The 68,163-nt window shown below is 37.4% G+C and overlaps 1 protein-coding gene across 1 annotated transcript; it reads left to right on the forward strand.

Annotated features, from left to right (window-relative positions):
- Positions 1 to 13,200: 13,200 nt before the first annotated feature.
- Positions 13,201 to 60,659, forward strand: LOC139129218 (uncharacterized). The gene is made up of 8 exons (XM_070694860.1): positions 13,201 to 13,274; positions 41,060 to 41,298; positions 42,052 to 42,360; positions 43,443 to 43,718; positions 44,351 to 44,636; positions 52,354 to 52,656; positions 53,303 to 53,434; positions 57,229 to 60,659. The coding sequence occupies exons 1-5, from the start codon at positions 13,201 to 13,203 to the stop codon at positions 44,569 to 44,571; spliced, it is 1,119 nt and encodes a 372-aa protein (XP_070550961.1). The 3' UTR covers positions 44,572 to 44,636; positions 52,354 to 52,656; positions 53,303 to 53,434; positions 57,229 to 60,659.
- Positions 60,660 to 68,163: the final 7,504 nt, after the last annotated feature.

Here is a 68,163-nt window from a genome sequence, read left to right on the forward strand (position 1 = left end):
CTTCGATGGTTTATTAAACACACATACACACAGCAGTCAATTTTCTCCCCAACCTTTGAATTTCAACCATGTAGTAGACAATTATCGTTCAAGACTTTTAATTTGATGTGCTCAAGCGCTAGGAGCGAATATATAAAAGCGCTACTCAGTAAATTCGATTCGTGTATTCCGCCCACACGTACTTCCTAAGGCTCACTACAAACGGATTTCTATTGCCCACCTTTCACTTTGACTTATGACAAGGAGACAATGTTAAGGAGCTTATGGCTTTGGTGCCAATTGATAGCCTTTGTACATTCAGGCCAAGCAACCAAAAACGACACTCAGTATACAAATGACAGACACACAAGCGACCGCTCGCCCAAGCAACGATTTCGTTCATGTTGATTACAGTTGGAATAACAATATTTTCAATACGTACGGGAGTCAATCATTTTAGACGAACAGTAACCGATGTCTAAGGCATAGAAAAGTTGGAAGAACAAACTACATATTCGTGACATGATAATGTCTACCACCCGATCACCGTTTCCTTACCATGCCTGTGTTCTGTGTTTGCTTCTACTTTCAAATGAAGCTGGTGTCGGTAAGTTTACAATTATAACTATGTGCAAGTTCAATAAGTCCTAAATTCTGTCTTCTCAACACTCTGAACTAAGTTCAACAATGTACTAGTTCAAGAAATCCTGCATGGGAACGGGTTATCTATAGTCATTAAAACTTTATTGTGTTCATGCACATTGTACAGTTGCTGTAATAGAATGTGTGAAGAAAGGTTCCCAAATGAATAGGTATAATCCACGGCAAAAAGGGATTCTGCTCGACTACAAAAAGTTGTTGTAGGATGTCTGAAGTGGGGTGCCAAACGGCAGAAGACATTACAGGACAATAAAATTTGCACGGAGTGAATATGTCTTTCGCATTTCTAGAAATGGCATAATTTGTGAACGGATAATAGAAAACGTGAAGAGCGTACACTGTGTAGCGTTGTAACTTTAGTTCGAAAAAAAAACATTTCTAAGGTATTTACATCGTATGCTCGTACATTTTAATTACTGGTTTGCCTAATCAGTACTTAACTTGTTTTAACAACGGAAACGAAAGTTTTACTTTCCTAGGAGTACCTTACAATGTATCCGAAACCCGAACGTGTTACTATCATTGTATGTACTGTGTACAACTCATTCTATGTACTTTGTACAAATCTGAAATATAATGTGTTAACCTTCTCTGTCGCGAGTATTTTCAGTTTGGTCAGATTTTTGTGCCTCATTTATGGCTATACACGATGAAATTCACAACACAGATATAACACTCGTCAACCGGCACAATATCGTTTAGCAGTTCTGTCATGATCAATCTGATTAAATCAGATGTAGAGTACGGCGACGTCTTCTTATGCGTACGCGGTATTCTCTCGCTGTCGCCTCTCACTACATCTGACCAACTCCCATAGAAGGTCGCGTTCAAATCTCGCGCTCTGGCCAAAACAGCCGACCTATCAGAAGGCGCCTTACAGAGAACAATAGGTATGACTCGCAAGCATGCATATGCACGAAGAATACGCACGAAAATCAAAAGTGTGTAACCGAGCTATCCACCCAGTTGTAAACAAAGGCGCACGGCGAATTTTAAAATCGCTTGTCTGTAATTTTAATGTTGAAACATGCCTTTTATTAATAACTGTGCGAGCGGAAATCATGCGGACAGACTTTGAGACCAGCCCAGCGTACGATGCTGTGTGTTCCCGGCGTAGTATGGCCTCCCATTACAGCCCTGCAGACAGGAATACACGGCGAGTTATCGGTCCTGATTTGGACCGCGCATGAAAAGCTACCTTTTCTAACTACTTTCGGCAGAGTAACTCATTAGATAACGCCATTAGATACGTTCTTGTAAGATATGGCCAGTTCCTGGACACCTGACCACCGTGAATCGCTGGTAAACTATTACAAATGGTTTGGGACGAGAGCAAATTTTTGAATAGAAGAGAAGAAGAGAGGTCGGCCAGTTGCGAGCTCGGCCCCGGTCAGTGGGAGAACTCGGCGAGTTGTGAGCTCGGCCAGCTGGAGAAGTCAGCTAGTAGGCGAACTCGGCCAGTAGGAGTATGATTATATGATGAGACTACAGTGTATATCTATTATCTAGGTCTCGCCAAAGTTATGTGAAAGCGATGTCAATGTCATTCATGAGCGTGATGTTTGCAAACTTCCTACCATCATGAAGCTACCTGTTGCTTCAGCAACGCTACTGCAATATGACATCGGGCCGTACAGTGTGGTAAATCTTTATTTGCTTTCCATTGAAAACCTTTAAACTTAGGATTTACTACCGTCAAAAAATAACATATAAAACGTTATTCATCCAACGATTAAGTCATTTTTACTGCCAATTTGTACCTGTCGATCGTACGCCCGCGCCCTACTCGCGATCTGCAGAAACGCCGAGGCCGACATGTTTTTCAGAGTGGAACGTCTTCTCATTGTTTTCTGAATGTTCAACAAAATAACATCAAATAACTGAAATTTGCATGCGCATAAAAGGATCTGTTGACTCTGAAGAGAAAATGTACGCAAATTATCATGTAATCATGTGTAAGTGGCTGACCACTCCCTCTGATTGGCTGCTTCAGTGCGTGAGATTTGAACGCGACCTTCTATGGGAGTTGGTCAGATGTAGTGAGAGGCGACAGCGAGAGAATACCGCGTACGCATAAGAAGACGTCGCCGTAATCTACATCTGATTTTAATCAGATTGTGTCATGATGTACTGTCGACCAGAACTGTAATCGTCAGCAGCGTAGACAACATAAGAACACCGCATAGGAGCGGCAGTGAATGATAAAGGGTATCAGTCTCCATGCGTACATGTACAACTTTTTAAATGCGTTCGCTTGTTTGTTTGTTTGTTTGTTTATTTTTGGAAAAACTGTATTTGTACCCTAATGCAATGCCAATGAACTAAATGGAAATAAAATTATGACAATAATTATAAATGACTTTTCGGAGTGTCATAAGTCATGTTTAACAAGCTGTTTAATGATGTATATGAATAAACCCGCGAGGGTCACGCGTACGCTTAGCTTTAAGAAGATCCCGTTACAGTGAAAATATAATTCGTATTGCAACAATATTAAAATACAGGCTCACATCAGCTCTCTCTAAAGAATAGGAGAATTGCAATACAGACATAGCATGTATGATAAGTATCTGTAACTAAAAAATATTGCAAATCAAGAATGTTAACAAACATTCGACTAACGTGTAAACTTGGTCACATATTATTGCATAATTTATTCGTTAACTCCGAGCTAGCTTTCCCCCGGGGTATTCTTACAGACAATCATACATTTACAGTGGCACTGCAATTGTATAATGCTTTGTGGTTGACGTTTCGCGTGAGTTGCAGGTGGTTATTTTAAACCCCATTCCAAATAGGCAAAATCTAATTGTAGTATTTTTTCTGCTTCACCTGTTGCCTTGATTTAATATGCACTGTCGGAGAATTTTGATTTCATGATGCTTTCTCGAGAGCTTCATAAAATATTAATCTTATGGATTCATAAAGCATATCGTATTGATAAAATGCATGGTGAAGTGAGTGTTTCGCGACCCTTGAAGGCAATAAAAACCCTAATATTGTACCTATGTTTTGCAGATATATTACATGCATATTGGTAAACAAGCTAGCTGAGTCAGAGAGACTCATTAAAGGGTTTGAGCTTTTGTTGCCTCTGAAACGACATCTTATTCTATTTGTAGTCACAGAAAGGTGTAGAAAATAACAGCCGCTAGGAGCTTGTCTGGTCTATGCTTGTTGATAATCATACATGTGACTCTAAAAATGCATGATGCATGTTGTTAATGCAGGCATCAAAACGAAAATAGAACAATTATATCAATATTACTTATATTGAAAACATATTTTGCAAGTTGTTAGGGCATTATCTAAGAGTACATAATGACTTAATGCAGAAAAGCTTAATATGTCAGAATTCTTTGCATAATAATAGCTGACATATCTCCCCAAGTCAAGTTTGAGGTCGCACTTTACATAGTCATCATAATTTAACTAAAGCGGGAGCAAAAAAATTGCCATAAACAACATTTTCCGTAAGAAGGTTTTCTTTCTTGTTTTCCTATTTCATTTTTGAACCAATCTCTTATTTCCTTAATGACTACGATAATTCGTGCGACATACATCTTCTCAGACGCTTTCTACTTCACTCTGTGACGTTGTGAAAGCATATTTCCTCAGATTTAGCGACTAATATTTCACTTTAAGTATCATATCATAAAGACATAAAGAATTTGTTGTAAATGCGGTGTGTGAACAATAGCTGCATAACATCTTTGTTATTAAAAGTTCATTTACTTGTTTCTTTTTACCCAGGTTGAATATAAAGTGTTTTTGTCGAAAATCATCCATTATGCCAAATATACCATGTTGTTTTGGCAAATAAAAACTAGACCGAAGTGAAATTATTTCTATACTTATTTCCACTTAAAACATAATGACTGACCTGAACAAAAGATATGTGCAGTACACTACTTCGAGCTGAGCAAGACGCAGTGTGTAACAAACATAACGGAAATAAGCAGAAGACTTGTCATAATGCTAATGCTTCAATAAATTCTAAACACAATCCACCATAACAGAAAGCAAGGGAAACCAGACTAGTTTTTTGTAAACAAACTCTTTGTTGGTTCCCGCCTGGAAGATTAAAAATCGTTGACCTTTGTTCAAAATGACCTTTAGGTCGTCGATAAAAAGCTTGTGTATACGAAATCTTCAAGCGTTTTGTGTTTGCCGGAAGGTCGGCTTCTTATTAGCATGATTCAAGAATACGAAATATAGTGTGTGGGCGTGCTTAGTGTAAGCTACAGAACCTCTATTGTATTCTTATTCTGTCGACTGACTTTTTTATTTCAAGCAGTGAAAAGCTGGAGTTGTGTACCGTGTGGGTGGACACTTGTTTTTTGTAAAATGGTGTTATACAACCTACGCAATCGATCAGCAGTGTTGATGCTATGGTCTCTTGAAAAAACACAGCAAAGAGAAATTGTATCTATTTGCTATCGTCGTTAACTTAAATCATTCCTTATTCTAATCGTATCATGCCATGAAGAAATTTATTGCTGGTGTATGACATCCGTATGAGTCATAGGCGAACGCTTTGTATGAAACCCTAAAATGTATTTTGTAAAGGTTCGGATTTGGATGATCGAATATACTGATACCGTTACCTTTGGGATACAAGCCGTACAATTATGCGTGAGCTCACGTCGTTTATGGTTGAAATTATATTGCTATATATAAAAGTGAAATTTCAATAGCAAAAAAGTAGGTGCTCTTAAAGCCCCAGTATTTGGAACTTTTAACCTTTTTTATGTTCGAAATTACATATTATTCTCTTACATCCACCGTGAAATGTTGTTCAGTAAAGAAATAAGCCAAATTTGTGCTCTTGTAGTGACATACAAACGCTAAATATTGCCCGATCGAGTTGGATTGCCGCGCGGTTTGTTGACAACTTGTAGGCTGTGCACGTGATAGAGAAACGCCGATACTGATGACATCATCGAGCCTGCAACATTCCTGGGGCCTTGCCATGCCACGCCACACTGCCTGGGTAATCGCCCATGGTCGAAGGCTGAATGACCTGCGAATGGTTTTATTTCGTTCTTCTCCGTTCTAATACGCACTGCTACTGTGTTTCAGAGGATACAGAACTTTGGCAGAGGAGGTTGACATTCTATTCTGGTACAGTGTGCGTTATAGCGGATTATTCAAACTGCAGTCGGCAGTGCACCGATGCGCACCCTGCAGTTGGTCACTCAGAACTCCGGTTCCGATGTAAAATCAAGACGACACTATTAGTCTGGTGCCGAAACCCTGATTTTTGGTCGAACCCAAAAATTTCGCCCCGCAATGGTTCTCGGTGGTTTCTGTATCTTCAAAGCCTACTGAATCAGGATCTGCATGATGTCACCCTGGCACCCTTGGCATCTTAATATATTCAAGATGGCCGCCAAGATGGCCGCCAAATATGTAAATGGTGATATCTCAGCTCTGAGAAATGTTATCAAAATGATTTTAGTGTCGTATGCCAGGTAAACTGGGCCAAGGAATTCATTTCTTACATTGCTGAACATGTGCAACCCTTAATTTGCATAAAAATCCAAGATGGCTGCCAAAATGACCTCAAAAACAGGTAAAATGCCATATCTCAGCTCCATGAGAGGCTGTTGAAGTCATTGTGGTCTCCTTTGCCAGGAAATGGGGCTAAGGAAGTCATATCTTTCATTGCTTTATATGTACAACCCTTAATTTGCATAAAAATAATCCAAGATGGCTGCCAAGACGACCTCAAAAACAGTTAAAATGTCATATCTGAGCTCAATGACTAGCTGTTGAAGTCATTTTGCTCTCCTTTGCAAGGTATATTGGGTCAAGCAATTCATATCTTTCATTAGCTGACATGTGCAACCCTTAATTTGCATAAAAATCCAAGATGTCAGTATGTAACAAGTCATATCTCAATACACTATGCCACTGATTTTGGTGTCTTTCGGCATGTTTTTACGGGGCAAAGAATTTGCTGTAAAATCAAACATGAAAATCTGAAATTAATACTTACAATCCAAGATGGCTGCAAAGCGGGTTTCCACAACAAATATCAAGGTATATCTTAGCTGAAATTACATCCTAGAGACTAATACATTAAGATTTCAAGGCAGAAGAATAAGTTTCTTTCGATATAAATAATGTAAAATATTTCATTCAAAGCCAACATAACCACCCAATATCAACTATGGCCACAAAAATGGATGCCACAAAAACATTGAGTCGTATCTTAACCAACCAAGCATTCTTGAGATATATTTTGTTTTGTTCCACAACAGATATCAAGGTATATCTTAGCTGAAACTGCATCCTAGAGACTAATACATTTCAATATTGGTCGCAGAGTTTTCATTTCTCGTTTTCTTGTTTTCATGTTATCCCTCTAAAGTTGTACCCTTAGCTTTACAATCATCATGCTGCAAACAATTTTATAGTTTCTGCTAGGTGCCCATGCTGTGTCTTGTTATGGTGCAGTGGCCTACATGCTAGCCATGGGAGACGCAACACACTTAAACTGCAAAAATAACGGGCATAACAACTGGCACACACATACATATATACGTAAACAAGAAAAAATGAAAAAAGTAAAATATTGATGAACATGTAATATCCGCATATATAGATATTCATATTTTCTCTTACATCTAAAACTCTTTTGTTGTTGATTTTGCAAAATCTTTATTCTACTTTATTGAACTTTATATATATGTGTGTGTGTATATATATATATATATATATATATATATATATATATATATATATATATTATATTATATATATATATATATATAACGGCATAACAACTGGCACATAATATATATATATATATATATATATATATATATATATATATATATATATATATATAAGGAACGATATTGTGAACAAAGATGGAAGGTCTCAAATGGATTTCTGTGAGTTCGGTTGGCTGAAAGATGAATCAGTCAAATCACTTTGCATTTAACTTTTAGTCAAGGCTAACCAGCTCCCTAGAAGTGCATACATTCATTCCTAATGGATATGCAGGTGACCCTTCATATTCCACAGGAAGTTACAGATGCTCTTTAACTCAACTGGCTGTGACATCTGTATTTTCTGCGAGTATAGTATAACAAGCAACTGTCAATATTAATGGCCCTGCTAATAACAAAAGCGATGAAGGATGATTTTGTGCAAGAATCTTACCGAATTTTACAGTTCTGGTCGAAAAATTGTAAATTAGTATTTTGGTACATTGTTACAGATAAGTATTATAAACGTGCCACCAAATGCCACCAAAATCAATTTCATTAAATACTCAGTCAGCTGAAGTATTACATATTATATGATATGGCAGCTATTCCGGAGATCATATTTTCATTTAATTGATAAATGGTAGGTAAACAGTTCATGTAATGGGAAAAGTGAGTTCCTCGATACCTAGCATGCCGCCAAATATTAAGAATCAATTTCAAAGATGAGCAATGCTAATATAAGTTAAGGCTACATGCCTTTTTTCCAACTCTTTTTAGGGCATCGATGATGTTTTGACTTCACTTTTGATATATAAGTTGCATTGAACAGTATTATATACAATTGACCCTTAAAATGTATCCAAACATGCAAAACTTGGTCTCGCAAGCTACTTAGTAAATAGAGACTGATGTAATGTTTTTGACACTATTATAAGTATTAAAAGATAAACTCCCTGTTTGCAATGTTCTTGAAAGTTTTTTTCAGGTCAGATAACAAGAGATTCAAATTCTGCAACTAATAAAACATGACCATACTCATCAAAATAGGTCTTAAAGAATTCTTGATTGGCAAAGATGCAACTCACACCTCACTAAATCTAACATTGGTGTTTGTAATGCAATTAAACCGCTAAAAGTGCTCTGAATTTGTGCCAAATGCAAGAGGTTGGTATTCCTGCTGCCTATGAATGACACTTAAGCAGAAACTAGACACTAGTTTGCAGCATGACGGTTGCAAAGCTACGGGTACAACGTCTGACGGATGACATGAAACCTGGTTGTCATTGTCAAATCAGAAAACCATACCCGCAATGATAAAGGTATTCATAGAATGACTACCACACCCACTTGCGGTCATATATTTAAAGGGCAGCAATATTAAAGATCCTGCTGAAATTGACCTGAGTGACTAAATTGGTGCAAAGATAAACAAGATAGATGACTCAGGATGGCTCAAAGATGACCAAACAAGACACTTTTCTGCAAGTGCAAAAGCATGCTCAGCAAATTCGCCTCCAATAACTGAAGCTCATTTATTGTGCTTGATTGACAAATGATAAAATGACTCTTCACGTTGTATGGAAAGGCACACTTCATTATAATTTAATTTAAATGGATGGTTTGACAATTTATATGAATGAAAATGTGAATTCAATGACCTCTCAAACGGATCCAAACACATACAACCTTGTGTCGAAGATGCTAGATAAATCTTGTTGTAATGTTTTATGAAACCATTATAGCGGCAATGTTGGATAAAATCCTTCCATTTGAAGTAAGATTTTTCCAGCTCAGAAAACAAGTAATGAAAAACCTGCGAAAAATAAAACCTGACCAAACACAACAAAATATGTCTCAAGATTGCTTGGTTGGTTCAGATACGACTCAATGTTTTTGTGGCATCCATTTGTGTGGCCATAATTGATACTGGGTGGTCATTTTGCTTTTCATTTGTGCATTTGTGCTGAAATATTTTACATTTTATATAACGAAAAAACTTATTCTTCTGCCTTGAACCCTAAATGTATTAGTCTCTAGGAAGCAATTTCAGCTCAGATATAAATTGATATTTGTTGTGGAAAACAGCTTAGCAGCCATCTTGGATTGTAAATATCAATTTTAGATTATCATGGTTGATTTTACAGCAAATATAACAAAATATACCTATTCTTTGTCCCGTAAAACATGCCGAAAGACCACCAAAATAGTGTATTGAGATATGACTTGTTACACACTTAAACAGACATTTGGATTTTTATGCAAATTTATGCAAACTAAGGGTTGCACATGTCAGCTAATGAAAGATATGAATTGCTTGACCCAATATACCTTGCAAAGGAGAGCAAAATGACTCCAACAGCTAGTCATTGAGCTCAGATATGACATTTTAACTGTTTTTGAGGTCGTCTTGGCAGCCATCTTGGATTTTATGCAAATTAAGAGTTGTAAATATAAGGCAATGGAAGATATGAGTTCCTTAGCCCATTTTCCTGGCAAGGAGACCACAATGACTCCAACAGCTTCTAATGGAGCTGAGATATGGCATTTTACCTGTTTTTGAGGTCATTTTGGCAGCCATCTTGGATTTTTATGCAAATTAAGGGTTGCACATGTTCAGCAATGTAAGAAATGAATTCCTTGGCCCAGTTTACCTGCCATACGACACTAAAATCATTTCTCAGAGCTGAGATATCACCATTTACATATTTGGCGGCAATCTTGGCGGCCATCTTGAATATATTAAAATGCCCAAGGGTGCCAGGTAAGCATCATGCAGATCCTGATTCAGTAGGCTTTAAAGATACAGAAACCACCGAGAACCATTGTGGTGCCAAAAAGTTTTGGTGTTGTGCTTCGGCACCAGCTCACTTCTGTTGGCAAATAGCTATCAAAATTGAGTAACTTGAAGTAATAAATTTCAGCTGTTTGTCGCTTTAAGCAGCAAGGTGATTGCGAAATCGAAGCAACATAGTTTTCCTAGCCCATTTTCCTGGCACAGGAGACCACAAAGACTCCAACAGCTTCTAATGGAGCTGAGATATGGCATTTTACTGTTTTTGAGGTCATTTTGGCAGCCATCTTGGATTTTATGCAAATTAAGGGTTGCACATGTTCAGCAATGTAAGAAATGAATTCCTTGGCCCTGTTTACCTGGCATACGACACTAAAATCATTTCTCAGAGCTGAGATATCACCATTTATATATTGGCGGCAATCTTGGCGGCCATCTTGAATATATTAAAATGCCCAAGGGTGCCAGGTAAGCATCATGCAGATCCTGATTCAGTAGGCTTTAAAGATACAGAAACCACCGAGAACCATTGTGGTGCCAAAAAGTTTTGGTGTTGTGCTTCGGCACCAGCTCACTTCTGTTGGCAAATAGCTATCAAAATTGAGTAACTTGAAGTAAATAAATTTCAGCTGTTTGTCGCTTTAGCAGCAAGGTGATTGCGAAATCGAAGCAACATAGTTTGGCAATGTATGGTAGGCTGTCGAATGCAGTGAACACGATGGCCTTTGGCAGCAAGTAAGGGAAACGTCAGTATTTACGACCTGGGGGTCATTCAATAATTGAAAGTTATAAGGGGTGCTCAAAATGTTTTTTCTTTGTCTAACTCTGTCCTTAATGACATAATGAGTAGTTGATTATTCTACTCTGAAAAAGAAAATAAATACTCTAACAGTACAAATAAATATCAACTAGATGAAGCAAGGCAAACAACTAAACGTAGCTGCTACTACTAGCAATACTTTTTTTTCATATTTTTTATTGCAAATAAACAAGACACAAGAAAAACGTACAAAACAGAGAAATTACAAAAACAGGAGACAAAGGGAAGGAAAAACAAAAACACAACAAAGAGGCACTGTCTTTACAAAAAAAAAGTACCAAGGAATTTAAAGAGTCACTTCAAAAAAGGGTAAAAGGATTTGCCATTTCAATCTAAAGCTTTCCATCTTTCCAGTCTTTTTAGCAATACTTCTTTCTGTGAAAAGGACATGTCTTACTTTTTCTAGGAAGATTGGAAAGGATGGCGTTTTGTACAAAAAACGGTTAGAATACAGATAATATTTTGCTATTAACAACAAGTGGTTTAAAAGTTCATTCCCTTTTTGTGGTAGTACTCCAAAAACAACATCTTTACATGTCAAATCTAAAGCATGGTTTGTCTTTTTGTAAAAGAATAACTGGAAAGATGCCCAAAAGTTACTAGCAATACTTATTATGAAAGAGAAGATAGTGACGATGAGAATTATATCGTTGTTAATGTACGCAATGGCACCAGCGACAGTAAAGATGAAGATCAACAGTGGTGATGATGATGTCACACAGTAGTTTTCTGCAGTCGTTACCAGGGTTGGAAGGAGAGGCTTGGTCATGGAGAAATGTTCTCGAAAGATATCACTATAAGTGCACAGGATCTAGGACAAAACTGAACTGTTGTGAATTCATCCTTTATATTATCATAGAAATGTATATTTATTTGACTTGAGTTCAACAACCATTTGGACATTTAACCATACCATAATGACATGCTACCAATCCAAATTTAACAATACTATATGGTCGGAGACTGCTTATTAGGTGAGCTTTTATATCTAGTGGAGAAGGCAGCAACATCATCGGCGAAGTCAAGATCTTCCAGTTGGGAAAAAAGTGTCCACTGGATGCCTCGGGGTCTGTCTGCTGTTGTCCTGTGCATGATCCAGTCGATGACAAGTAAGAAGAGGATGGGTGAGATGATACATCCCTGCCGTACGCCTGACTCCACAGCAAACCATTCTGACAGCTTGCCATCAACGATGACACTGCACTCGAACTGGTGGTAGAAAAGCGCCATGAGTGTAACCATCTTAGGTGGTACGCCATACGATCGAACAATTTTCCATAGGGTGTCTCGGTGCACACTGTCAAAAGCTTTACGAAAGTCAATGAAGTTGATGCACAGTGGGGTGTCCCACTCAATGCACTGCTCTATGATGTTTCGAAGGGCAAAGATCTGATCTATGCATCCTCGTCCCCTCCTGAATCCTGCCTGCTCCTGTCTCATCTTAGAATCAACGGCTTCATCTATCCTGCCAAGAAGAATCCTACAAAAGACCTTTGAAGGGACTGAGAGTAAGGTGATGCCTCGCCAGTTGTCACAGACTTGGAGGTTGCCTTTCTTTGGGACCTTGACGATGAGGCCTTTGCTCCAGTCAGTCACTAAATTCTATCACCTTCAAGAGAAGAAAGACAGGCTGGGCAATTATGCCAAACAAGTAGGCTTGAAAATCAACACTCCAAGACCAAGGTTATGTGCATCAATGCCACACCAGATGCACCCCTCATAGTGGACGGAGCACCACTTGACTTCGTCGAGGAATTTACTTACCTGGGTAGCCTTGTCGCCAAAGACAACGCAGCACAGAAAGACATCAAGGCAAGACTTGGGAAGGCCCGGGGCGCTTTTGCAGCACTCCAACCAGTTTTAAGATCCAACCAGTACAGCATCAGGCTGAAGGTTAGACTTTACAACACCATGGTCAAACCAGTGCTACTGTACGGGGCAGAGTGCTGGCGAGTCACAAAAAGCGATATGAACAAGATCAATGCCTTCCACAATGGGTGCCTGCGACGGATCTGCCGCATCTTCTGGCCAAATAAGATCTCGAACAAGGAACTCTACGAAAGGACAAAGACTGAGAGCCTGGTGATTGAAATCCAGCGCCGCCGGCTTAGATGGCTTGGTCACGTCCTCAGAATGTCTCAAGATCGCGTGCCAAAGACTGCCTTACGATGGACTCCACCTGGGAAGAGGAGCAGGGTCGGCCTAAAACCACCTAGCGCCGCACGGTGATGGCTGAGCTGAAGGAGATGGGTCTGACCTGGGGCGAGGCACAACATGCAGCCAAGGATAGAGAACAGTGGAGGCAACTCGTCATCGCCTTATGTCCCACCCGGGACGAAGAGGACTGAAGTTTTATATCTACATATTGTTACATGGGCTCAGGTAATCCAAACTTTCCGTTAGAGAGGGGGTTACTCAAAGTCATCATGGTTGGCTGGGGTCGTAAATAATGACGGCTCCCTAAACAGCTGTGAACGCCTGAGTCAGGACGATCGGCACCAGTATACGCACTGCTGTATCTTAGCGAAAATTTAGAAAAAAAACGATGGAGCTACTTCTAAGAATTTACAGACTCTTTGCTTTTGATGCATCAGTGTTTGAGCTTTTAAACCGGTAAAAAGGCATTCTGAATACAGCGGTAAAATTCCTCCAAAACGCGAAAAGCGAACACGCGGGCATGCTGCAATGAACGCTGTCAACTTTACATCGCTTACAATTTCGGCCCGGCCCCGCTGCAATTGTACTGCCTTACAGGACTAGTACCCAGCAAAATGCATAAAACAACGCCACAGTGTAAAATCCGTAGGTCAGAACGGTTGATCATAAATTTCGAGACAACTGATGTTTAAAAGCTTTGCATTGATTGCTTAATTTAGGTTTATGTGAATGACTTTCTCATCGAGCTGCGTCTATAATTGTCCAGGGCATTGTCCATGCAAATTTGGGGCCTGCCTTAGCTCCCTCCGATCGTCTGTAGATTACAGCCAAACTCACAGTCCTGAGCAAATTGTACAGTTGTGAAAGTCAGATATATGTATCATGAATTTTATACAAAAATATATAAACAACAGAATCAAACCAAGAGGTTAGTTTGCTGTCGGGCCGGGTGCGCAGGGGACGACTTTGCAGTGAGGCCGGGATCTAACTTGTGTTCGAACTTCTAAGCTTACAATGCCTGGAGCGCCATCGCATCGCAGCTAGCCGATAATTGTACTACTGTAGTCCTTGTGAGGATTAGATACCCGTTACGTTCGATATTATTTGGAAATACTTTTAAATTTAATAAGTAAGACTTTTGTACTGCATTCAAGATATAATTTTTCCTTTCGAGCGTTTTCAATTCCGCCGTACGGCAACGATATGCGAATTTGATAGGCTGTGTTGCCTGCAGCGTAGCCTGGCTGCACACAAAACTTCGTTTGAGTAGACGGAGCAGAATCAGTCCCGTCATTTATTTTCAACGAAATTTTAATTACACTCCATAATGAAAGAAACGACTAGTTCAATGATTACAATGGTGAAGCGTTGAATATTTATTCATATATGTTTTTCTCTCTCAATTCATTCAGCAAACTTGATCTCCGTACCATCGGTCACAACGTGCAGTGCCTTGCATGAAGCTTACAATCGACTGCCTCCGTCGTTAGTCTAGCTGTTCAAGACGTTTGTTTGCACGGTTCATAGTCGGAACAATCTATAAACACTTACATATTTATATCTTTCCGGTATTTCACCCAACTTTCGCGCGTTTTTAGCTGATTCTCCAGTTTCGATGGACCAGACCTTTTAAAAGAGCATATGGTTTCTACGGACGCCACAGTAAAACTTGCGTAGATGTGGTTGAGCATGCGCGATGGTGTGATTACGTTTCGTTTCGTGTGTCAACAAAGCTGACTTCTGGTCCGGACAAGAAGTCATTTTTCACTCCTTTTACTGTTAATCGTGAGGCGGGCTGGGCATGCAAACCATGCGATTCAGTATTAATTATGGTCTACTTTCACATACTGAGGATGTCATTTTAATCAAAAATATGAAAAAAAATTGTTAAAAGTTACAAATACTGGGCTTTAATATAAACTTTTCGAGCTCGACTTCTGGGTGCCACATCAGTTTTCCAACTCAGCGGGAAGCATTTAATATCTGAACATTTTTACTTTTATGCCAGTCCTTTTCCCTCTCTGTTTGTCAGACAGCACTAGTTCAGTACGGCTAATGTAAAGGGAAATCTTAACACATAATAGTTGTATAAAATGAAATGATGACGAGTGTGAAGCAAACATGTTGGTTTCCGTAATCAACGAGACGTATGATAAACTTCCTTGTATTGTCTGACAATGCCTACTGTTATATTGATCGATATGTAAGCATTTTTCCCTCTCTGATTACCTCCCTTTATTCTGTTTGCGTTGTCCAATGATTATCACTTCTGTCATTCGTTAGAGCTGTTTTGGTCGAACGTATTTATAATGTTTCGATACAGCCTTTTGCAAAAAAAAACAAGTTGCGTACTCTCCTTAAAAACTCATGTAAAACGCTAGCTTACATTGTCAACACTGTCATTTTAGCCTGTACGTCAGTCATGTATGTTATGGCCAGAAATTTTGTCAGTCCTATACACAATGTGTATACAACACATATATAGAAGAATGGGAGAGTGTGCGCTTTTCCATAGACAAGACAAACCGAGCTGACATGTATTTTCACATCCCAATTCATTATGATAAATCTGAGACTGTATCCTGTATCTCTAGTCCCCTTTTTCTGCCAATCACCGACGCTGGGGCTTATCGCCCTGACCAAATAACTCGTTAGCAGCTCATAAGGTAATAGGCAGACCTTATGAGCTCCTAACGAGTTATTTGGTCAGGGCGATAAGCCCCCGCGTCCGGTGATCGACAGAACAAATTAATGAAAGGGATTAGCGAGGGCAATTATCAGATCATATTCATACCTTCTACATCAATATTGCTTTGCCAGACACTGTGATTTTACCGGTACGAGATCAATCTTCGATGGTAGATCAAACACACATACACACAGCAGTCAATGTTCTCCCCAACCTTTGAATTTCAACCATGTAGTAGACAATTATCGTTCGAGACGTATAATTTGATGTGCACAAAATATAAAAGCGTACTCAGTAAATTCGGTTCGTGTATTCCGCCCAGACGTACTTCCTAAGGCTCACTGCAAACGGATTTCTATTGCACACCTTTCACCTTTGACCTAAGACACAGAGACAATGTTAAGGAGCTGATTGCTTGGTGCCAATTTATAGCCTTTGTACATGCAGGCCAAGCAACCGCAAACGACACTCAGTATACAAATGATAGACACACAAGCGACCGCTCGCCCAAGCAACGATTTCGTTCATGTTGATATCAGTTGGAATAACGATATTTTCAATACGTAAGGGAGTCAATTATCTTAGACGAACAAGTAACCGATGTCTAAGGCATAGAAAAGTTGGAAGAACAAACTACATATTCGTGACATGATAATGTCTACCACTGGATCACCGTTTCCTTACCATGCCTGTGTTCTGTGTTTGCTTCTACTTTCAAATGAAGCTGTGTCGGTAAGTTTACAATTATAACTATGTGCAAGTTCAATAAGTCCTAAATTCTGTCTTCTCAACACTCTGAACTAAGTTCAACAATGTACTAGTTCAAGAAATTCTGCATGGGATCGGGTTATTTATAGTCGTTAAAACTTTCTTGTGTTCATGCACGTTGTACAGGTGCTGTAAAAGGTGCACAAATGAATAGGTATAATCAACGGCAAAAGAGATTCTGCTCGACTACAAAAAGTTGTTGTAGGATGTCTGAAGTGGGGTGCCAAACGGCAAAATACATTACAGGACAATAAAATTTGCATTGAGTGAATATGTCTTTCACGATTTTAGAAATGGCATAATTTGTGAACTGATAATGAAAACGTGAAGAGAGTACTCTGTGTAGCGTTGTAATCTTCATGTACATTTTACTGCAGTACAAAAAAAAATTTCTAAGGTATTTACATCGTATGCTCGTATATTTTAATTACTGGCTTGCCTAAACAGTACTTAACTTATTTTAACAACGTAAACGAAAGTTTGACTTTCCTAGGAGTATGTTACAGTGCATCCGAAACCCGAACGTGTTATTCTCATTCTATGTACTCTGTACAAATCTGAAATGTAATGTGTTAACCTTCTCTGTCGCAAGTATTTTCAGTTTGGTCAGATTTTGTGCCTCATTGATGGCCATAGACGATACAATTCATATCACAGATACTAAACTCGTCAACCGGAACACTATCGTTTAGAAGTTCTGTCATAATGTACTGTCGACAAGGACTGCAATCTTCAGCAGCGTAGACAACGTAAGAACACGCATAGGAGCGGCAATGAATGATAAAAGGTATCGGTCTCCATGCGTACATGTACAAGTTTTTAAATGCGTTCGCTTGTTTGTTCGTTTGTTTGTTTGTTGTTTTGGAAAAACTGTACTTGTACCCAAATGCAATACCAATGAACTAAATTGAAATAAAATTATGACAATAATTATAAATGACTTTTCGGAGTGTCATAAGTCATGTTCAACAAGCTGTTTAATTATGTGAACATAACCCGGGAGGGTCACGCGTACGCTTAGCTGTCAGAAGTTGCGGTTACAGTGAAAATTAATTCGTATTGCAACATATTAAAATACAGGGTCATATCAGCTCTCTAAAGAATAGGAGAATGGCAATACAGACATAGCATGTATGATAAGTATCTGTAACTAAAAATTATTGCAAATCAAAAATTTTAACAAACATCCGACTAACGTGTAAACTTGGTTACAAATTATGCATAATTAATTCGTTAACTCCGAGCTAGCTTTCCCTCGGGGTATTCTTACAGACAATCATACATTTACAGTGGCACTGCAATTGTATAATGCTTTTGGATGACTTTTCGCATGAGTAGCAGGTGGTTATTTTAAACCCCATTCCAAATGGGCAAAATCTAATTGTAGTAATTTTCTGCTTCACCTGTTGCCCTGATTTAATATGCGCTGTTGGAGATTTTGATTTCATTGATGCTCTCTCGGGGGCGTTCATAAAATATTAATCTTATGGATTCATGAAGCATATCGTATTGATAAAATGCATGGTGAAGTGAGTGTTTCGCGAACCCTTGAAGGCAATAAAAACCCTAATATTGTACCTATTTTTTGCAGATATATTACATGTATATTGGTAAACAAGCTTGCTGAGTCAGAGAGACTCATTAAAGGCTTTTGAGCTTTTATTGCCTAAGAACTACATTTTATTCTATTTGTAGTCACAGAAAGGTGTAGAAAATAACAGCCGCTAGGAGCTTGTCTGGTCTATGCTCGTAGCAAATCATACATGTGTCTCTAAAATGCATGATGCATGTTGTTTATGCAGGTATCAAAACGAAAATAGAACAATTATATCAATATAACTTACAGTGAAAACATATTTTGCAAGTTGTTACGGCAATATCTAAGAGTACATAATGACTTAATGGAGAAAAGCTTAATATGTCACAATTATTTGCATAATAATAGCTGACATATCTTCCCAAAGTCAAGTTTGAGGTCGCACTTTACATAGTCATCATAATTTAAGTAAAGCGGGAGCAAAAAAATGCCATTAACAACATTTCCGTAAGAGGGTTTTCTTTCTTGTTTTCCTATTTCATTTTTGAACCAATCTCGTATTTTCATAATGACTACGATAATTCGTGCGACATACATCTTCTCAGACCCTTTCTACTTCACTCTGTGACGTTGTGAAAGCATATTTCCTCAGATTTAGCGACTAATATTTCACTTTAAGTATCATAAAGACATAAAGAATTTGTTGTAAATGCGGTGTGTGAACAATAGCTGTATACATCTTTGTTATTAAAAGTTCATTTACTTGTTTCTTTTTACCCAGGTTATATATAAAGTGTTTTGTCGAAAATCATCCATTATGCCAAATATACCATGTTGTTTTTGGCAAATAAAAACTAGACCGAAGTGAAATTATTTCTATACTTATTTCCACTTAAAACATAATGACTGACCTGAACAATAGATATGTGTAGTACACTACTTCGAGCTGAGCAAGACGCTGCGTGCAAAAAACATAACGGAAATAAGCAGAAGACTTGTCATAATGCTAACGCTTCAATAAATTCTAAACACAATCCACCATAACAGAAAGCAAGGGAAACCATACTAGTTTTTTGTAAACAAACTCTTTGTTGGTTCACGCCTGGAAGATTAAAAATCGTTGACCTTTGTTCAAAATGACCTTTAGGTCGTCCATAAAAAGCTTGTGTATACGCAATCTCCAAGCTTTTGTGTTTGCCGGAAGGTCGGCTTCTAATTAGCATGATTCAAGAATACGAAATATAGTGTGTGGGCGTGCTAAGTGTAAGCTACAGAACCTCTATTGTATTCTTATTCTGTCGACTGACTTTTTTATTTCAAGCAGTGAAAAGCTGGAGTTGGTACCGCGTGGGTGGACACTTTCTTTGTTGTTATACAACCTACGCAATCGATCAGCAGTGTTGATGCTATGGTCTCCTGAAAAAACACAGCAAAGAGAAATTGTATCTATTTGCTATCGTCGTTAACTTAAATCATTCCTTATTCTAATCGTATCATGCCATGAAGAAATTTATTGCTGGTGTATGACATCCGTATGAGTCATAGGCGAACGCTTGTATGAAACCCTAAAATGTATTTTGTAAAGGTTCGGATTTGGATGATCGAATATACTGATACCGTTACCTTTGGGATACAAGCCGTACAATTATGTGTGAGCTCACGTCGTTTATGGTTGAAATTATATTGCTATATATAAAAGTGAAATTTTAATAGCAAAAAGTAGGTGCTCTTAAAGCCCTAGTATTTGTAACTTTTAACTTTTTTATGTTTAAAATTACATATTATTCTCTTACATCCACCGTGAAATGTTGTTCAGTAAAGAAATAAGCCAAATGTGTGCTCTTGTAGTGACATACAAACGCTAAATATTGCCCGATCGAGTTGGATTGCCGCGCGGGTTTGTTGACAACTTGTAGGCTGTGCACGTGATCGAAAACGCCGATACTGATGACATCATCGAGCCTGCAACATTCCTGGGGCCTTGCCATGCCACGCCACACTGCCTGGGTAATCGCCCATGGTCGCCGGCTGAATGACCTGCGAATGGTTTTATTTTGTTCTTCTCCGTTCTAATACGCACTGCTACTGTGTTTCAGAGGATACAGAACTTTGGCAGAGGAGGCTGACATTCTATTCTGGTACAGTGTGCGTTATATACGGATTATTCAAACTGCAGTCGGCAGTGCACCGATGCGCACCCTGCAGTTGGTCACTCAGAACTCCGGGTACCGATGTAAAATCAAGACGACACTATATACACTTGGCTCACTTCTGTAGGCAAATAGCTATCAAAATTGAGTAACTTGAAGTAATAAATTTCAGCTGATTGTCGCTTAAGCGGCAAGGTGATTGCGAAATCGAAGCAACATAGTTTGGCAATCGATGGTAGGCTGTCGAATACAGTGAACACGATGGCCTTTGGCAGCAAGTAAGGGAACCGTCAGTATTTACGACCTGGGGGTCATTCAAAAATTGAAAGTTATAAGGGGTGCTCAAAATGTTTTTTCTTTGTCTAACTCTGTCCTCAATGACATAATGAGTAATTGATTATATATATTTTACTCTGAAAAAGAAAATAAATACTCTAACAGTACAAATAAATATCAACTAGATGAAGCAAGGCAAACAACTAAACGTAGCTGCTACTACTAGCAATACTTATTATGAAAGAGAAGATAGTGACGATGAGAATGATATCGTTGTTCATGTACGCAATGGCACCAGCGACAGTAAAGATGAAGATCAACAGTGGTGATGATGATGTCACACAGTAGTTTTTTGCAGTCATTACCAGGGTTGGAAGGAGAGGCTTGGTCATGGAGAAATGTTCTCGACAGATATCACTATAAGTGCACAGGATCTAGGACAAACTGAACTGTTGTGGTTCATCCTTTATTTATCATAGAAATGTATATTTTATTTGACTTGAGTTCAGCAACCATTTGGACATATAACCATGCCATAATGACATGCTACCCATCCAATTTAACAATACTATATGGTCGGAGACTGCTTATTAGGTGAGCTTTTATATCTACATATTGTTACATGGGCTCAGGTAAGCCAAACTTTCTGTTAGAGAGGGGGTTACTCAAAGTCATCATGGTTGGCTGGGGTGTGACTCAAAATTTCGGAGTTTCTAATGTAATTCCTCCGACCCCCAGGTCGTAAATAATGACGGCTCCCTAAACAGCTGTGAACGCCTGAGTCAGAACGATCGGCACCAGTATACGCACTGCTGTATCTCAGCGAAAATTTAGAAAAAAACGATGGAGCTACTGCTAAGAAATTTACAGACTCTTTGCTCTTGATGCATCAGTTACTGAGCTTTTATACTGATAAAAAGGCATTCTGAATACAGCGGTAAATTGGACGCTGTCAATTTTACCTTGCTGCAGGCCCCACACCAATCTCGGCCCGGCCCCGCTGCACTTGTACAGTCTTACAGGACTAGTAGCCGGCCAAACACACAAAAAACAACGTCGCAGTGTAAAATCCGTAGGTCAGAACCGTTGATCATAAATTTTCAGAACCAGTGATGTTTAAAAGTTTTGTATTGATCAGTTCATTTAGGTTTATGTGAATGACTTTCTCATCGAGCTGCGTCTATAATTGTCCCGGGCATTGTCCATGCAAATTTGGGGCCTGCCTTAGCTCCCTCCGATCGTCTGTAGACTACGGCCACTACAGCCAAACTCACAGTCCTGAGCAAATTGTACAGTTGTGAAAGTCAGATATATGTATCATGAATTTTATACAAAAATATATAAACAACAGAATCAAACCAAGAGGTTAGTTTGCTGTCGGGCCGAGTGCGCAGGGGACGACTTTGCAGTGAGGCCGGGATCTCTCTTGTGTTCGAACTTCTAAGCTTACAATGCCTGGAGCGCCATCGCATCGCAGCTAGCCGATAAATGTACTACTGTAGTCCTTGTGAGGATTAGATACCCGTTACGTTCGATATTATTTGGAAATACTTTTAAATTTAATAAGTAAGACTTTTGTACTGCATTCAAGATATAATTTTTCCTTTCTGAGCGTTTTCAATTACGCCGTACGGCAACGATATGCGAAGTTGATAGGCTGTGTTGCCTGCAGCGTAGCCTGGCTGTACACAAAACTTCGTTTGAGTAGACGGAGCAGAATCAGTCCCGTCATTTATTTTCAACGAAATTTTCATTACACTCCATAATGAAAGAAACGACTAGTTCAATGATTACAATGGTGAAGCGTTGAATTTTTATTCATATATGTTTTTCTCTCTCAATTCATTCAGCAAACTTGATCTCCGTACCATCGGTCACAACGTGCAGTGCCTTGCATGAAGCTTACAATCGACTGCCTCCGTCGTTAGTCTAGCTGTTCAAGACGTTTGTTTGCACGGCTCATTATAGTCGGAACAATCTATAAACACTTACATATTTATATCTTTCCGGTATTTCACCCAACTTTCGCGCGTTTTTAGCTGAGTCTCCAGTTTCGATGGACCAGACCTTTTCGAAGAGCGTATGGTTCTACGGACGCCACAGTAAAACTTGCGTAGATGTGTTGAGCATGCGCGGTGGTGTGATTACGTTTCGTTTCGTGTGTCAACAAAGCTGACTTCTAGTCTGGACAAGAAGTCATTTTTCACTCCTTTTACTGTTAATCGTGAGGGGGCTGGGCATGCAAACAATGCGATTCAGTATTAATTATGGTCTACTTTCACATACTGAGGATGTCAGTTAATCAAAAATATGAAAAAAATGTTAAAAGTTACAAATACTGAGGCTTTAATATAAACTTTTCGAGCTCGACTTCTGGGTGCCACATCAGTTTTCCAACTCAGTGGGAAGCATTTAATATCTAAACATTTTTACTTGTATGTCAGTCGTTTTCCCTCTCTGTTTGTCAGACAGCACTAGTTCAGTACGGCTAATGAATAGGGAAATCTTAACACAAAATAGTTGTATAAAATGAAATGATGACAAGTGTGAAGCAAACATGTTGGTTTCCGTAATCAACGATACGTATTATAAACTTCCTTATATCATTTGGCAATGGAGACTGTTATATTGATAGATATGTAAGGATTTTTTCCCTCAGTTTAACTGCATTTCTTCTGTCTGTGTAGTCGAATAAGTATCATTTTTCTCATTCGTTAGAGCTGTTTTGGTCGAACGTATTTATAATGTTTCGATACAGCCGTTTGCAAAAAAAAAAACAAGTTGCGTACTCACCTTAAAAACTCATGTAAAACGCTAGCTTACATTGTTAACACTGTCATTTTAGCTTGTACGTCAGTCATGTATGTTATGGCCTGAAATTGTGTCAGTCCTATACACAATGTGTATACAACACATTATATAGAAGAATGGGAGAGTGTGCGCCTATCCATAGACAAGACAAAACCAAGCTGACATGTACGTTGACGTCCCAATTCATTATGATAAATCTGAGACTGTATCCTGTATCTCTAGTCCCCTTTTTTCTGCCAATCACCGACGCTGGGGCTTATCGCCCTGACCAAATAACTCGTTAGCAGCTCATAAGGTAATAGGCAGACCTTATGAGCTCCTAACGAGTTATTTGGTCAGGGCGATAAGCCCGCGCCCGGTGATCGACAGAACAAATTAATGAAAGGATTAGCGAGGGCAATTATCAGATCATATTCATACCTTCTACATCAATATTGTTGCCAGACACTGTGATTTTACCGGTACGAGATCAATCTTCGATGGTAGATCAAACACACATACACACAGCAGTCAATGTTCTCCCAACCTTTGAATTTCAACCATGTAGTAGACAATTATCGTTCGAGACGTATAATTTGATGTGCACAAAATATAAAAGCGGTACTCAGTAAATTCGGTTCGTGTATTCCGCCCAGACGTACTTCCTAAGGCTCACTGCAAACGGATTTCTATTGCACACCTTTCACCTTTGACCTAAGACACAGAGACAATGTTAAGGAGCTGATTGCTTTGGTGTCAATTTATAGCCTTTGTACATGCAGGCCAAGCAACCGCAAACGACACTCAGTATACAAATGATAGACACACAAGCGACCGCTCGCCCAAGCAACGATTTCGTTCATGTTGATATCAGTTGGAATAACGATATTTTCAATACGTAAGGGAGTCAATTATTTTAGACGAACAGTAACCGATGTCTAAGGCATAGAAAGTTGGAAGAACAAGCTACATATTCGTGACATGATAATGTCTACCACTGGATCACCGTTTCCTTACCATGCCTGTGTTCTGTGTTTGCTTCTACTTTCAAATGAAGCTGGTGTCGGTAAGTTTACAATTATAACTATGTGCAAGTTCAATAAGTCATAAATTTTGTCTTCTCAACACTCTGAACTAAGTTCAACAATGTACTAGTTCAAGAAATCCTGCATGGGAACAGGTTATTTATAGTCGTTAAAACTTTCTTGTGTTCATGCACATTGTACAGTTGCTGTAATAGAATGTAAATCAACGGCAAAAAGGGATTCTGCTCAACTACAAAAGTTGTTGTAGAATGTGTGAAGTGGGGTGCCAAACGGGAAAAGACATTACTGTACAGGACAATAAAATTTGCATGGAGTGAATATGTCTTTCACGATTTTAGAAATGGCATATTTGTGAACTGATAATAGAAAACGTGAAGAGAGTACTCTGTGTAGTGTTGTAACTCATTCATGTACATTTTACTGCAGTACAAAAAAAAAACATTTCTAAGGTATTTACATCGTATGCTCGTATATTTTAATTACTGGCTTGCCTAAACAGTACTTACCTTGTTTAACAACGTAACGAAAGTTTGACTTTATTTCCTAGGAGTATCTTACAGTGTATCCGAAACCCGAACGTGTTATTCTCATTGTATGTACTGTGTACATATCATTCTATGTACTGTGTACAAATCTGAAATGTAATGTGTTAACCTTCTCTGTCGCGAGTATTTTCAGTTTGGTCAATTTTTGTGCCTCATTGATGGCTATAGACGATAAAATTCACATCACAGATACTAAACTCGTCAACCGGAACAATATCGTTTAGAAGTTCTGTCATAATGTACTGTCGACCAGGACTGTAATCTTCAGCAGCGTAAACAACGTTAGAACACCGCATAGGAGCGGCAATGAATGATAAAAGGTGTCGGTCTCCGTGCGTACATGTACAAGTTTTTAAATGCATTCGCTTGTTTGTTTGTTTGTTTGTTTGTTTGTTTTTGGAAAAACTGTACTTGTACCCAAATGCAATACCTAAGAACTAAATGGAAATAAAATTATGACCATAATTATAAATGACTTTTCGGAGTGTCATAAGTCTTGTTCAATAAACTGTTTAATTATGTATGTGAACATAACCCGCGAGGGTCACGCGTACGCTTAGCTGTAAGTAGTTCCTGTTACAGTGAAATATAATTCGTATTGCCACATATTAAAATACAGGGTCACAACGAGGTATTCTTACAGACGATCATACATTTACAGTGGCACTGTAATTGTATAATGCTTTGTGGATGACTTTTCGCATGAGTAGCTGGTGGTTATTTTAAACCCCATTCCAAATAGGCAAAATATAATTGTGGTTTTTTTCTGCTTCAGCTGTTGCCTTGATTTAATATGCACTGTCGGAGAATTTGATTTCATTGATGCTTTCTCGGGGGCGTTCAAAAATATTAATCTTATGGATTCATAAAGCATATCGTATTGATAAAATGTATGGTGATGTGAGTGTTTTGCGAACCCTTGAAGGCAATAAAAACCCTAATATTGTACCTATTTTTTGCAGATATATTGCATGCATATTTGTAAACAACTTGCTGAGTCAGAGAGACTCATTAAAGGGTTTTGAGCTTTTATTGCCTATGAAACTACATTTTATTCTATTTGTAGTCACAGAAAGGTATAGAAAATAACAGCCGCTAGGAGCTTCTCCGGTCTATGCTCGTTGCAAATCATACATAGGACTCTAAAAATACATGATGCATGTTGTTTATGCAGGTATCAAAACGAAAATAGAACAATTGTATCAATATACTAATAGTGAAAACATATTTTGCAAGTTGTTAGGGCATTATCTAAGAGTACATAATGACTTAATGGAGAAAAGCTTAATATGTCAGAATTATTTGCATAATAATAGCTGACATATCTTCCCAAAGTCAAGTTTGAGGTCGCACTTTACATTATAGGCTAGTTATCATAATTTAAGTAAAGCGGGAGCAAAATATTGCCATAAACAACATTTTCCGTAAGAGGGTTTTCTTTCTTGTTTTCCTATTTCATTTTTGAACCAATCTCGTATTTTCTTAATGACTTTTTTAATTCGTGCGACATACATCTTCTCAGACCCTTTCTACTTCACTCTGTGACTTTCTGAAAGCATATTTCCTCAGATTAACCGACTAATATTTCACTTTAAATATCATATCATGAAGACGTAAAGAATTTGTTGTAAATGCAGCGTGTGAACAATAGCTGTATACATCTTTGTTATTAAAAGTGCATTTACTTGTTTCTTGTTACCCAGGTTATATATAAAGTGTTTTTGTCGAAAATCATCCATTATGCCAAATATACCATGTTGTTTTTGGCAAATAAAAACTAGATTGAAGTGAAATTATTTCTATACTTATTTCAACTTCAAACATAAAGACTGACCTGAACAATAGATATGTGTAGTACACTACTTCGAGCTGAGCAAGACGCAGTGTGCAGCAAACATAACAGAAATAAGCAGAAGACTTGTCATAATGCTAACGCTTCATTAAATTCTAAACACAATCCACCATAACAGAAAGCAAGGGAAATCAGACTAGTTTTTTGTAAACACGCTCTTTGTTGGTTCACGCCTGGACGATTAAAAATCGTTGACCTTTGTTCAAAATGACCTTTAGGTCGTCGATAAAAAGCTTGTATATACGAAATCTTCAAGCGTTTTGTGTTTGCTGAAAGGTCGGCTGCTAATTAGCATGATTCAAGAATACGAAATATAGTGTGTGGGCGTGCTTAGTGTAAGTTACAGAACCTCTATTGTATTCTTATTCTGTCGACTGACTTTTGTATTTCAAGCAGTGAAAAGCTGGAGTTGTGTACCGTGTGGGTGGACACTTTCTTTTGTAAAATGCTGTAATACAACCTACGCAATTGATGCTATGGTTTCCTGAACAAAACAGCAAAGAGAAATTGAATTTATTAGCTATAGTCGTTAACTTAAATCATTCTTTATTCTAATCATTGACATCATGCCATGAAGAAATTTATTGATGGTGTATGACATCTGTATAAGTCATAGGTGAACGCTTTGTATGAAACCCTAAAATGTATTTTGTAAAGGTTCGGATTTGGATGATCGAATATACTGAATCCATGACCTTTGGAATACTAGCCGTAAAATAATGTGTGAGCTCACGTCGTTTACTGTTGAAATTATATTGCTATATAAAAAAGTGAAATTTCAATCGCAAAAAGTAGGTGCTCTTAATATAAACTTTTCGAGCTCGACTTCTGTGTGCCATATACAGTTTTCCAACTCAGCGGGAAGCATTTAATATCTAAATATTTTTAATTTTTTGTCAGTCGTTTTCCCTCTCTGTTTGTCTGACAGCACTAGTTGAGTACGGCTAATGTAAAGGGAAATCTTATCACATAATAGTTGTATAAAATGACATTATGACAAGTGTGACGCAAACATGTTGGTTTCCGTAATCAACGAGACGTATGATAAACTTCCTTGTATTGTCTGACAATGCCTACTGTTATATTGATCGATATGTAAGCATTTTTCCCTCTCTGATTACCTCCCTTTATTCTGTTTGCGTTGTCGAATGATTATCACTTCTGTCATTCGTTAACTGTTTTTGGTCGCACGTATTTATAATGTTTCGATACAGCCTTTTGCTGTAAAAATCTTTTGACGATTTTAACCTGCTTTTAGGAGCTTTTATGAATGCTCACACGAAATTCTGAATCAACAAATTAGGCATTCTAGTCATATTGATTAACCTAAGTGAAATTTTAGGAAGATGAAATTAATATGTTCTCAAGATTTTGCTCCCTAGGGGCTTCGAAAACTTTAAAAAAGACGCGCAGGGACATGACTGTGCTTCATTGTAAGTTATGTTCTTCTTTAAATTACACATCAAAGGTAACATAGAGAAATTATCAAAATTGACAGATCGGAAATCGTGTTTCTTTTATAATTGTTTATCTACGAGCACTTGCATGGTAGGTGTTAAGTGTATAAGTGAGACAAAAAAAACCATTCGCCATTCACTTCAATTGAGCGCTTCCAGTGTCTTACTTGGAAAGAAAAAACAACTATTTACAAATACGTGTGTATCTGATAAAATATATTTTCGTAATAGGGGACCTGGGCCCATGTTTAATCTACTTAGAACTAAGCAACACCCAGAGTTCAATGTATGACTTGTGCTTGTTTTGTTTGTGTGTCTGATAATTTGTATCATTTATCTTCCATTTTTTATATATGTTCTTTTGGTTACATATATTATTGTTCCGATACTCATTCTGAAATGAGAACTATTCACCATATTTGGATGGCTTATGGCAAATATCAAAATGCCAACTTGCATTATAAGCAATTTTAATCTTTGGTCTGTAAGAATGTAATGTCTTTTACATTTTTGTAAAGGACAGAGTTTATGTCGACTCTGGATCTTAATTATGCAATAATTGACAATGATTGAGCAACATTTTTCAGGGGAAAATGGGAGATTGCATGCTGTTTCTTAAAAATAACACGATTGGACTAACTTGGGATAATAGGATCGAGAAGTAATGCCGATTTAATCTACAAATGTTATCTCATCTGCCTTTCTTTTATAATACACACTTGCTTTAATGAGTAATTTGAAACATTAAAACATTCAGCTACGCTGCACCTAACACTTGAGAAATATGAAAACTATGAAAATCAAATTATCCTAAATTAGTTCCAATCGTGTTAAAATAAAAACAACTTCCAACTATATATCCTTGTTCATCATGCTAATTCTGAGACCATAAACTGTAACCTTTTTTACAGATGCAAATACGACAAGCTTTAGGGAAACCCCATCCGATACAGAAACAGTTAAAGGCAGAGAAGTACAACTGAATTGCAGTTTTGATAATCTGGGAAGTCGCACACCTCAATGGCAGTTCCAAAGCAGTGCTGGTGATCCCCTTGTCGAAATCACCCAAGGCATTCAAGTATTTGATAACAAATATCAACTTACAGGGGATCTATCGAAAGGAGAATATCATTTGTAATTCCAAACGTCACACCAGCATTGTCAGGTACTTACGATTGCTCACTACTCGGTTCGACGGATTACAAAAGTGCTGAGCTTCTTGTACTCGGTAAGTAATCCATAATCAAGGTACATAATACACAACTATCGAGGACACTTCCGTTGTTTGGTAGAAAACACGAAATGAAGGCTTCCGTCAGTAGTTGCTGAAGGAAAACGAACATCGACGTTTTGCTTCAATCCCGACATCTTGCTCTGTTTTCGCCATGCGCGCTATTGTTCTATGTGCTCTTCATTTATAAAGGGACGGACGAGATATATGAAAAAGAAACAAGATGGTGGTGACGCTCATTATCCAAGATAACTTCAACTAAACATCGAAGAAAAAAAACGGCTGAAAATGTTCTAGCTTTTCGAGTTTCTTTAGATAAATGAGTAACAAAAACTAATGTTGTCGGCAACGCTGAATATCAGTGTTTAGTTTTCTAATCTGCCATGCCTTCCAACTATTTTAATCGATTTTGTTTCGAAATTTCGAGCATGCAAAATAAGTCACAATTTTTAAAATGCTATAAACCAAAACTGATGACGTTAACATCACCGTATACAAAAGCCAGACAAATTTGGAGGTCACATTTTACATAGTTATTAAAATTCAAGTAAGACGAGCAAAAAGTTAATATCAATGACCTTTGCTTTAGATTTTTCTTCTTGTTTTCCTAATTCAATTTGAACTAATCTCTTGGCGTTTATTTCCTTACCACGTAAAAGCCTATTATTAAAAAGTCATTTTGTGCAAATATTCATTCAATTGGAGTATTTTGTCAACCGTACATTAAAATATTTGTTGGGTTCGCCTTTTAGCTTGTCAAACAGTCAATGTTGGTTAAAAACAAAATGTAGATTGTGCAAATGTAAGCAAACCACCCGATTTTTTGGCTTCTCCTTTGACCTTGATCTAAAATTTGAAAGAGTCTGCCCGGGTAAAATTTGTATTATATAACTCTGTTTGTCATGATTTAAATAAATTTTCAGAAAACAATCTCTAGTTTTTTACTTCAATCAGTTTAACCCTTGATGCCAAATATGATGTTCCCGAATATGCACCCTTTTACTTTCGAGTAAACTGTTGCTACCGTACTATACCTTAGATTGCCTGCTTTTTGAAAAAATAAATAGAGTGAGGGGACTCCATTGTCCTCTTAAATGATTAATATTCCTACGAAAACAAACATTTGTTGATAGCGTGCAGCATTATCGTAATATCTATGTTAATAAGTGAAACATACATGTACATCAACCCTTTTCACTCTACCCTATGGCTTAGTGAAAACATGCGTCCTCAGAATCACTGCCTGACATTTCACGCTAACTGTCCTATTATATGGCAGAAATTTTAATTTTTCACATCATTTTTATTGGCTTACACTCATTTTTGGAAATATGGAAATATGGCCTTATAAATATTGATTTACATGCATGAGCTGCTTTTTATTATAAATATATCCAGGAAAAAAATTTCAGTGAGTATTGCAACATGACAGAGCATCATAAAAATGCACAATTATGTGGCATCAATGCTAAAATTTAAGTTTGACCTCTACCTCGTACACTACGCCACGCTTGAGGAAACAGTCAACAAACATGACGTAGATCAGACAAAGCCAACGTATATTGAAAGCATAATATTATATAGGGCTCAGCCCTTGGTGTCGCGCCAGGGGTTAAGATTGGCAATGTTATTTGTATTGATTCATGATAAACTGTAATTGTTACTTCATAAACGTTTATATGACAACTATGCCCAGTTTCCCTCTGATGAAAGCAGTTCACGTACTTACACGACGTCAAACCCTGCAGCAGGGCAGGTATAGATTTTCTGTAGCGTGTAAAAATTTTGGACAAAAATTGGCAATTTTTACAATGATAACAGCCTATGGCGTTAAACAAGGGACGTATTATGCAATAATTATCATTGCAATGGTAACTGCACTGCCCACCTTCCACTTGCAAGCTAAAAACTATAGCGTTCCGTCTAAAAACTTGCAATTTTTGAATCTAATTATTGACACAGGGGGCGCTCTTCTATAATTCAATCCCAGCATTCTTTGCGTATGCCCCCGTTCATATGCACGAGTTTTCTCCGTTTATCTATATCAACGATACTTTGTATCAGCGACAAGGTGTATAATAACATTTACTGGCTAATAAAAGAGGTATATTTTATAAAAGGCATGTTATATCATAGTAATTTGTTTCGTATTTGTTTATTTACGAGTACTCAAAAAAAAAATGGCGGCGCCCATCATGAGAAAGAAGGGTACACTTCCGGTTACTCGCTTAGTATATTATGAATAAGCGCATGCGTAGTCAGTAAGCCGCTGGCGCGACTATAAACGCGTACATTCTTTGCGCGTTTACGCGCCTCCCGCACTCTGCCGGTCGGCGTAGAATGCGCCCTGCCGCGGTCAAGTTGAATATAAAGCGTTTATCACTGAAATGACCCATATTGCAAATGTAATATGTTGTTATTAACAAACAAATACAAGACCAAAGTAAATTATTTCCAAAATTCTACACTTCAAACATATCGATTAACCTCAATAGTAAGCATGTTTAATCTACTCAGAACTAAGCAACACTCAGAGTTCAATGAATGAGTTGTGTTTGGTTTGTTTGTGTGTCGGATAATTTGTATCATTTATCTTCCATTTCTTATATATGTTCTTTTGGTTACATATATTATTGTTCCGATACTCATACTGAAATGAGAACTATTCACCATTATTTGGATGGCTTATGGCAAATATCAAAATGCCAACTTGCATTATAAGCAATTTTAATCTTTGGTCTGTAAGAATGTAATGTCTTTTACATTTTTGTAAAGGACAGAGTTTATGTCGACTCTGGATCTTAATTATGCAATAATTGACAATGATTGAGCAACATTTTTCAGGGAGAAATGGGATATTGCATGCTGTTTCCTAAAAATAACACGATTGGATTAACTTGGGATAATAGGATCGAGAAGTAACGCCGATTGAATCATCAAATGTTATCTCATCTGCTTTTATTTTTATAATACACACTTGCTTTTATGAGTAATTTGAAACATTAAACATTCAGCTACGCTGCACCTAACACTTTGAGAAATATGAAAACTATGAAAATCAAATTATCCTAAATTAGTTCCAATCGTGTTAAAATAAAAACAACTTCCAACTATATATCCTTGTTCATCATGCTAATTCTGAGACCATAAACTGTAACCTTTTTTACAGATGCAAATACGACAAGCTTTAGGGAAACCCCATCCGATACAGAAACAGTTAAGGCAGAGAAGTACAACTGAATTGCAGTTTTGATAATCTGGGAAGTCGCACACCTCAATGGCAGTTCCAAAGCAGTGCTGGTGATCCCCTTGTCGAAATCACCCAAGGCATTCAAGTATTTGATAACAAATATCAACTTACAGGGGATCTATCGAAAGGAGAATATCATTTGTTAATTCCAAACGTCACACCAGCTTTGTCAGGTACTTACGATTGCTCACTACTCGGTTCGACGGATTACAAAAGTGCTGAGCTTCTTGTACTCGGTAAGTAATCCATAATCAAGGTACATAATACACAACTATCGAGGACACTTCCGTTGTTTGGTAGAAAACACGAAATGAAGGCTTCCGTCAGTAGTTGCTGGAGGAAAACCAACATCGACTTTTTGCTTTAATCCCGACATCTTGCTCTGTTTTCTCCATGCGCGCTATTGTTCTATGCGCTCTTCATTTATAAAGGGACGGACGAGATATATGAAAAAGAAACAAGATGGTGGTGACGCTCATTATCCAAGATATCTTCAACTAAACATCGAAGAAAAAAAATCAGTCTCAAATGTTCTAGCTTTTCGAGTTTCTTTAGATAAAAGAGGAACAAAAACTAATGTTGTCGGCAAGCTGAATATCAGTGTTTAGTTTTCTAATCTGCCATGCCTTCCAACTATTTTAATCGATTTTGTTTCGAAATTTCGAGCATGCGAAATAAGTCACCATTTTTTGAAATGCTATAAACCAAAACTGATGACGTTAACGTCACCGTATACAAAAGCCAGACAAATTTGGAGGTCACACTTTACATAGTTATTAAAATTTAAGTAAGACGAGCAATAAAGTTAATATCAATGACCTTTGCTTTAGATTTTTCTTCTTGTTTTCCTAATTCATTTTGAACTAATCTCTTGGCGTTTATTTCCTTACCACGTAAAAGCCTTTTTTTAAAAAGTCATTTTGTGCAAATATTCATTCAATTTGGAGTATTTTGTCAACCGTACATTAAAATATTTGTTGGGTTCGCCTTTTAGCTTGTCAAACAGTCAAATGTTGGTTAAAAACAAAATGTAGATTATGCAAATGTAAGCAAACCACCCGATTTCTTGGTTTCTCTTTTGACCTTGATCTAAGATTTGAAAGTGTCTGCCCGGGTAAAATTTGTATTATATAACTCTGTTTGTCAAGATTTTATATTAATTTCAGAAAACAATCTCTAGTTTTTTTACTTCAATCTGTTTTACCCTTGATGCCAAATATGATGTTCCCGAATATGCACCCTTTTACTTTCGAGTAAACTGTTGCTACCGTACTATACCTTAGATTGCCTGCTTTTTGAAAAAATAAATAGAGTGAGGGGACTCCATTGTCCTCTTAAATGATTAATATTCCTACGAAAACAAACATTTGTTGATAGCGTGCAGCATTATCGTAATATCTATGTTAATAAGTGAAACATACATGTACATCAACCCTTTTCACTCTACCCTATGGCTTAGTGAAAACATGCGTCCTCAGAATCACTGCCTGACATTTCACGCTAACTGTCCTATTATATGGCAGAAATTTTAATTTTTTCACATCATTTTTATTGGCTTACACTCATTTTTTGGAAATATGGAAATATGGCCTTATAAATATTGATTTACATGCATGAGCTTCTTTTTATTATAAATATATCCAGGAAAAAAATTCAGTGAGTATTGCAACATGACAGAGCATCATAAAAATGCACAATTATGTGGCATCAATGCTAAAATTTAAGTTGACCTCTACCTCGTACACTACGCCACGCTTGAGGAAACAGTCAACAAAATGACGTAGATCAGACAAAGCCAACGTATATTGAAAGCATATAAACGCGTACATTCTTTGCGCGTTTACGCGCCTCCCGCACTCTGCCGGTCGGCGTAGAATGCGCCCTCCCGCGGTCAGTTTGAATATAAAGCGTTTATCACTAAAATGACCCATATTGCAAATGTAATATGTTGTTATTAACAAACAAATACAAGACCAAAGTAAATTATTTCCAAAATTCTACACTTCAAACATATCGATTAACCTCAATAGTAAGCATGTTTAATCTACTCAGAACTAAGCAACACTCAGAGTTCAATGAATGAGTTGTGTTTGGTTTTGTTTGTGTGTCGGATAATTTGTATCATTTATCTTCCATTTCTTATATATGTTCTTTTGGTTACATATATTATTGTTCCGATACTCATTCTGAAATGAGAAACAATTCACCATTAGTTGGATGGCTTATGGCAAATATCAAATGCCAACTTGCATTATAAGCAATTTTAATCTTTGGTCTGTAAGAATGTAATGTCTTTTACATTTTTGTAAAGGACAGAGTTTATGTCGACTCTGGATCTTAATTATGCAATAATTGACAATGATTGAGCAACATTTTCAGGGGAAATGGGATATTGCATGCTGTTTCCTAAAAATAACACGATTGGACTAACTTGGGATAATAGGATCGAGAAGTAACGCCGATTGAATCATCAAATGTTATCTCATCTGCTTTTATTTTTATAATACACACTTGCTTTTATGAGTAATTTGAAACATTAAAACATTCCGCTACGCTGCACCTAACACTTTGAGAAATATGAAAATATGAAAATCAAATTATCCTAAATTAGTTCCAATCGTGTTAAAATAAAAACAACTTCCAACTATATATCCTTGTTCATCATGCTAATTCTGAGACCATAAACTGTAACCTTTTTACAGATGCAAATACGACAAGCTTTAGGGAAACCCCATCCGATACAGAAACAGTTAAGGCAGAGAAGTACAACTGAATTGCAGTTTTGATAATCTGGGAAGTCGCACACCTCAATGGCAGTTCCAAAGCAGTGCTGGTGATCCCCTTGTCGAAATCACCCAAGGCATTCAAGTATTTGATAACAAATATCAACTTACAGGGGATCTATCGAAAGGAGAATATCATTTGTTAATTCCAAACGTCACACCAGCTTTGTCAGGTACTTACGATTGCTCACTACTCGGTTCGACGGATTACAAAAGTGCTGAGCTTCTTGTACTCGGTAAGTAATCCATAATCAAGGTACATAATACACAACTATCGAGGACACTTCCGTTGTTTGGTAGAAAACACGAAATGAAGGCTTCCGTCAGTAGTTGCTGGAGGAAAACCAACATCGACTTTTTGCTTTAATCCCGACATCTTGCTCTGTTTTCTCCATGCGCGCTATTGTTCTATGCGCTCTTCATTTATAAAGGGACGGACGAGATATATGAAAAAGAAACAAGATGGTGGTGACGCTCATTATCCAAGATATCTTCAACTAAACATCGAAGAAAAAAAATCAGTCTCAAATGTTCTAGCTTTTCGAGTTTCTTTAGATAAAAGAGGAACAAAAACTAATGTTGTCGGCAAGCTGAATATCAGTGTTTAGTTTTCTAATCTGCCATGCCTTCCAACTATTTTAATCGATTTTGTTTCGAAATTTCGAGCATGCGAAATAAGTCACCATTTTTTGAAATGCTATAAACCAAAACTGATGACGTTAACGTCACCGTATACAAAAGCCAGACAAATTTGGAGGTCACACTTTACATAGTTATTAAAATTTAAGTAAGACGAGCAATAAAGTTAATATCAATGACCTTTGCTTTAGATTTTTCTTCTTGTTTTCCTAATTCATTTTGAACTAATCTCTTGGCGTTATTTCCTTACCACGTAAAAGCCTTTTTTTAAAAAGTCATTTTGTGCAAATATTCATTCAATTTGGAGTATTTTGTCAACCGTACATTAAAATATTTGTTGGGTTCGCCTTTTAGCTTGTCAAACAGTCAAATGTTGGTTAAAAACAAAATGTAGATTATGCAAATGTAAGCAAACCACCCGATTTCTTGGTTTCTCTTTTGACCTTGATCTAAGATTTGAAAGTGTCTGCCCGGGTAAAATTTGTATTATATAACTCTGTTTGTCAAGATTTTATATTAATTTTCAGAAAACAATCTCTAGTTTTTTACTTCAATCTGTTTACCCTTGATGCCAAATATGATGTTCCCGAATATGCACCCTTTTCTTTCGAGTAAACTGTTGCTACCGTACTATACCTTAGATTGCCTGCTTTTTGAAAAAATAAATAGAGTGAGGGACTCCATTGTCCTCTTAAATGATTAATATTCCTACGAAAACAAACATTTGTTGATAGCGTGCAGCATTATCGTAATATCTATGTTAATAAGTGAAACATACATGTACATCAACCCTTTTCACTCTACCCTATGGCTTAGTGAAAACATGCGTCCTCAGAATCACTGCCTGACATTTCACGCTAACTGTCCTATTATATGGCAGAAATTTTAATTTTTTCACATCATTTTTATTGGCTTACACTCATTTTTTGGAAATATGGAAATATGGCCTTATAATATTGATTTACATGCATGAGCTTCTTTTTATTATAAATATATCCAGGAAAAAAATTTCAGTGAGTATTGCAACATGACAGAGCATCATAAAAATGCACAATTATGTGGCATCAATGCTAAAATTTAAGTTTGACCTCTACCTCGTACACTACGCCACGCTTGAGGAAACAGTCAACAAACATGACGTAGATCAGACAAAGCCAACGTATATTGAAAGCATATAAACGCGTACATTCTTTGCGCGTTTACGCGCCTCCGCACTCTGGCGGTCGGCGTAGAATGCGCCCTCCCGCGGTCAGTTTGAATATAAAGCGTTATCACTAAAATGACCCATATTGCAAATGTAATATGTTGTTATTAACAAACAAATACAAGACCAAAGTAAATTATTTCCAAAATTCTACACTTCAAACATATCGATTAACCTCAATAGTAAGCATGTTTAATCTACTCAGAACTAAGCAACACTCAGAGTTCAATGAATGAGTTGTGTTTGGTTTTGTTTGTGTGTCGGATAATTTGTATCATTTATCTTCCATTTCTTATATATGTTCTTTTGGTTACATATATTATTGTTCCGATACTCATTCTGAAATGAGAACTATTCACCATTATTGGATGGCTTATGGCAAATATCAAAATGCCAACTTGCATTATAAGCAATTTTAATCTTTGGTCTGTAAGAATGTAATGTCTTTTACATTTTTGTAAAGGACAGAGTTTATGTCGACTCTGGATCTTAATTATGCAATAATTGACAATGATTGAGCAACATTTTTCAGGGGAAAATGGGATATTGCATGCTGTTTCCTAAAAATAACACGATTGGACTAACTTGGGATAATAGGATCGAGAAGTAACGCCGATTGAATCATCAAATGTTATCTCATCTGCTTTTATTTTATAATACACACTTGCTTTTATGAGTAATTTGAAACATTAAAACATTCAGCTACGCTGCACCTAACACTTTGAGAAATATGAAAACTATGAAAATCAAATTATCCTAAATTAGTTCCAATCGTGTTAAAATAAAAACAACTTCCAACTATATATCCTTGTTCATCATGCTAATTCTGAGACCATAAACTGTACCTTTTTTACAGATGCAAATACGACAAGCTTTAGGAAACCCCATCCGATACAGAAACAGTTAAAGGCAGAGAAGTACAACTGAATTGCAGTTTTGATAATCTGGGAAGTCGCACACCTCAATGGCAGTTCCAAAGCAGTGCTGGTGATCCCCTTGTCGAAATCACCCAAGGCATTCAAGTATTTGATAACAAATATCAACTTACAGGGGATCTATCGAAAGGAGAATATCATTTGTTAATTCCAAACGTCACACCAGCTTGTCAGGTACTTACGATTGCTCACTACTCGGTTCGACGGATTACAAAAGTGCTGAGCTTCTTGTACTCGGTAAGTAATCCATAATCAAGGTACATAATACACAACTATCGAGGACACTTCCGTTGTTTGGTAGAAAACACGAAATGAAGGCTTCCGTCAGTAGTTGCTGGAGGAAAACCAACATCGACTTTTTTGCTTTAATCCCGACATCTTGCTCTGTTTTCTCCATGCGCGCTATTGTTCTATGCGCTCTTCATTTATAAAGGGACGGACGAGATATATGAAAAAGAAACAAGATGGTGGTGACGCTCATTATCCAAGATATCTTCAACTAAACATCGAAGAAAAAAATCAGTCTCAAATGTTCTAGCTTTTCGAGTTTCTTTAGATAAAAGAGGAACAAAAACTAATGTTGTCGGCAAGCTGAATATCAGTGTTTAGTTTTCTAATCTGCCATGCCTTCCAACTATTTTAATCGATTTTGTTTCGAAATTTCGAGCATGCGAAATAAGTCACCATTTTTGAAATGCTATAAACCAAAACTGATGACGTTAACGTCACCGTATACAAAAGCCAGACAAATTTGGAGGTCACACTTTACATAGTTATTAAAATTTAAGTAAGACGAGCAATAAAGTTAATATCAATGACCTTTGCTTTAGATTTTTCTTCTTGTTTTCCTAATTCATTTTGAACTAATCTCTTGGCGTTTATTTCCTTACCACGTAAAAGCCTTTTTTAAAAAGTCATTTTGTGCAAATATTCATTCAATTTGGAGTATTTGTCAACCGTACATTAAAATATTGTTGGGTTCGCCTTTTAGCTTGTCAAACAGTCAAATGTTGGTTAAAAACAAAATGTAGATTATGCAAATGTAAGCAAACCACCCGATTTCTTGGTTTCTCTTTTGACCTTGATCTAAGATTTGAAAGTGTCTGCCCGGGTAAAATTTGTATTATATAACTCTGTTTGTCAAGATTTATATTAATTTTCAGAAAACAATCTCTAGTTTTTTTACTTCAATCTGTTTTACCTTGATGCCAATATGATGTTCCCGAATATGCACCCTTTACTTTCGAGTAAACTGTTGCTACCGTACTATACCTTAGATTGCCTGCTTTTGAAAAAATAAATAGAGTGAGGGGACTCCATTGTCCTCTTAAATGATTAATATTCCTACGAAAACAAACATTTGTTGATAGCGTGCAGCATTATCGTAATATCTATGTTAATAAGTGAAACATACATGTACATCAACCCTTTTCACTCTACCCTATGGCTTAGTGAAAACATGCGTCCTCAGAATCACTGCCTGACATTTCACGCTAACTGTCCTATTATATGGCAGAAATTTTAATTTTTTCACATCATTTTTATTGGCTTACACTCATTTTTTGGAAATATGGAAATATGGCCTTATAAATATTGATTTACATGCATGAGCTTCTTTTTATATAAATATATCCAGGAAAAAAATTTCAGTGAGTATTGCAACATGACAGAGCATCATAAAAATGCACAATTATGTGGCATCAATGCTAAAATTTAAGTTTGACCTCTACCTCGTACACTACGCCACGCTTGAGGAAACAGTCAACAAACATGACGTAGATCAGACAAAGCCAACGTATATTGAAAGCATATAAACGCGTACATTCTTTGCGCGTTTGCGCGCCTCCCGCACTCTGCCGGTTGGCGTAGAATGCGCCCTCCGCGGTCAGTTTGAATATAAAGCGTTTATCACTAAAATGACCCATATTGCAAATGTAATATGTTGTTATTAACAAACAAATACAAGACCAAAGTAAATTATTTCCAAAATTCTACACTTCAAACATATCGATTAACCTCAATAGTAAGCATGTTTAATCTACTCAGAACTAAGCAACACTCAGAGTTCAATGAATGAGTTGTGTTTGGTTTTGTTTGTGTGTCGGATAATTTGTATCATTTATCTTCCATTTCTTATATATGTTCTTTTGGTTACATATATTATTGTTCCGATACTCATTCTGAAATGAGAACTATTCACCATTATTTGGATGGCTTATGGCAAATATCAAAATGCCAACTTGCATTATAAGCAATTTTAATCTTTGGTCTGTAAGAATGTAATGTCTTTTACATTTTTGTAAAGGACAGAGTTTATGTCGACTCTGGATCTTAATTATGCAATAATTGACAATGATTGAGCAACATTTTTCAGGGGAAAATGGGAGATTGCATGCTTTTTCTTAAAAATAACACGATTGGACTAACTTGGGATAATAGGATCGAGAAGTAATGCCGATTTAATCATCAAATGTTATCTCATCTGCTTTTATTTTTATAATACACACTTGCTTTTATGAGTAATTTGAAACATTAAAACATTCAGCTACGCTGCACCTAACACTTTGAGAAATATGAAAACTATGAAAATCAAATTATCCTAAATTAGTTCCAATCGTGTTAAAATAAAAACAACTTCCAACTATATATCCTTGTTCATCATGCTAATTCTGAGACCATAAACTGTATCCTTTTTTACAGATGCAAATACGACAAGCTTTAGGGAAACCCCATCCGATACAGAAACAGTTAAGGCAGAGAAGTACAACTGAATTGCAGTTTTGATAATCTGGGAAGTCGCACACCTCAATGGCAGTTCCAAAGCAGTGCTGGTGATCCCCTTGTCGAAATCAACCAAGGCATTCAAGTATTTGATAACAAATATCAACTTACAGGGGATCTATCGAAAGGAGAATATCATTTGTTAATTCCAAACGTCACACCAGCTTTGTCAGGTACTTACGATTGCTCACTACTCGGTTCGACGGATTACAAAAGTGCTGAGCTTCTTGTACTCGGTAAGTAATTCATAATCAAGGTACATAATACACAACTATCGAGGACACTTCCGTTGTTTGGTAGAAAACACGAAATGAAGGCTTCCGTCAGTAGTTGCTGGAGGAAAACCAACATCGACTTTTTTGCTTTAATCCCGACATCTTGCTCTGTTTTCTCCATGCGCGCTATTGTTCTATGCGCTCTTCATTTATAAAGGGACGGACGAGATATATGAAAAAGAAACAAGATGGTGGTGACGCTCATTATCCAAGATATCTTCAACTAAACATCGAAGAAAAAAAATCAGTCTCAAATGTTCTAGCTTTTCGAGTTTCTTTAGATAAAAGAGGAACAAAAACTAATGTTGTCGGCAAGCTGAATATCAGTGTTTAGTTTTCTAATCTGCCATGCCTTCCAACTATTTAATCGATTTTGTTTCGAAATTTCGAGCATGCGAAATAAGTCACCATTTTTTGAAATGCTATAAACCAAATTTATTTAGATTTTATTTAGATTTGCATATGTAAGCTTCCCTTTGCACTCTTCTGTGTTGCTTTTGTATTTCGTTGCGCTTCTTACAAAGAATGATCTACATATTTACATATTTCATAAAATATATAGTAATGTGATATATATATATATATATATATATATATATATATATATATATATATATATATATATATATATATATATATATATACATATATATATATTGCATTTCGTCAAAAGAGCAAATACATAATGTCTTTCATTAAATTCACCACTGCTAGGGTCGATTACTTTTTCCGAAGAGCCCATCGATACCATAGGAATCCTTGGCGACGAGGTGCAACTTAACTGTTCCTTCAATGACTTTGACCGGGGCTCTGAAACTTTACTCTGGTACAAGGAAAAACCGGAGGTATATGCAATATCTTTAAACAATAAAGTTTTTAAGGAAGGCCATTACCTTGTGGATGAATTCGGAACGGGTGCGTACAGCTTAAGGATCGTGAATACAAATGTGACACACGAGGGTGAATACAGGTGCGAAGCTGAAGTTGCAAACTTGACTTCGTCCGCCGAGCTTATTCTAATGGGTAAGTTAACTGCAGCAAAATGCATCATGTTCTGATAAAATGCTGCCTTTCGAAATTTATATACAAATTTATAAGTCGGTTAGGATTTTGAGTCACTTCAGGGTTGTACAGGGTGCCTTCCATTTGTCTATATACAGAACGTCTCATTTTACTTAAAAAACAAGGCCCTTATTCATAGGGTGTAACTTTTCTGGACAGAATAGCGTAATGTTGTGTAGCAGTTGTTACCAAGAACGTAAGTAACGACCTCAAGACAGCTTGTGAGCAGTTCATGTAAATCTTCTCACACTGTTAGTAATGACTGGCGTCTACTAGTAACTGTTACATTAAACTTGACTCAGTCTGTTTATGGCAGCTTTTTGCTGATTTCATCATGATATACCAGTCTCTCTTTGTATTCGTTTCTGTGTGAGGCAAAACCACAGTGACTGTATTCTTGTTTATATTGCCCGAGAAAACAAATAATCTCGCGGCAAACGATTTGCGTGACGCTTGCACAGGATTTTGATCTGCATTTCGACGAATGAGGCAGAACTCAAATTTCCTGGCTAATCGTAGATCAATAGAGGTTACAATATAAGGTTATAACAACATAATGATATTTGAGACAATCGATAATAAAACGATATGAATCATTGATAAAGGTAAAACAAATACAGGTGCACTTTGTACATTGTGATTTTTTCTTATTTATCTAAGATGCATGTTGTCTTTGGCCCCTCTCTTATATAAATAGCATTTTGTCATCTAGAACACAGTTTCAATCTTCATACCATATGTGAGAGAGACAGAAAGAAATCTAGAGACAGAAAGACAAGGACTGTCAAACACTACAGGCAGACAGACAGACAGACAGACAGACAGACAGACAGACAGACACGTGTTATTTGGGTTTACTATATCCGCTGACCATATAATAGATGTCGCATTACGAGTTTTATAGTTTTAACCTTGTTATTAAAACGTACATCGAGAAAGATACAGAGACAGACCGACAGAGACAAAGACAGACAGACAGACAGACGACATATTCGCTGACCATTTAACAAGTGTGGAGTTGCATTCGCTCTCTATTTGTACAGATAAACATCCAACATGTGATGTGTATCAGGGAGTCACAGTCAAGGCCGGCGACAACACAACTTTCAACTGTTCCGTCCACAAGGCAGTGCCACCGGGGGAGTTGATGTGGCGGATGGACGGTGACATCGTCTCTACAGGGGGAAATTCTTCAACGTATTCTTGGGTGACGTCATTTGATCGGACGCAGAACAATGCCACCATGGTATGTGGGCTGGAATATATCACGCTTTCCGAACCCTTGGCCTGTGAAAACACCATTGTTATGGATGTACAGTGTGAGTATTTCATTATAGATACCATATCAAGCATCTGGTAAAGTCACTGTAGATTATCATGACAGCCCGATGATAACTAGATCATGCAAGGTTTTCATTTTGATATGATACAGAATAAATATGTACACTTCACGTGATTAAATTGTGTTTATAAATTGATATTTTCATATTTAATTTTTAGCGAAATATCGAATTCCCCTTTCCGATTATGAGACTATCATTTGATCTCCCTTCAGTCATCAACCAAAATATATACATCATGTGCGTTTCAAAATTATCATATTTGTAATCGCAGTTCAGGAAGCATAAAACTGATGGAGATTTTGTTTCATACAACCAGCTTGACAACCACAGCGAAACTACCTGTCAATTATCGCAGTAATATAAAACGAACTCAAAAATGAAAGTCTAAATATAAGATCTTCTTTACTTCCTGTAGAATAGGAAGCCCTTCGCGTCTTCCTTATATGATAAAGCCTTCTTAAACATCAAGTGTGCTTTGAGAAAGAAGAAATAATCTTTTAGGAGTCCAGATAAAATTTTCCGATGAGCCTTTGTAGAGTAATATCTTGTGATCTAACTTTACCTCAAATCGATTAAGTACATGGTTTTTCATTAAAAATTATATGCAGATACCCTGAAATGGGCGTTGTTGTCACCGGAGACGGCAGTCCGAGTGGTCAAGTTATCGAAGGCGACTCTTTCCTCGCTGATTGTGTTGTTATTGACTCTAATCCAGAAGCCGAGAACATCACGTGGTTTGATGTCTATGGAGACGTGGTCGGTAAAGGCGAACGGTTGGCGTTCAACACCGTCGACAGAAACCAGACAAATGACAACTATACGTGCATGAGCAGTGTGTCTTTCTATGACGGAAGCCAGGGAATGGTTCGATCATGTTTACAATATTTGTGCAGTGTAAGTGAACCTAATGTATGTTTGTCAATACAACCTGTACATTCGTAGACTGCATTGCTATATTGACAAGATGATTCTAATAACCACTTGTGTTGAAATACAATGATATTTAGGGGCCGCTGCACCCAACAATAGTATTTTACAAAAAAAAAATAACTTTTTTTGCAAATATTCATTCAATTTAATTAATTTGTTAACCAAGGATTAAAGTGGTGGTTTGGTTCGCCTTTTAGCTTGTCAAGCAGTTGTAAGTTGCGTGCTATAGAAGTGTTAATGGTATGCAAATGTATGCAAATCACCCGAGTTCCTGACTTCTTTTTCCTCCTAATTTCAAAATTTCAAAAGAATTGAACTCCCCTCTGGCTTGGACAAATTTTCTGAAAGTTTAACTGTACGTTCTATAAATACTACATAACAAAACGAATATTTTGTTTTGCAATAAAATTTTAACTTTGATTCTGCTAATCATGATTTTAATTACTTTTGAGTGACACTCTCTCAACTCTTGCCATTTTAGAATGAGGATAGATAATGCAAAGTAAAATAGTCGTTTTTGCTACATATACTCTTCTTTAAAGTGAAATAGTACATATCAAAAAACAGCGTCAACATGACAGCTTTTCCCCACACAGATTTAGACGTGGTGGCTATGGCCTATTTGGCAAAATCGGCCATACCCACAACGTCTATTAAAATTCATGAGTTTACTTTTCTTGTTTACGCACACACTTTATCGATAACACGATTGGAACTAATTTGGGATAATGGATGAGCGCATTTTTCAAATTTCTCAAAAGTGTTAGATGTCCTATAGTTGATTGTTGCAATATTACAAATTACTCAAAAAAGAAGTTTATGACTTAAAAAGAACAGCAGATAAGACTACATTTGCAGCAGAAACCGACATTACTTAACCATCCAATTATCCCAAATTAGTTCCAATCGTGTTCGATGGAAATCTAGGGAATGGCTATTACATCAGGTTAACAACTCCCGCATGTGGGCAAGGAATTCAGATTACTGTTTGCATGGAGCTAGCACCGTGCTTTTTGTAAGACAGTTGCAATTCCGAATAAAGCACGACAAATTTGTTGGTTTCACTAATTTCCCTCCAATTACAACACTAACGTTCATCAAACGGAAACTATGCAGACCTAGCAAAGCCGTGTGTAATGACATTCGAAACACAGTAAGCATGCAATGACCAAGATATTCCACAATGCTTGCCATATAGCATGGAGGTACTAGCTCCGCTCCTGGCTCCATGACTAACCATGGAGGTAGAAGAGAACTTTTTACCTCCTTGGACTGACGTACGCGTGACTTAAAAATAAAGTCACGGAGGTTACTATAAAAGTAATTTTCTGCCACGGTATCAACCGATGCGCGATGGTCAGCTATTAGCCCTACGGCCGTTATGAGTCAAGAATGCTCGGCTATGACTACGCCGTAGCCGTATTTAAAGCCCTGCCACGCAGAGCTGAGTAGCACTTGTGTAGATGCCATAGAAGTAGCCGAGGCCCTTCTTTTATTGTACATCAGGAGTCTTTGTCCTTGCAAACTTTGCAGCCACCTAAGTCTGTGTATGGTGATTTGTGTTCGTCCACAGTGTTTCCCTCTTTTGTGGTGCAGGGTAACAGTGAACGGAACATGTACACAAAGGTCCACACAGATCGTGCCTATGGTGCATCAGAAAAACAGGATTTTTCTCTTTAGAGAGCGATTGAATGCGTTCAATGTGCAGCTAGTTAAAGCTTGTTGCAACTTTTAAGAGAACACAAACTGACCCTGAATTATTTCCTCTAAAATTAACATCCATGAAGGCACAGACCTTGTCCGTGATGTAGGGGGTATCATAATTTTTTACTCCTTGGATCCACTATGTGGATTGCTGGGACACCATGGAATTTAGTTTCTTTTTTTCGGTCCAACCACGTGTGTTGCAAATTTGATTGTATTTTTATCTTTACTGAACTGATATGACCTTCAGCAATTTAAACAATTGATGTCGATTTGTTGTAGTTCTAGCACCCACCAGAAATATCCCCGACGGATTCTGTATATTCTCGTCGCGAAACATCATAGACCGAGGGGTAATTACAAATGCTCAGAATAGCCATTTTATCCAATAACATAATCGCTTCGTGAAGGTGTCAAAATATCTGACTGATCTAACATTTGTAGATAAACATAGAGAACAACAGTGTTATGCATGTGTTATAATCCCAAGCTGGCCAGTTTCTGTGGGAAAACTTCGAATGAAGTTTTTGACTTAAATTAATTTTTATTTATTATTACCAAAATTTAGGTTTTTTCCACGAATATACACCCACTTCAGTCTTTGAGTAAACTATTAACTACCATACTAAATTTTAGAGTATCTGCCACTAATAAAATATATAGTATGAGGCTTTGATGAGAAATGTTGCTTTAAAAAAACTTTGTTTGCAACATGCAGCTATATCTTAATTGCATGATTTTATATCATGGCATTGCATATTTCTGATATAAGACATTATTATGATATGTGATATATTCAAGACATATAATATAATATAATATAATATAATATAATATAATATAATATAATATATATAATATAATATAATATAATATAATATAATATAATATAATATAATAATATAATATAATATAATATAATATAAATATAATATAATATAATAATATATATATAATATAATATAATGCTATATTTTACATGCACAGTTACTTATTTGTTTGCCCTTGTGTTTTGAACAGATGTGGGTTCTGTTCACATGTTTTTAACCTTCTATAACTAATTATTAAAAGTCTTCATTTCTTGTCTACCAGCAGCTTCGTCTGTGTAAGTAAATAGACTCTTCAGACCCCTTTTCTTGACGTCTATATGTCGGTGTTGCAACTACATATCATTCATTCTAATGTCGTTACGCATTATTCCTTTTTGGATCAATGAAACCTGATAGGTATACAGTCACCTGTAGTCTAAATATGCCATATATGGTAAAGGGGCGTCCCTTGGTATTCAAAATGCATATGTGAGGGCGCTGTTTTTAAAACGCGGTCACCAGCTTAAAATCTGTGATTGGTTAGATTTTCTCTTTCCATGGTAACTGTGGCAAAATTTGAACAGGTGACACTATACCTTGAAATGCGGCCTTTATTTTTATGACCTTCTGTGATATCCCCTTCACGCCATTATGGACCACTGGAAATGCACCCTTACTATAACAAACAAAACTCATGATTTCAACGCGAGAGGAAGATGGCAGTTGTACCGGGAGACAGTATATGTGCGGTACACAATGAGAGTTATTAAAATTCAAACTTTACTTTTAATTCCAATGCTTGTCATGGCACGGACAAATCGATAAATCAAAGGAATTAAAGAGATTGCATTACGCCGGTAAATTGAAATCATAGGCAAGTAGAAGAATTGATATCGGTGCATCCATAGAGAAAACTATAGTCATCATAGCACACGTTAGTGCCCTTAAAATAAGTCTCAAAGACAATACTGTGATGACTATCTGAGCAAATATGGTACCCAAAATGACTGAAAACATCCAGAGATTGCTTGTTCCTAAAGAATCTGTCAACATCACGAGACAATATCGAATATATTGTACTTACTAGCTCACATCCACACGATATTACCCCCCCCCCCTCCTCGAGTTGCCGATTTGAAATTACTACTTGATATGATCCTACCTCAGGTTTATCCTGGCTTATAGTACTGAGATCTAGATTAGGCTGGATAACCACTGGCAGATTGAGTGGGGAACTCGGAACAACGCACAAAACCAACAAGTGAGCTGATGCTTACCTTTGGTACTCGGGTGAGATCAGAATCGCCTATGTTCACTAATCCAGATCCTTCCTTACCAATCAAGCAAAACCTTTATAACTTTTGGAAGTTTGAAACAATTTGTATAAAGGATTACTACACATAGAATCTGATGATAAACTTCAATCTAACTGCGAAATTCCAAGATGGATAGTATCATGTAAAACTTCCATGGAAGGAAGAGGAACCAGACATTTCGGAAATAAGTGAAGTTGCTTATAGTCCACTAAAGTTACTCTTCAAAAACCTTACAAAGAATCAGGAATTCCTTGAAAGGTACAACTCTATCATTATGGACAATACAGACAAACGTATTATTAAGGCTGTAATGATTGAAAGTGAATAGGGTCCTATCAAGCACTACAATCGTCATAATGCTGTCATCAATCCAACTTAAGCAACAATGAATGTCTAAATCATTATAATGACTCTGTAAAAGTTGGAAAGAAACTTAAAAGCAAGAATCCTAATAATTACCTACAATGTGGACCTGTTATGCTGCAAAACTTAATATGTGGCCTGGTGATGCGATTCGAATTTCCCAAATTGCGATCATACTGGCTGGGTTCGTTATACATCTAAAGAAACTTACTTTACACAAGTAAGACGTGAAGAAATGTCTCCATAGAGCAATCGGGAAGGTCTGCTTCGGATATGATCAACTGCAGACTGTACGAACAGAGCTAGAAGTAGTTGTGAACTCAAAACCACCTGCATATAACAGTGATGATAACGACTCGTCTATATTAGTTTGATAACATCTCATCTCATCATACTCAGTCCTGCTACATGAATTCCGGTAGCTGCAATTGACCAAGGATACCTAAACAGAATGAGCACATCTGAAAAGCTTTTTCATACGTGCACTTTGAAGAAGAACAGGTAGCTATCGCAAGCTGGTAGATAAATATAATATTTCTCTTCGACAAATGATCGTTGTGGCATCAATGACATTGGCCTTAGTTGATGACCGCTACCTATTTGACTTACAGATTGATATATGGCGGGTGCCACATGTGGGGCAGGATGTGCTTACTATTTTCGAAACACCTTACATCACTTCTTAGTCTTTGGCCAGAGATTCATATATCTTTCTTTCATGAATTTGACTTTGTTTGTGTACCGGTTATTTCCTCTGTTCTGTGCTGTTTTGTGTCTATGTCTATTGTATACGAATTCTGACTTAGTGTTATCAAATTACGGATTGGTATGATTGCGATTATTAATCTGAATAGGTTTTTACAGGTCTTGAGTAATGACTTAAAGGTCTGGTGAAATGGTCCCGTTCGTGTGACTGAATATCTTCCAGGGGGTCAATACTATTACACTCGCAACAGAATTGCAACCTAAAAGTACGCGCAAGTGTTAATTTTTTTGATATTTCTATGCGCGGCTTTCATGGGGTCATTTTGCGACACTCAGGTCACGCCCATAGCGGGGATAATGGTTGGCCGTCTGTGACGTCACTGGTGTGTTCATTTACATCGAATAGCGGTCCAACGCCGCCTTATCTCTGCCCGGTATCCGCTAACAAAAACACTGTTCGCGCTGCCCATTTGCCACGTTCGCCATCGAAATCCGAAGTGGCCAAAAAAAATCGATCCTAATTCGCCACAGCGGCGAAACTGAATTTTGTTTAAAAAATATGGTAAAATAAAGAAAAAACGTGGTTTTTTAGTCTTTTGTTTAATCTGCGCTTCTCTCTCGGCGATTCGCAAAAACTGTGTCTACTTCCGTATTATTGCGTTCTTTCCGTCGTACGTATTTGCAATCAAGCCAAGTCTCGCGAGAGATTTGACGTCATTTAGTCTAGTGTACAGCATGCATAAATGGCTCTCGCGAGAATTGAAACTAAGACACACGCAATCGAGCCCTCGACATAAATTTGACGTCATTTTGTCTAGTGTACAGCGGGCATAGGAACGCTCGCTCGCGAGAATTGAAACTTTTGCTATACATAGCAGACATACGCATTTTAATCGAGGCAACAAGGTTCGGTGTTGCAGTTGATTTACATTGCGGTCTAGATGTTCTGTGTTGTGGATTTTCATCACGGTCTTCAACATTCCATGTTGCGGTCGATTTGCATCGCGATCCTCGTGGTCCGGTATTCCCCGTGTTCTTCAATTTAATTGCCGTCCCAACGACGCGTTCCATGTTGCTGTCGATTTGTATCAAGGAGGACTCTACCTCCATGATTGGTATCGCGATCTCTACGTTCCGTGTGTTGTTCGTTTTAATGGTAGTCTCAACATTCAGTGTTGCTGTTCATGCAGCTAATTTGCATCGTGGTCTCAACCTTCCGTGTTGTGGTTGTACTTGTAGTGCATTTTAATCACGGTCCCATTTACGTTCTAAGTTACTGTTAGCATTGCGGTCTCGACGTTCCGTGTTGTAGACAAGTGCATTTTAATGGCAGTCACAACGTTCAGTGTTGGTGTTCATGCTGTTGATTTGCATTGCGGTCCCAACCTTCTGTGTAGCGAGTAGCGAGGCAGGCTCAGCCGAGGGACCGTGGCCGATCGTACGAACCAGCAGAGACAAGCACATCCTATGGTTCAAACACTCAACACTTGACGGGAACTTAAAATAATTTACAGTTGAGCCGTTCATGTTCTTGCCGCTGTCACAGCCACCAAAAGAACAACGTTCTCCTATAGTGAATGAGGACACTATCCTGATCATGTAAGCGGAAACCCTAGAAGTTACCCCCCGTAGGGAGCTTACGGAGGTGTGAAATACTTTAGTTCCCGTTATGAGATACGGCGTCGGGCAAACTTCGGAAAGCCGAAAAAAGTCGACTGGAGAGGCTCGGGGGACACGCCCACATTGCATTTTTCTTTTGCCATATTTCATAATCACGCGCGCTAAACGAAAAAAGAAATGAATGTAACTGTTTTATAGACCATCAACTGTATTTCTGTGATTTTGCAACATGGGCATTTCACCAGACCTTTAAACGTTAAAAAATAGATTACAAACTCGTCATAAGGTCCAACAAATCAAGTCAACGCAAACGAAATCCTGGCGATGAGTGCTGAATAAGGAGAACGCGCTTCATCGTGCATTGAATCCAGTTGGGAAATGGAGAATATGATCATGAGCAGTAATGGAGATATAAGAGATGTGAAAGTCTCGTTTCCTTCAAAGAAAACAATAACCCGGTCTTCAAAAGTTGCTGAACGTTATCAAAATGTCAATAAATGTCCGGGGACGATGATAAGATAGAACATGTGAAACAAGTAAAGGGAACTGAACGGCATCAACTGAAGGATGACGGGTAATCTTCGAGAAGAAAACCATCTCGACAAACTGCAATAATCGCGAAGAAACAAATAGAACAACTGACCCGAATTGACCTTTCTTCATACAAGAACACTTTTGGCGCAGGGGAGTGTCATGGAACTTCTACGAATATATCATTATGTAATGATCTCTGTTAGACAATAGACACTAATTATTGAACAATAATTCATTTGGATGAATTACACTAATAATATACATTATTTATACATGCATGTAGATTATTAACCTATCAAGAATTCATTATTTTCTCGATTTCTAATTTCTTGACTACTGTGGATAAAATCCTCGTGTATTGAAAGTTTGTGCTCTATTTGATAGATAAAGGAATACCATTTAACACAGGCACTTTAAAACTAAGAATTCCAAATATGTCGTGTTAAATCCCTAACAAAGATTTCCTTACTTGGTATATAATAGTCTAATACATGTTTTCAGTAGAGTTTTCCGTTTCGTTGTTGACTACACTTCATGAGTCTACTTTAACTTTGCACTCAGCGACTGACTGCTGCAAATTAAATGTATTCCGCCACACCATTTAAGTTAATTTTTCTCTTATAATAATAGATGCGCCAACGATCGCAGAGGACAATACCATAAAATTCGAGGCGAAACTCAAAGAAACGGTCACTTTGAATTGTATGGCAGCCGGTATTCCAACGCCGACTGTGACATGGTATGACCCAGAGGACGACGAAATTCCCGGAAACGAGGACAATAGACATATTACGATAGTTGAAGATAGGAACATGGTCACCAGCAGCCTGGCCGTAACCATAGTGAATAACTCGTTTTACGGCAACTATTCATGTGTCGCTTCAAACATCATCGGAGAAAGTCACAGAAGCAAGCGACTTATTGAGGTGTCCGGTAAGTTACGTGGTAATGTTTGTTATCATTTACTAACTCTGTAAGCAGTTTCACTAGAATATGAGCTCTTTCTAATGCCGCGTTTCAATTAATTGTGTATCCTGTCTTCTCCTCTCAGTTTGGCAGCTTGATTGTTTATACTTCTAATGGCCTCTTAGAATGACACGCAGACTAACCAAATCCCTTGACCTGTTAGTCGCAATAAAACATTCAAATCTGTTAGTCGACGATATGCAACGTTTAACTGTACAGTTAGAAATTCATCAGGTACATTGTCTGAAAAAGGTTTATAGTCCTTTGCCTTTAACTGTATAGTACCTGTAGTTATTTTGTATGGCATAATGGACTGGTGGCCGTTAGCTGAAATAAAGGTAAGACATACAAATCAAATCAAAATGTTCGAAGAAAGAAAACAATCGCAAACGAAGAAATGACAACAATTTATAAAAACTGGTAACGGGGTCACGTATTGTGTAAATGTACACTTCACATGATATTGAATTATCTGAAAGAAAATACAAAAACAAATAAACAAATAAATAAATATATTGATAAGTAAATGAAGAACACATATTATCCTTGGCAATTTTAAATGTGTATATTTAGAAAAAAATCTTCTCTTTTTCATGTTCTTTAGCCGATCCAGGTCCCATTATTCCAAGACTGGTCATATGGATTATAATTGCAACTATTATTGCAATTATAATTATTGTTGCAGTTATTCTCATATTGGTCTGTATTGTGAGCCCTAAGAATGATGGGAAATACGAATTCTAAGGTAAATATTAGTGTCAGTAGGAATGAAAACACAGAAACATAAATACACATGCAAACTAGTTCTGAACAAATTCTGTATAAATTAACGGCTTTTGTCCACCTTTTTCACGATTTGTTTTCGGATAATAATCTGAGTTTCGTGCAAAGATAAGGCTAATCCGTCAACGAGGCGCCAAGTTACACTCTCTTGCGATACATTGCCAAAAACGCAAGAGAGTAAATTGCAGAAATGTGTATGAGACCCACTGAGTCGCAAAATTCAGGTAAATATCAGGGTTGCTCACACTTTTCGGCGGAAACTCCGAGACAAAAATAAAGTTCAAGACTTTTACACAATTGTGTGAGTTTGTTGTATGAATGAATTAATACATGACGTGAAAATTGGAAGAAAATGAACACTAAAAACGGCCAGTCCGCGGCGTAAGCGTTAGGCTTTATTTACACAATTATCACTCCGAGTTCAATCTTGGGATAATCTTCTTGCTAAAGAAGCGTATTAACTGTACACTGTAGTGTACCAGTAAGTTAAAATGTGATTATAAAGCAATGAAAATGGCTGTGTATAAAAAATATTACTGATGATATTTTGCATGCGAAGTCCGATGGCATTGTGTTTTTTACTGTCTTTTGATTGCGCAATCGTCACCGAGTTTTCAGCTCTTGTCCGGGAAGAGACAAGGGACAATAAATCAATAATGTCGTACATAGCGAGAAAGCCGTGTTGAAACGCCGAGTTGAAACGCTCAGTTTACATATAGCTGCGTAAGCTTGCTTTACGTTCCGTACTGTCAAGTTGAAAATTCTCCCTGAGCATGATATGCCAAGCGAGGGGAACAAGTAAATTGTTGGTGCCGCTAGCTTACTGCGTCTTTCTGGGTATCAGAACCCGACGCGGAAGTGTCATTCTAAGTATCTTCGAGTTTGTGTCAACTGTGTTGTAGTACGACCCAACAGTCCCCGAGCTCGTTAGAGCAGCCTTTATACTTACAGTGCAGCGCTAACATTAAAACTCTGTTTCCGACCTAAGAGCTATAGTGCAGGGCTAACCGTAATAAACACTGTTTACTCCAGGTTAGAGCCCATCTTTAGGCTAAACTAAATATAACACCAGACAATAGCTGGTATCTAAAACGATTTTCTATTTCAACATAAAGAGTGGCAGTAGGTGAAAACTGAAATAAATCGATTCTGCCACAAACTTCGACCAATTGTAAAGATGACTAAGTTTTGCTTCAAGAGTACATAAAACCGTGAATCTGTGACCACGCTGATAACAGAATGAGTCGTTCTATAAAACCGGGACGTTCGAGTTTTGCACAAGTAATGAAATACGTGAACTTTAGTCATAAAGTTAAATATCTCGTTCTCTGACATGCTGAAATGAGAGTGCGACTGTCCGTTTTAATACTACACGAAGAGGGACCTAGGATACTATAATGACGATAAAGTCAGACCAGCGGCGCGCTGTTTGTCAGCGTGATTGGTTTCATCCACACTAAAATAAGCAATATGGGTTCAAAGGTGGTGTTTGATTTTTTCAAGTTCATGGGAATCATTATACTCTGTTTTACTTTTAGATTAGTTTCTTTAAATTTATTGCATAAGTGTATAATTACCTGTACGTCTAATAACAAATGTATCGCAATAATACTGACATGAATTTGTGCTGTGAATTATCAAGGAGACGTAATGTATTGTTGATTGGTTTCGTCATAGACCCTCGAGAAAAACAACTCGAGGGTCTATGACTTGTGCTGTGAATTAGTACTTTTCAATCGAGATTGACTACACACTGGAGCAGTTCGCCAATAATAATAGGTCGTGACAAAGTATGTCTGCTCACAGTCCCTCCAACCAGTCTGCTCTTTGATTGGCTCTGTGCAGATTGAAAAATGAACAAATGCAAGGTCAACATTTTATTTAAATAGTAAATCACGACATTATTTAATATGACGTAGGAAAATTGCATTTGCGTTACGCGGAGAGAATTAACAATACCGGACAGAGGTGAGATAGCCGCAAATTTTCTCGCGCAATAAGTTCGCAGTATTCGCATATTGCTAATTTCTGCTAAGAGGATGTTGCACATCCAAATGTCGAAAAACAGACCTTGCAACCGTTTAAAAAAGACAGAAAACTTGTGGTGACGTATACTTACAGGAACGTGGGCATTGGCAGAGATATTAGTTTTATTTTATTAGCAATTAGTTTCGAGCAGAGTTTAGTGTATTAGCAATTAGTTTCGAGCAAGATCAATTTTAAATGTCGCACTTCATTAGGTGCAGACAAACCTGTAAATGGTCACCAGAAAAGACGTAGTTTCTGATTTTTCGGCAGTAATTTGATTGGACCGGGTTGACTTTTAAATGTCGGACTATACTTTGCAGGAGTCACGCATTAGATAGTATCGGAAATGAATGCTCGTCTTGCTTTTTTGCCGCGAATAATTTTGAATGCTTCACTTTATTTGGATTTACAAGCATGAAAAACTAAAGGCACAGTCGTGTTATTTGTATTTTCAGCTGTTTTGTAAAGACAGCGTAGACTACAATGAGCAGCCTCTCTATGTTGCCCAAGATATATAACCAGCTATTATTCGAAGCTCTCGTTCGGCGTTACAGTGTGCGCTTCTGACCACTACCAGTTCACACCTTTTGTTAACGCATCGGAAACCGGGGTTTTCAGCTGGCGTGTAACTCTGACAATTTCAACTCTTCTCTTATTTCGCTGTCAATGTCTGCCTTCGGTAGCCGAGACATACTTCCTGCTGCACAATAAGTTAGGCTACCCACAATTCTCCATGATTTGTACACACGGAGATCACTCACTGAGCTGAAGCAAATTTCTTCTGTACACAGAACAACTCGGTCCATATTTCAAAATTCTGGCAACATAGTTCTGATAATCATAATTTTCTGATTTCTCACTGTGAATAATAAGAAGAATAACCCCTTTTCCGCGGAGGAGATAGCAATTTTGTAATTTTGTCGACATAGATTTTTGACAGTCATACACAATATTTTCAAGGAAACTAAGGGAATAAGTTGCATCTGTGTTGGCAAAAGAAAGGATATTGATTTTTTTTAATGTTCGTAACAAAGGAAATTTGCATGTCTGACAGGTGGTATGATGAGACTATCTATCTTAGTTGCTGACAAATGTGCAATTTTTAGCACCTCCAAACATCGACTTCTCATTCAATTTACTCTTGAATTTTAAATATAATCAATAATTTTGGAACATAGTTTTAACAAATAATCCTGAACTTAAATTGTAAGTTAAAAATTGTTAAGAAACTGATAAAATTGAAAAAGTCCTTAGCAAAAAATGTCTGAGTGAGCAAATCAAGGGATATTGTGGGTAGCCTCTCTTACTATCTACTGGCAACTCGACAGAAGACTCTCGCATGATCACTCTTCCCGTAACGTGATCTACTTACGCTTTTGAGATACTCTGACTTATCTGGAAAAAAGGACGGCAGGCGAACGGGCCTTCAATATATTTTGTTACAATTTAATACATTTCAGAGTATGATATGGTTTGAAACTTTTCATCAACTCAAAGACCATATTACACGGATTAAAAAATTTGCCATGAAACATACAATGGCCAAAATCACACAAGGAAGGTGGGTCTTCCCCTTGATCAACATTTAAGTTTCGATACACATAATACCCCTAACAACCATTATGTACAGTATATTCATAATTTGCCTATACATTATCAGAGTCTATATAATATCAGTTTTTGGAGACCAATATTATTTACAAATAAGATAATTATTATTTGTTGCAGAAAAAGAAGAAACGTAGGACCCCGTTGCCTTAAACGAAATAGATTAGTAAATTTAATGAAAGAATTTTGCATGGTAGGTAGCCTTCTCCAGACTGAGAGTCTAGCACAATACCAGTACTGCATGTCTTGAACAACAATTTAAATCTCTCACTTGCTTTTATGATATATAAAGTAATGCTACGTTATCTCTCTTCAGTAAGGGGTCGTGGGTAATTTAAGCAAGTGCATGGTAAACGCAACCAAGTGCGTTTGGCCTCAACCCCCTCATCTCTTCTAAACGAAAGTTTGGAAGTGCGAGAATCAAACCCATTCTTACTCTGCATCATACCTGGAATTGGTAATTACGTCACTATGAATATACGGTGATTTCGATCTGGTTCGAACCCATATCAACATCCAGTCATCTAGCGGAGAAAGAATACTCTCCCACCACCCCTGTCATACCCTGTCAGTCTTTGTTCTGCGCCAACTCGACAATGACGCAATGAAATGAATTGCAGCAGTGTATCCAAAATGATTGTTACGTTATTTTACACCGTGCACAGAATGAACCAAATGTATGCCAAAAGATTGATGTAGCGCACCATGCTGCACTGTACTAGTACATGCATATTTTGCGATTCAGTAAAACGTGGAGCAAGATGCTGATATTCAAATATGTTATGCTATTTCGGGGCACGATAATCGAAATACAGCCACGCCCTTTACCCGACGTGGAAGTTTCGTTGCCTCGCGCTTGTTTTAATTATCCATGGCCCCAAAAGATGTTCAGTTTCGTATTCGGCAACACTTGAGAATATATTCTGAAATAAGCTACAGATATCAAATGTTAATAATTTTCTAGATAGTTCCATTTATAAATAATGTAATAAAACAAAAACGAAAACACTAGAGTTTATTATTATTTTTACATTTGTCATTTCCATTGGAATTTAAGGCTTGATGACGTACCTGGGTCAGTAGAAATGAAAACAAAATTATCAATTCAAAACCATACATTCAAACTAGCAAACAAGCTAGTGCAAGGAGAAGCCAAGCTTTAACCTAATTGTAGTTTTGTAGCAAATAGACAGTAAATTTGACTACAAGAGATTATGTACACTTTACATATATTGTTTAGCATTTGTATCACGACAGCGATAACAGTGCATCTATCTGCTTTTCGACTCAATATTCCGCATTTATCTTTCAACTTGCATAGTTCCCTTACGAACCGTTGTAATCGTGTATAGCTTTTTTATTATTTTATGATTATTATTGTCTTTTTACGTATAGGAATTTGCATGGCGGTAGTTAAATAAAAAATCAAGTCCTTTTCGTATTTTAAAATAAGACAGTTTTCCTATCACTATCTGCTGACATGGCAAACACATCATACATTGTCTACTTTATCTAGTAACTTCAGAATGTTATTGGCATAATTAAAGACAAGTTTCATTGCTTGCCATACACGGTGTATACTATGACAGAACCCCATGGCCGGTGAGTGCAAGCGCGCCTTACTCGCGGTATTTGCACGAGTGCTGCGGTGTATTCTGTGGCAGTCCTTTCACGAGCGAAGCTCGTGAAAGGACAGCCGAATAACAGCAGCACTCGTGCAAATACCGCTTGTACGGCGCGCTGGTACTCACAGGCCATGGGGATCTGTTATTTTTACATATGTTCTATCTTTTATTTGCATCATTTATCGAGAGAATCGACGATTAGTCGTGCGTACTACTTGTCTGTCAAAGCTTCAGGGTTATATAAGATTGACATCCCTGTAATGAGGCAACGAATCAGCTTTCACTTTTCATTGGTCAGCGCCGCCACACCTGTATTTTGATTGGCTAAACTATTGTTTACTTGTTTATCAATGATGACGTAAGAGGAACGGCCGAGGCCTCGAAATCTGCTTGCGATGGCTCACACATACGTAGCCACAGATAGCCAAACGAAGAGAACTTTTGGAACGCTTTTGAATTTTTCGCACTTTGAGCTTGAAATTCTTCTAAATGATCGATGCAAATAACAGTTCGAAGATTTTACAGGAAATTTAAGAGTAAGATACGGCAAACGTAACTTGTCGAACGATCAAAAACCAGTGTTTACCGTGGCACACAAGCGCCTACTGTTATCAATAGCGTGTAGGGCACAAGCACAGAGTACACAGTATGCAAAAGTGACTTTCTATTGTAAACAGGGAATGTCCGGTGAGAAAACTGCTGGCAAAAACGTATCTGAAAATGTTAACTGTTTAATTGGCTCCGTTGCGTCCGCAGTTAAGTGTGTTTCGATGTATGATGACCGCCTTGGTACGGCGGCCGTATCCATGGAACTAGAAACGGACATCGCCAGTTGTCAAAGTTTTTGCTTCGCTGACAAACAAACTGCTCGTCCGGATAATAAAAATCATCCTTACACTATAATAGGCACATAAATTTTCTTTGTCGTAGTTTTTAATCGGTAATGTCATGCATTTTACTATAACTAGCATCGAACCAAAGTGAAATGAAATCTTGTAGACGACATTTTTGTGTTTACAAACAAAAATAGTTCCGGGTCAAAATTGTAAATACTCATTAACATAAAGGAATGGCATAATGTTTTGGTATTGCACTGCAGTGCAAATACCGTTAGTATGCGCGAGCTTCGATGCGAATAAACTCTGGTACATATGTAATAATACTTCGTTTTACTATTCAACTTAGAAACATTCATGCTCAGCTCACATAATGGTGATATCTTTAAGAAACATGGCGACGATGTAAAACAGGGGGCTCATTCAAAGGACTTCATACAATGCTTTTATCCTTACAAATTTATAGTTTTATATTTTGATAAAATCGTCGTAAATGTGACATCGTAAATTTGACCTAACTTGCATCTCTTTCTGTATTTGTGCAAGGACTATAGTGTTTCAATGTTTTATCCTACTTGTTAATAGTATAATAATTTAAGTTTCAATTTGCATAATTCCCTTAGCAATATTATGTATAGCATTTTCATTGTTATTTCTTATCATGTTTCTATTTTTTAATTTATTCTTTTATGATTGATATTTGTTTCTTCTTCTTTGGTTTTTTAAAGTTGGATGGTGCGAGTTTAGTAACGTTTTCTACATCTTGTCTTTTTTCAAACCAGACATTTCATTTATCTACTGAAATGGTGAACACATCATACACGATGATTTTAGTCATTTTAGATTGTTGTTGGTAATATTAGAGAATATTTTTAATGCTTGTCATACACGGTGTTTACTATTTCGTTTTATTTGTTTCAACTTGGAAATATTCGTGTTCAGGTCAGATCACGGTAATATATCACAAATAAACATGGGCACGATTAGAAACAGGGGCCGCATTCGCTCGACATTATGAAATGTCTTATTTTTTACAATTTTATATCGTTATATGTCTTATTTTAATAAAAAGTGGAAAATTTGACATCGTAAACGTGTACCTCTTTGGCTATTTATATCATGACTTGCGATAACAATCTTTACATATCTAGGCCCACTTGTCAACCAAATTACTTTCAATTTGCGTAGTTCCTTCTGCAATAATTATGTATAGCACTTTCATTTTCATACCATTTCTGTTGTCTTTACTGATTTAAGGGTAATTTACTTAAAATTTCATTTACAAGTTTATTAATTTATTTACGACTTCGTTGTCTGACTGTCATGCAATTCACATTATACAATCAACCAATCAGTCAGCAAAGTTTATATGGAGCTAAAAATCAAAAAACAGTGTTTTGCTCTATTACGCTTCTTGGCGAAACTACACTGCATACTCTACAGATTATGTACGTTTTCCGTTTTCTTTTGAAAGTTTTCAAGTTTCGGGATTATCTGATGTCGAGTGGCAGTGCATTCGATAGTTCAGGTTCAGAGTATGACAATGCTAGACCACCATAGGCGATGGTTTTGTAAGTTGTAGGTGTTACAAGTTTCTTCGATGTTGAATGTAGTGTACCAGTTAGAATATTAATTATGTTGGTGGGGTCTGGTTGTGAATAGCCTTGAAACTTAACAGCAAAATTTGGAGTCAATCCTGAGACGAACTGCGAACCAATGGAGGTGAGTGACAAGTGGGTTGATCGGCGCAAATTCCCTGGTGTGTGCGATTATTGTTGCTGCAGCATTTTGAGCTCGTTGTAACAGGTTTAATGTGTTATCTTGGAGTCCGATATAGAAGTGAATTACAATAGTAAAGTTTGACTGCCAAAGTTGCATGATATGGCTTTGCATGCTTCATTGGTGAGATACTGCTGCATAGATCGAATACGGTGGTGATCGTGGCTATAGATGTACAAATACACTTAATTCACTGACTGAACATCTGATTAGTGTCAAAGATCATGGCGATATTGCAACCAGATGAGACGAGCACGATGGAAGTTGAACCGATGTTGACACAGTTGATCGAACTCGTGCGAATCAGAAGGACTTCACTTTTTATTGTCTTTTAGCTGTAGTTTATTGTGAGTCAGCCATTCCTTGGTGTTTCGACCGAGCACAAGGCTACAGGGGAGTCACGATGGTACATTAAATTTCCTAATAAAAGAGGGCCTACGATAGACCCTGTGGCACTGCGAAACTTAGGTCGATTCAGTATGATTTTGGAAGAGGATTGATTATGATATTCCTGACATCCTCTGCTCGGACAGTATTGAATTGCGATATACTGAATGCACACAGTATTTCGAAGTTGCTGTGTTCACTGCTTGACGTGTTCGAGTTGAAGTTGTAAGGTATGTCAGAGATTTTCTTGATGAAGTACTGACTGATCGTTGTGTAATATCGAGAATAGAAGAATGGGTTGGTAAAAAGTTGGCCTTCATTTTCGTTTGCTTGACGTATTTCAGTGGTGTACCTGTGTAATCGTCTGATGGTTCCAATGCATTTCTTCAGGGGCGCATGTTTATCAATATTAACCACAGACCCTCGAGGATACGCGATTAACCCGATTTATCACCTTGCTTATTGCAGTGGAACGAGATAATGATGAATCAATGCATGAGGACCGAGTTGATCCTCTAACCGTGTGACGATAATTCGAAAGCAGTAGAAGGAAATCGAAGAATTATCTTGGCCTTTCTTCTTAGGACAAAGTACACGCTTTTGAACTTGTTTATAAAATACGTACGTTTCAGCGATGGTGATGAAAAGCATGATCAAGGCAATGAAATCGACAAGTTTGTCTTTAAATAGTGACTTTACTATACTCTTCCGAGTTTGAACCAAACTTTAGAGAGCCATGTTAGTTAGTATTGACATGCCGAAACTGTTTATTACTGTACATCCACAGTCGCTTGTTGTTTGATACACGGAGAAGGCCCATTTCCCTGTAAGCATTACTAATGTCGGATCAATCGAACCAGATATAAACAACTATTATAAGAACTGAGAATTTGAACATGATTGGAACTAAATTGGGATAATGGGATTGGCATAATTTCTCAAGAATTTTAGAACTTTGTCTAATATTACACCATATTTGCTTACAATCTTTAACATTGTATTCGAAATGTACGATTCTGTTTAAATGTTGTAAGTATCAGAGCATGATAGTATCTAATGCAATATTGTTCAAGACATATGAACAATGTTTATATTTATATAAAATGTGTGAGCTTGTCTGTAGTTTCTTCATTACTGAAATACTAGTTCTAATCTTAGTTTGCCTCTTTCCCTCGACGAAAATAAGTTTTTCGATTGATTTACAGTTAGGTCAGTCAGGGTCACTTAAAATGTGCCCTGACTCAATTTAGTATTTATGAAGCCCTAATTCACGAAAAAGTCGGGGACATTTCAAATTGCTCTGACTAAAAAGTCTTCAATTATAGAAATTTTATTTGTTTTGTCTCGTTTTTCTAACATTTACACAAAAATAAAAGTTTTTCATAAAAATGAATCCGATGAAAGAGGTATACAATAATAATTATGTTTTCGTTGTTTTGTTCGATGAGAACCATATTTAAATTTTACACTACTCTATAATTTAGTAAAATTTCAGCTGTAAAAACTTCGATTTCGTTACACTTTCCCAATAATTACTGTCATCCAATTATCCAAATTTAGTTCCAATCGTGTTTTTGTACATTTGCCATCTTCTTCCTTTCCAAGACAATAGCAAGACTTACCATTACATATCAATCGACAGGACTAGACTTAGTTCAAGTCTGTGATTTGTGAATGTTTGAGTTGAGTTAACGTGATGATTTTTGTTATGTTTTTCCGTGAAAGGCGTGAGTGGGGTGAACGCTATGAGTGAGGTGAACGCTTTGTAGGGGGGTTTCTCCCGGAATTAGAAACTTGCCTGTCTTGCACGATGTGCATTGCTATTAATTATTGATGAGATGACGTTTGTTTTTTCTGTTTATTATTCACAAGATGACATCATCGTATTTTGCATGTTGGGAGGAGTTACCTCTCGATCCCCAAACAGATGTGCATACAGCTCACATGGCGTTGTCGATGAAACGTTGAGTGCGATCATTCCCATCAAAGTCAAAACGGCCTCTGTTCATCACCGAAAAGTAATCAAACCAGCCTTTCACTAGGCAAGTCATATCAACTTTTTGGTCGCCGATGTAGCCTACACAGCTTTCAGTCTGTCTATTCAGTCCTCTTTCGTTCAACTTATAGGCTTGTTCCTTGATTATGTGGAGGAAATTTCATAAGTACAGTTTAGCCTGTTCCATGTGCATATGTGTCCGAAGCGATGAAAATCAGAACAATATGGGACGACTTCTTACGTCAGTGATTTACCTCCGCCAGTTAGTGTGCAGACGAACACACAATTACTCTGACTACAACTTCCGATAACTTTTGTCTTGTAATCTCGAATAATTTGCGATGGTCAATCGATCAAATTTAAAACGCGGTGGATATGCGAATTTTATGACATATTGTTAAGCGTGTTACCGTGACCATCCATGCCGTGACGTACTCGAAGTCGAAGTGGACGTCAGAATAACCGGGGGAGGGTTGTCAATCATTTTGTATTGGCTTTACATCACTCTGCACACAGTCCGTCTAGCCGCCGGTACTGTGCAAGGAGTCCAAGTCGGTGAATCCGGCAGAAATTAACTCACTACTGCACAGACTCAAAGGTAACGCGTTCAATTAATCGCAAGGAAAACCTGGCATGAACCCTGGGCTGCTAAATTCCCAATAGGTTTGTATGAAATGGAGACACACAAGATAAACTAATACGAAAGATTTTTAGAAATTCATCGACTTGAACCATCAAATCCATACATCAAAAGCTTTGCAAAATTGACAACATGTCCTGTACGTTATTGCCTTTTTACCAAGTGCAAGTTCTAGGAGGAACATCACTAACACCACAGTTGTCGCACAGATCTGGCATGGAGACCGATTAATGGCTGCAACTACGGAGATCTTGGATCGCTACAATTGTGAAACAACCCAAATTCCGTTTTAAAGAATACGTTACGCTTGCTCCGTTCCGACTATTTTGTCAGCTAACCCCAATTCCTGGCCCCAACTGTGCTTCAACCGGCACAAAAACTAAGTAGTCGGAAATAGTGAAGGTGGTTGAAAGAAAGTGGAAGCTATATTTTAACGTTATTAGTTAGTCTGTATCGCAAACACAGTGCGATTTGACGTCATCACTTCTTGGCTATACATCTACTACATAGTCGCCTGTAATCGAACATACTATCGTGCAATACAACGTAAGTAATGCAAATTGTTCGGCAGTTTTACTGTGGTCACGGTGGACCGTGGTGCGATCAAGTTGCCTTTTCATTGGGCAGTCACTCTAACGTGATACTAGTCTGGTTCCCTGACCCATTTTCCCGGTAGATGGCGTAGGGAAAATGGGGATTCTATTTTTCCCCCGCCCTCTACCGGAGAGAAAATGGGTCAGGAAACCAGACTAACGTGATACCGCCTCGGGTACCAGTTGGTCTTCAGTGGAACGGCAACGTTAACTTTACCTGTGTTTGGAACATTGTGATTACAGTTCGCTGTCTGCAAGTGAAGCCAGCGTTTGAAGTTTACTGCTATGAGCACTGTAGGTATGTATAGTTTACTGACCACATAATTACCCTAGGCTTATAATACCTATTATCCCCTAGCACGCTTGCTCAAACTCTACTTTATTCGAGCATGCTAGAGCATATCAAATTCAACTGTTTGTAGTACAATTTGTTCATCGAGACTGCACGCCAATACCAAGAGTCGAGAGACAAACTATTTCAAACAGTATAAAACTGCTTATTTCGAAAGTGCATGTTCAAAATAACACACTGACAGGAAGCCTCCGTGGCTTCCGTGGCTTTGGTTAAAAGTAAGCAATTTGAACACTTAGGACTGTACAGATGTACACAAGTTGACCATGTAGTGGGTCGTATTGAGCTGCGCCCATTGTAGAAGCGAGACCGTCGTAAATATGGAGTCATTTGGCTGTTTACCAATATAATGCAACTTGATTGGAAAGGGATATCGAGAGGGACAGCTAGCTTCTACTTGGTGGGACAACTAGAAAAAAGACCCGATTTCCTGCGTAGGTCGCTCAGAAAATCATCATTATTGTTCCTTCTCCTTTTATTTGCTGTATCTGCAGAAAAGATTCCAGAATGTGGATGTTTGTAAATGTCATATTCATGGTACAGTTAACCATATCAGGTGAGAACATTATGATTCTCTATTCTGTTACCTTGTTATTACTGTGACACAAGAGTTATGTTCTTTCCCATTTGTAACTAACTTTTACTTCCAAATATTATTTTCTGACACTATTGCACATGAAGCAAGTTTCAATTTTCCTTGAACTGTCAACATTAGGCGATATCGATCAAAGTCTCCACTACAAATTACGGGAGATCATCCTAAATTGTGGTAGTGAACTCAACTTCACTAACTATCAGTGGTTCAGGATCGTCCTACTTAAATTTGTAAATCTCAAATGTCCCATGGACCTGGTAATGTATCATTACCTTGAATGAAAGTGATTATTGGACCAGTTTAATGTCTTATTTCATAAAAACTATTGGAAAGACGTACATTCATCTTTGGGAGTCAAAACTTTTGCAGAACAATATTGTTGTTGAAATCAAATTTATACGGAACTATCTTGCACAGTTTCACGTTCTATTAATGCAAATCTTCTACGGTAATACGGAAAATAGATCGCCATTACTTAGCTTTGCATATTGCTTATATGTGCTTACTTTGCCCTCTCCAAATGTGTGCTTTTGTTTTCCATATACGCTCATAACTGATCTATAAATATTTCATAGTCATCTAAGGCTTGGTACACTTGTCGTGAAGTTGCAACAATACAAACTCCCGACGAGTGTAGCCAAACTTTGCTGACTATAAGAAACAGACTATATATATATATATATATATATATATATATATATATATTATATATATATATATATATATATATATATATATATATATATATATATATATATGTTATCAAACATATATAAATGTACAGGTTAGTAAGGTGAAATGGTCTGTACTTTGTCTGATAGACTACCATGTATTATGATTTGCACTATATCAGCCACATCTTGCCGCCTCATCTTAGCTAAAAATATTGTGACCCTCCCGCAAATGCATGACCCTTAGAAATTGTCCGCTTGATAAATTGCAACCTTCTCTCCCAAAACGCCACCCCCTGTAATTACTGTCCGTAACTTACATAAAAACAAATTGTTATATAAATTAGCTGGTACTGGTTCAGTTATAACTGTTCTTGGGGAAAATACTGCTGTGATTGGGGAAGGTCAAGAATGTAGGACAAGGGGGCGGGTCACGTTTGAAATAAGGAGACAGAGGGAGGGTCACATTTTATAGTACAGGTGCGCACGGAATTTCCCCGGCTAACCACCTCTAATTACGAAAGGCTACCTTAAACAAAATATATGTGCACTTTGAACTCTGTGATTTTTTTGTTATTAATCTAAGATGAATTGTACCTGTTTGCTTCTGTCACATTTATATACATTTATCATCTGGTAAACAGTTTCAACTTTGTGTGCAATATATGAGAGAGACAGAGATCTAGAAAGAAAATGACAATGACAGAAAAACTGGCAGACAGACAGGCGACAGACAGAGACAGATATTCTTAGGTTTTATTACATCTGCTGAGTATTTTATAGATGTCGAATTTCGAGTTTCACAGTTTAAACGTCACTAAAACGTGGAGGGAGAGAAACGAGAGAGAGAGAATGAGAGAGGGGACAGACAGACAGACAGACAGACAGACGACATATTCGCTGACTATTTGACAACTGTTGAGTTGCATTTGCTCTCTATTTGTACAGATAGGCATCCAACATGTGATGTGTACCCGGGAATCACAGTCAAGGCCGGGGACAACACAACTTTGAACTGCTTCGTCCACAAGGCAGTGCCACCGGGGGAGTTGAGGTGGCGGATGGACGGTGACATCGTCTCTAGAGGGGGAAATTCCCCAACGTATGGGTTGGGGACCTTGGCTTGGGTGACCTCATTTGATCGGGCACAGAATAATGCCACCCTGGTATGTGGGCTTGAATATATCACGCTTTCCGAACCTTTCGCCTGTGAAGACACAATTGTTATTAATGTACAATGTAAGTATTTTATTGTAGATGTGATAGCAATCCTTGCATTGTCACTGCAAATTGTATTTGCAATATATGGCAACAGAGTGAGCACAAGACCATGCACGGTTATAATTTCGATACGAAAAGGAAGTAAACTCTGTATACCTTGACTGTTCAAGTTACTGTGATTGATTGATTGATTGATTGATGTTATCGATTGCATTTAGCGTAAAGTAGGATCCCTCTCTTTAGTTTTGAGATCATCACATTGTTGTGCAGTCTCTTCGATTTTTAGATAAACTTTGAACCTCCCTTCAGTCATCAATCACACTATTGTATGGCATGTGCGTTTCAGGACTATTATTATTT

The sequence above is a fragment of the Ptychodera flava genome, chromosome 3, assembly GCF_041260155.1.
Source record: "Ptychodera flava strain L36383 chromosome 3, AS_Pfla_20210202, whole genome shotgun sequence".
NCBI classification, from domain to species: Eukaryota; Metazoa; Hemichordata; class Enteropneusta; family Ptychoderidae; genus Ptychodera; species Ptychodera flava.

Coding starts and splice junctions, on each gene's coding strand:
- LOC139129218 (XM_070694860.1), top strand. CDS start 13,201: ATGGCTGAGCTGAAGGAGATGGGTCTGACCTGGGGCGAGGCACAACAT. Junction 42,361..43,442: donor CGCCGAGCTTATTCTAATGG/GTAAGTTAACTG, acceptor CTATTTGTACAG/ATAAACATCCAACATGTGAT. Junction 43,719..44,350: donor CATTGTTATGGATGTACAGT/GTGAGTATTTCA, acceptor AATTATATGCAG/ATACCCTGAAATGGGCGTTG.